The sequence below is a fragment of the Ochotona curzoniae genome, unplaced genomic scaffold (assembly GCF_017591425.1).
Source record: "Ochotona curzoniae isolate NIBS_2020 unplaced genomic scaffold, NIBS_Ocur_1.0 contig_21, whole genome shotgun sequence".
In the NCBI taxonomy this organism is placed as follows: Eukaryota; Metazoa; Chordata; class Mammalia; order Lagomorpha; family Ochotonidae; genus Ochotona; species Ochotona curzoniae.
This window is the reverse complement of record NW_024465322.1, coordinates 4,222,067-4,293,490: the sequence shown is the minus strand read 5'-3', so window position 1 is coordinate 4,293,490 and position 71,424 is coordinate 4,222,067. Positions and strand designations below refer to the sequence as shown.

Genomic DNA, 71,424 nt, shown 5'->3' with positions numbered 1-71,424 from the left:
CTTAACCAAAGCATGGACATGTTCTGATCAAGTCAGAGAACCTCGCTAAGGAAGTAGTGGATCCAACCAGTGGATGGAAGATCCCTCTATGTCTCTCCCTCTCTGTTTCATTTCACTCTCTACATTGAGTATCTCTTCTGTGTAATCAATAGTTCTATCACTGTGTCATCGTGAAGGTGATCTGCTTGGTTTCATTGCTTTTGAATCTGAAGACTCTAGGGCCCCATTCTAAACTCTACTTCTGCAACAGGCATTTTGTCAAAGACTTAAGACACCACTTGCACCACATTCTACCTATATCAGAGAATCTGGAATCAGGTACCATCTCAGCTCCTGAATCCAACTTCCTGCAAGGGTACATCCTGGGGAGTTACAGGTAACAGCTCAAGTATTTGAATCCCTGACATTTATGTAGGAGACGTGGGTTGAGTTCCCAGCTCCTGGCTTAAGTCTTGGCCAATCCCAGCTATTGCAGACACTTAAGGAGTGAACCAGTAAATGAAAGGGCTGCCTCTCTCACTGCCTTTCAAGTGAACAAATAAAATAACTAAATCAAACACCGAATCTGAGGGGTAGCGCCAGACTACAAAAGGAAGCCCTAATAATCACGATTTCCAACTCAACCACAAATGTGCTGTGCGACTGCTGGGCTTTCACTTTTGCTGCTTTTGATCTCCTTAGGATCCTAGAAAACTCTAAGGATGGAGGGGATTGTTTTGTTCGTCTCCAGGCATAACAGTTTTGGGTGATAAGTGTGTTGATTTGAAGCTGCTTGATCCTGAGAAAATCACGACAGTGGAACCTTCTCAAGGAAGTCTTGTGTTTGTCTTACGGAGGGGGGAGACATCTACCTCAGGTATTAACCCCTGTAAGCCGCAGGCTACACACCTGAGCTTGCGCAGCCGCTGCAGAATCTGTGTGATTGCCCTTATTCGGCAAAACTATTCCAGCAGTGTGTGAATAAACTACAATTTAGAAGTAAACAGAGCCTTTATCAAACTGTTGACTCTTGACATGCAAGGACAGAGTCACTGTTCAATTCTGTGTGGATCAGTAAGTTGTTTCCAAGAGACCGCTGCCAAACGAATGAATGAAACAAGAGCATCATCAGAGAAAGTTGATGCAGAAATCTGACCTGGAGATAAATCCACTGACACACTTCTGCCTGCTTCTGATTTTAGAATTCTATCAGATTAAAGCAAAGCTAAGTAAAATTATTATTCAGTTCAACATAAAATGTGATCAAGACGTTATCCCCTTTCATTTGTCTCTGGAAATCTATTCTGCCTAGTCTTTAAACTTGAGACAATCTGTTGGGAAATTGAATTGGTGCGTTCAGAATGATAAGACGGGCCTGTGAATGCAGCAGAAACTCAGGATTTTTTAGGGAAACAGAAACATGATCTGTACCTCACTGGACATGTGTAAGAGCAACGGTTTAGTTAATTGTTTTTATTTTGGGTGAAGCTGCTTCGATATATATATATATTTTCAAATCACACCTCCACACCTAGAGAAAATCCACCCTCAACCTCTCTTAGGTTTTAAAAACAACAATCACAGTGATAGCATCAGTGTCAGAAGGCATTCCATCTGATCCAGACTCAGGATCCAGTTCAATCATAGCAAAAAACTTACTACAGGAAAAGGCACATTGAGGACGCATCGTGTAAGTGGCATTCTATTTATGCCACGTTATGGGCAACCTGTGATCAAGCTGGTTTTTTTTTTGGAGCCCAGGGCAGGGCAGGGGGAGAAGGAGTGTAAAACAGCCTTCAGATGTGCCAGCTTTGAGATGAGTTTTCGTTGCTGGAGTGGCTCAAAGTCACGTGCCCGAGGTGACCGTCCATCGGCAGATAGAGAAAGCTGTATTTTGGGGTGCATGCGATCAATATAGTTCCCCTCGGCTCTTCTCCAAAGAGCAGAGACAGTGGCCTCATTGTCACAGAGCGTTTTTTAATCTGGGTAATGACATTCTACTTTCCTGTGCTGTTCCCACAGCTTAAACAGAGAATGGAGTTCTTCGCTCGCCTTCCTCCGCGGCCGTCGAAGTCCCCCTGCTCTGGAGGTGGCTGCTTTTTAATGGAATTTTACTTTTACTGATTGCAGCAAACTATATAGGTAATAAATCTGCTTGCAAAAGGCTTGTGAACCTCTTCTGACAAAAAAAAGACACAGGTAAGTATTAAAGCACAAGAATTAGATCTAGGAAAGGTGTTTGGGTGGGGAGGATACATTTTCCTTAAAAGAAAAGTTTATTGAAACAGAGCCTGAAACTGAATTGTTTTTAAGGCTGAACCATGAGATCTACATTATTTTTCTTTTTAAAAATAATGTATATTATCAAATCAGTCAAACCCTTGTTATGTCTTTAGCATCTGCTTAACTAAGCTCTGAATCGTGTAAGGAGGCACGAAGCAGATAAGAATATGTTGTTTCCACTAGAGGGGGTGAGGGGGAGACAGATTTTCTGTCTACTGGTTCACTCCCCAACTTGCCGTAATGGCCAAAACTCAGCCAGTCCAAAGCTTGGAGCTAGGAGCTTCTAGGCTTTCCACATGGTTGCAGGGGCCCAAGGAATTAATTAGAGCATCCTCTCCTATTTTTCAAGTCCTTTAGAAGGGAATTGAATTGGAAGTGGGACAACTGAGACATGAACTGGAGCCCATATGGGATGCTGCAGCTGCAGGTGGAAGATTAGCCTACTATGCCATTTCACTGGTCCCTATGCAATTTTTATTCTATTTTTTTTTTTTTTTGCAAAGTTAGATATACAGAGAGAAGGAGAGACAGAGAGGAAAATCTTCCATCTGATGATTCACTCCCCAAGTGATCGCAACAGCCAGAGCTGTGCCGATCTGAAGCCAAGAGCCCAGGAACTTCCTCCAGGTCTCCCACACGGGTGCAGGGTCTCAAAGCATTGGGCAATCCTCAACTGCTTTCCCAGGCTACAAGCAGGGAGCTGGATGGGAAGCAGGGCTGCTGGGATTAGAACCGGTGCCCAAATGGATCCCGGTGCATTTATGGTGAGAACTTTAGCTGCTAGGCCACTGTGTTGGGCCCACAATTTTTTAAGAAAAAAAAAATTTTTTTTTAATTCTGGACACAGCCTGCTAGACTGATTTTTAGTTTGCTCCCTAGATTGGAGAGTATAACTTCAGGATTTATAATGGAATTTTACATTGCTATTTTCAATGTCACAGCGTCACCCTAGGTTCTGATACTAATCGGATAGCATACTGAATGGCAAGCAGTGTAACATGAAAGAAGAACAAAACTGAACTTCAAAGTTAAGGATAGACAAAGTCTCTGGCTAAAGAGCTGCATCCCAGCTCTGTGTACCCTAAGCCACCGGAACCAAGGACAAGAAGAATGACTACGGCACGGGAGCTGGAGGCATCTAAAAAAACAAGAAAATATGAGTGAGAAGGTGGGCATGGGGAAACACCTTGACTCTCAGCAAGGTGCCTGCAGGACATCCTTCATGGGGAATCTCCCACCTTGAGCCTGGCCAGGATGTGGTTTGTCGTAGAGAGTAAGCAGAGGCCATTCGTAAGAGGAGTGTGGTTTATGGAATCCTCCGGTGAGGTGCCAGGTGCTTATTTGAATTGCTGATGGATGATAATGAGCATCTTTATTTGAAACGCTGATGAGGTAGAATCCCAATTTTGCATATTAGGAGTTCAAAACCATGAAGAAGTTCAATCGTAGGAAAAGACAGAATTGGCTTCTCTATTGTTAAATGCTGGTAACTGAAATGCTGACTCATCTCTTTCCCTAGCTGCTGTAGCTTCCTGAAGAATTCTCATGTAGCAGTCCTTGGACCTTTCGCCAAGCGACAACTGGAGACCGAGGAAGCGGGAGAAGTCGAGAAGGTTGGCCTTTGTATTCCAGGCAGAAACTTTACGTCGGTTGAAAAGTATAGCCTGGCTGATGGGACTCTCCCTCTGCAACCGAGAGAAAGGATGGCTAACGTGATGTGTCAAAGGGAAAGCATATTTTTGTGGTGCCTTGTGAGTGTAATTAAGCAGGCATATAATGGGGAGATCTAGAGAAGTCTGGGGATCCCAAAATAACAGGAACCAGCACACAATAACTTCAAAAGGCTGAGACTGGAATAGACTGGTTCTTTCTGTCAGACTCCATTGGAGATGCAAATCCCCAGAGGAGAATCTCTAACGGCTTAGATCGGGTCGCAGTGCTGTCCCTTACCAATCAAGTCCATATCCCGTGATGGAGAGAAAATGAATCCTCCAGGGGAAAACTGAAGCGTAACTGGCAGTGTAGTGAATGGCCGCCAGGCAGGTGGGAAATCCCAACGCCCACCCTCACCCTCTGAGGGTATCACGCTGATAACGACATTGGACTATTTTGGCCTGGAGAAATCACACAGCTGATGATGGGATCGTCCAACAGCTCAGGTCCGAAGCAAATGCACTTGACAAAACCCATTCCTTTTCAGGGCAATATGCAGAATTCAAATGAAATGTCATATGGCAGCAAGACATACATACAACTTTCCTGGGCTATTTCAAAGACGACATCAAAGAAGGTCTTTTGCAAATAAACCAAACTGCCGTTAAGAATTCCATCAATCTTGGAGGATTAAAACTGCTCCTCGGTATGCAACTGGGTTATCTTGTAATGAATGGACATTGCTGAATATATTTTTCCTTGTGCCTTTTATCCTTTAAAGAGTTGCAAATGTTGATTTCCACGCCTCCTAGAGTTACAGACTGACTCAGTCTATTCTGCTTGTAACTTGCCACATTATTTCATCTTTTAATACTCTGGCTTTTCCTCAAGCAGATATAGGTCTTCAGTGAGGGTACCAAATTATCGTAGAATCAAGAGAGCATCGATTATTGAAATGCAAAAAGTGATCCCGTAATGCTTCTTTCTTCAGTGAATGAGCCTGACGCACGACGTGACACATATCCCTTTGGTATATTTCAGCAGCATAGCATGGAACACCAGCAGAAAAAGCCACACATTCAGGTCAGTGCCGAGTCTACGTTCTCAGGTGTGAACCCAGCTCTGGCAAAACAGGCCTATGTGTGTCCAGTTTCTGCTTTCACAAGAAAAAGTGTAACTTTCCTATTACATGTGTGCGCCTTGCCTCCTGGTCTACCTTTGTTAAAATCTGCTTGCTGTCAGGTTTGGCATTTCTGCTATGCTTCCAGTAAGTCAGAGCATTTGTAGGAATATAATTAAAGCCAGTTGTAGACAACTGCCTAGGTTGCCTTGTACCTAAGCAAGTGTCAACACTGCTAAGAGGAAAGCAACCAATAGCTGATGGGCATTCTGGGCCTACTTAATGCCAAATCTGTGTTAACTATACCAGTGTGCCAACATAGTCGCCTATTGTACGTTTGTTTAAAGATACTTGGGGAAGGTGGGAGGGACACTGGGTCAGGGCAAGCCATACCAGTCTCTGGATATGTTTCATCACTGCCCAGTGCTGGGGGGGCCGGTGTTGCTGCAGATTCCCTGGGAAAGAGGGCATGTTTGACAGGTGAGGACTTTTCAGGGCTTCCGCGGTCTGGGCCACCACACTAACACATAGACAAGATATGGTTTAGAGGCGGGAAACTGGAGGACATGTCTGGGTCAGGCCATGGCATCCACCCACATGGGAAACCTGAGCTGGGCTGAGTAACACTGTCCACTGCCTGCTGGCATACACGAAAGTGGGGACTAGGGGTTTGCCTGACTGGCCTAGGCCACAGTACCCACCAGCAGGTGTAGGAGCAGGGGTGGGCCATGTCAAGCTGGGCTGCAACACAGCAGAATGCATAAGAAGCAGATCTGCGGGAAGATTCTGTAGGGGATTTGTGGGCTTGCCTCTGTGGGACTGCAGCACCCACCGATTTGCAAGACAGCTGAGGGTGATGATGAACCAAACCAGACTTGGCTAGGCTCCAGTGTCCGGTAGGACTTGCGAGAGCCAGAATGGCTGTAAGGATGAGCTGGGCTAGGCCACGGCACCTGCCAGTTCACAGGGGAACCAGGACTGAGGGTAAGCCAGACTGGCTAGGCTGCTGCACCATTAGTGAGAGCTGGGAATAGGAGCAGACCAGGATGAGCAGCACCTGCTGGCAAATGCCAAGGTCTGTGCGTGGGTAGGGGTGGCTGGGGGGGGGAATGCTATGTCAGACTGGGCCACAGCACCCTCTGGCATACACAAGACCCAGGGTTGGGAGCAAGTCTGGTAGAGAAACTTAAGCAACTTCTGACAGCGTATGTGTGGGCCAAGTCTGGGGGCAGATTGGGCTATACTGAGGCACAGCAGACATGCGTGTGTCCAGAGCCAGCTGGCATGAGGGAGGGGCCTGGCTAGGGTACAGCACAAACCTGCAGGGGTGAAAACCAAGGTTAGGGACAAGCCTGGTGGAGGTTATTGCAGGGGGGTCACCCCAACTAGGCCATGACACACACTGTTGCACATAACAACCTAGTCTGTGATGGGCTGGGTTGGGCCAGGCCACAGCAACCACTGCTTGGCATAAGAGATGGGGCTGGGAGCAGAACTGCCCAGGCAGCTGCATCCACTGATAAGTGTGATGGCTGAGTGGGGTTGACAGACCAAACAACGCCTGCACTAGCTGCCGCACATAAGAATCAAGTCTGAGGTCACCCCAGGCAAGATTACTTTGGGGACTCCCAAACAAGATCACTGGACTCAAAACCTGGCCACAGGGAAATCACAGGTTGTGTGGTCAGACCTTGGAGTTCATGTATCAGAACTGGACTTCCTAAGTTGCTGATACCTGTGCAGTGGGCAATATGTCCAGATGTACACAGGAGATATGACAGCCAGCTCATCTAGGCCAGGAGAGGAGGTGGGGTGTCATACACAGACAAAAAGTAGAAAAGTTTGAACTTTCCTGGCCAAATTTTAAAGCAAGTGTCTGGGTGTATGGATGGACTAAAGTGGACTCGGGAAAAGACCTGGGAAACTTCAGCCAAAAGACCCGGGGAACATTTTAAAACCACCAATTTATATGCCACTATAAATGAACAAAGATATACTTCAGTAAGCAGTTGCCTCCCTACCATTCTAGGGAAGCTGATAATTCAAAAAGAATTGACTCAACTATCTAAGCAGAAAAATGTTTAAGATTCATCTAAATTCTGGCACCTAGGGTTTATACCATTACCAAGAAGGAATCAACTAAATATACCTGGACACTTTAGCTATTCTTTTCTCATAAGACTACAGCATACTTCTGGTGTTAGCTCCCTCACGCACTATACACAATAACCACGGACCTGCAGAATGTTTCTAAAAATCTCTGATACTTATATACTCTTTTTTTTTTTTTGGCTGTATATCTCAGAAACTAAATAATTCTGCTCTTGCTAATATCAGCCTTACTCATATGTTAGCACTCCAACACATCTAACGCCAAAGGCTCAAATTTTGCTTTACCAGATGAAATATTGCATTTTTCATAAAAAAAACCCTTTGGGGGCATACCTATTTTTATAGATGAAAGATCACTTCTGTACTTCCAGGATTTTCTTGGTCCTGGGTAAGATTAGGCAGGCCTGGGGAATTGCCAGTGGCTTTTTTCTTAACAGAGTACCACAGCAGAACCATGACCTATGTTTGAAAGGACCATCTTTTGATCTCCAACTTGACTATCAAAAGCATCAATATTTCCCATTCTTACTCCGTCTCCTAAAGATCCATAACTTAATCATTTTAGCAGATGTTACACTTGACCTGCTCTTCCATGAGATGCATAGAATCAACATTAGCCAATGCTGTTTACCGCACCACTCAATAACTCATTATAACCTAAAAGACTTGTGAAACAAAGACGTAACTTCAATACAGCTCTAACAAGCTTTAGGGAGTCCTAAAATTGTGAAGGAAGTACCTATTATTTAATTCTGCTTCAGTTATACTAGAGGTTGAATGCAACCACATTTTCATTATCCTGGAGGCCCTTTAGGGTTCCTTTCATTGTATTTCTCTATAACTTCAAACATCAGCAACCCCCTCACCGAAATTAATTACTACACACGGTAAAACTGGAGAAAGAAAGAGAGAGAGAGAGAGAAAGAGAATTTTTATTCATCTTCCTAAACTTTCGCTCTGTGGTTTTCTTGAGCATTGGGCTGATCTTCTACCCACCCTGACCAAGTTCACCTTTATTTCAGACACCGTTAAGTGGCTCTTGGACATTTCCTTCCAGGGCCAACCTCAGGAATAATCTGATTCAGGAGCAAAGAGTAAATAGCCTCCTTCTCCCCCTCTCCCCCGTCCCCATCAAGTAAAGCTTTCCCCTACCTGCTGGCTATAGCCTGAAATTCTTTTCACAGAAATCTAAGTGTCTCATTGCACAGCGAGAAACCAAAGACCAACACTGGAAGGTTTACACTTCAGTGAACGTGGGATTTATCCACTAGCGAACACGGCTTACAGGTGTTGATTATATAGCCTTGGAAAGATGAAAGATGGTCCAGAAATAAGGAGGACAGGCTAGAGACAGAAAAACACATGTTTCAAAGGAAATGCAGCCTGATGAGTTGGTGAGAAGGTGGAAAGAACAGCAAGAGTTGATTTACTTCACAAAAAAGAGCACGAAGCGTCAAGACGAGACAAAACTGTGTATGTGTTCAGCTAAGACGTTTCTGGAAAGATGGGCACATTGAGAAGAAAGAATCTGTGACTGTCCGTTTGAAGCAGTATTGCGGAATGTGGACGAATGTTGAGGCTAAGCATGTACACGCCAATCGTGGTCTTCTGAAAGTTTCTAACGATGTGAGACCAACCTACAACACAGCTCATTAGAATTCCCTGAAATCTGATTACATTCATGTGTCTGGGGTTAGAGGAATGAATGAAAATTGCACCCTGAGCCTCACTGTCCTCCTGGGGCGGGGTTGGGGTGGGAGCCTCTGATATGCAAAGGACAATGAAAGAATAGATTTTCTATTTTGGAGGATTTGGGGGTGACACATGGTAGAGAGGGCAAATTCATGTATTCAGGTTATAGAGCGTCTCTCGTCACCGTAATGAACGACAGTGCCCAACTGTATCGGCAAGATGCTCTAGAACAAAGAGCAATTTCTAACAAAGGAATTCTTGCTCACTAAGGACAAGGCTTAACTCTTCAAGGTAAATAACGCCAGTGAGGAAGGAAAAGGCAGATCATACCTTGAATGAAGTCTAAAACAAAAGATCAAGTGGAAAGATAAAGACACATGATAATGCAGAACGTTTGCTTTGGCTACAAAAAATGGGTAAGAATAATCATATTAAAGTAAGTTTTTCTTTTTTTTTTTAATATTTCGTGGTTTGGAAGAGCATCCTAAAGAGCATAGGAATTTGATCTGTCTTGAGATTAGTAAATATTTGATGAAGATTTCATAACAGTTTCACAGGTAAGTTGTCAAAATGATGACATCACTGGTGAATCACGAAAATTCACAGAAATTCAGCCAGCACTTGGAAATGACCTTGTGTGGGTCAACCCACACCCCAGGAAAATATTAAATAAAACCCACAGACATACAGCTTCATCCATGGGGAGCGCCTTCAATATTGTGTTAGCGGCTCTTCCTCAATGTCATGCTGTTCAGCAATATCAATGACTTGGATAAAGTCCCAGAAAGCAAGATTATTCATGTTTTGGAGGCTAACATGGGGAATCACGATTTATGTAATAGAAAGAAATTACACACGAGTGGGCATTTGGCCTAATGGTTAAGACACCACTTTGAATTGCCTGTAACCTGTGTCAGGAGTTGCCTGAGTTGGAGTTTTGGCTCCGCTTCCAACTCCAGCCTGCTGTTAATGAGGATTCCAGAAGGCAGCAGGTATTGGCTCCAATAGCTGGATCCCCACCACTCATAATTGAGAACTGAACTGAGTTTCCATGTGCTGGCTCTGACCTGGCCGAGCCCTGGCTGCTGTGGACATGTGGACATGTAGAGTCATCTCCATCTCTCACAGAAGCAAAACAACTTTCTAAAAATCTTTAAATAAATTATACAAATACATTACAATTCTAGGTTCATGACTGAGACCAATGGATTAACATTTATAGGGTAACATTAAAGAGATAGTAATATTAGAGATATTTGTCATTAAGGAAATAAGTGTGTGTGTAAAACACAACCTGGAAACTGGTTATCTTTTCATTAAGAAAAAAGGAAAACTGTAATACAAGGCAGGATTAAGCAATGTGAGTATGCCCCAGTCATCTCACAGAAATAGGGTTTTGCTGGTGAGACTCATACTTGTTGGACTTTGCGGCCAAGCACTGCACACCTGCAATGTTGTATTTTATTGCCTTAGCAACACAATTTTATAATTGTTTTTACTTTTTATAATGATTGCATGGTTGATCAGGGTGGGAAGGATCGAGGTTTAGGGAAAAGTGGGTGAACTAATTATTTCCAAATCTTATTTCTTCTTGTTGTTTCTGGGGGCAGGGGAGAAGTAAAGCAGGAAGCCACACCTGACCTTCCAAATGTCCCAGGGATGGGAAACCACCACCCAGTACCAACCCAGCTGGCTTAACCAGCTACATCACAATGCCAGCCCAGAAAATAGATACTGATTTAAATAATTTGTCCACTGATACAGTTTTCTCGGCAAGACAAGTGTTTTGCAGTGTGATGTTGTGCTTCTGAGGAAGCGTTACTACAGCTCATGGACAGTCAGACATGGAGATGACCTGGAAAGGGCACAGACACGAAGAAGAGAAGGCCACTAAGGTCTGAGTTGGGCAACAGAACAGGGTCAGAAACGGAGCAGCCAAGACTTGAACTAGCACTCCGAGAGTTGCAGCTGGCGGTTTCAACGTCTGTGCCACAATGCCAACCACCATCCTACGGAAACACTTGGCAGTGGGATCAAGAGCATGATTCATGCCTTTGTATTGGACAGGGAAGCACATATTAGGCTGTGCGTGTGGCAGAGTTCCCAGAGTGAGCACTCTGCAACAGTGGTTGAAATTTTTAACAGTTTGTATGTAGGCTGTGTTGAAGAACAGAGCAGCAGGCTGGAGAAGGACAGGTTCCACCAAGTGCTTTGTAAATGACAAGCTTTGCTGGTTAATACAAACCCACTAGAAGCTGTTTCCTCTGAACCTTCACCCATTTATGGGGATAATAGGGAAAATTTATTTTCACCGCAGCTACATATTGAAAAGACACAGTGACTGAAAACAAAAGCTTAAATAACCACTTCTGGACAGGGCTAGCCAGGGACATTAGGGAGTGCGTGTCTGTAACAGTCGGGGGACAGAAATAACACATTACTGGGGAGGCGCAATTATCGCAGCAGAGTCTCAAGGAGTTCAATGCAAAGCTCACAATTAGAAATATTTTTCAATGAAGAGCAATTTCACCTCTCCCGGGACTCACTAAATAGCCAACATCCATTATAAACCTGCATTCTAGCATTGAATTCCTTTAAAAAAAAATGAATGCTATTTATGCTTCCTTTAGTCTCTGCAAGTGACAATACCACAGTTTAACCCTGACTTTTCCTGCTACTATTGTTATGCCACGAATGTCCCAATCAGTATCCGGCAAGACTCAGGATCACATATAGTTTGTTCATTTAGATTCCATGGCCTTTTGGCATCTTCCCAGGAAGTAATACATAGAAGAATCAAAGCATGACTATTTTGTATAGACTTGTCTATTTATAATGCAAGCCACCTTATTTTAGTATCCAACCATCCTGATTCACCAAATGGACAAAGTTTTAGAACACCACCATCTGCTACAATAACCACAATGTGCACAGACGCTTCATGACCAATGCAAGGAGGCACACGGAGTGTCGTGCCCTGCTCAGTCAACTGCAGAAGATGATTTGAAATAATAATTAATAGAATCGTAATTGTTCTGAAGCCCTGCACCTCAAGGCATGAGGTGGCTGGGTAGGAGGAGGGGGCTTTATAGGGGTTAAGTCAGAAGAATCTGAGAGGGAGAGCAGGATGGCCAGAGGGTGAGAATGGTGAAAAAGAAGACTTAAACATAGGAAATCTCTATTTGCCATTGGATGGATGGACGTTACCCAACATGGAGAATTTGGAGGTCAGATTGGATCACTGTCTAATTTGTGTTGAGTCCAAAGCACGTTACAGAAGGCAGTTGGTGTGCCTGGTTTTGAGGTCTTTAAGAAGGCGGCCGAGTGACGACTCTAAGGGGAGCTTAAATTCTCCACCCTGGCTGGAATGAGCGGAGCCCAAAGTGGTGGGATTCATGTAACCTCAGATTTTCATGGGGGATAAAACGAGTCCAGAAATGGAGAGGAACCTGTGGAGAAGGGGAGAGGGTACACCCAACCCATCACCCACAGCGAGTAGAAGGCTCATGGGGTCAATAATGGCTGAGAGGCCGAGAAGCATTTTTTTCACAAGTAGTCTGAGTTGGGGGGTCGAAGGGGTATTGTGGCAGCTTAGATCCCCAGCGGGGACAGTAAACAGAGACCTTCAGAGGGGATGGAAAAGAGAGGGGGGGAAGGCAAGAGAGCAGACAGGGCCTGCCATGTGGGAGAAAAAGGGCAAGGTGGCAGAGGGGTAGGACGGCATGGTTTGGGAGGTAGAGTGGGTGGGGTAGAGTCCAAGACCACAGGTGGGGGAGAATGAGGAAGGAGTTTATCAGTGGGGTCTAAGTCACAAAAAGAAGCCAGAGACATTGAGGCAGCATGTGGTGCCAGAGCCCTGGAAGCGGACGCTGGAGTTTCCTTTTTAATGGTTAAAAAGATACAGAGAGGAGGGCATACGTCACCAGAGGACACAAGCGGAGAGCAAAGAGGGCTTGAAGATGGGGGACGTCCCCCGCTTTCCCAAATGCATGCAGTAGTCGATTAGATCTCAGAGTAGATCCAGATCCAGATCCAGATCCAGATCCAGATCCAGATCCAAAGCCATTAAGCGGCCACTTGGGAGAGTTAGCCAAGCAATACTGAGGCCAATCGACATTCCACAGGCATATGAGAATTTTATATTCTATGTAATGATCCAATTGAAGGGTTTTTAAACTGGCTAGGTGACAGTACAAGGGGTCCCGGGGGGGCTGGCGATGAAAATCAGCTCCCATGGTTAACAGACTCAGGTCTGATTGTAACAACACTCGTGAGCTGTCCCGTGTTTTGCGTTGCCTTCTGATACCTTGCTCCTATATATCCTACATCCCAGGAAGTAGCTTACAGGTTAGTCTCTTGTTATGCAGAGCCAGTCCTAAAGGACTGACCACGGCCCTGGTACCCTGTAGCAGCAGCTCGTCTAATGCTCCCAGGTTCTACCAAGTTTCTACAATTTTGATTATATTATGGACTGCATACTTTCGCCTGCACATGTTGGAGCGAAGTCAAAGTGAAATGGAAATGACTAGATTCCAGACTAACTTTTCCGGGTGCAAATCCTCATTTTATTTAGGCCAGCGTGATTACGGTTTTACAACATGATTTCCGACTATAATGATATTACTATGCTAATCTTGAGGAAGTCAATTTGATTTTATATACTAGCTATAACAATCAGTAATATTTTATAGCTATACGATGGTTGTTATGAATATTAATTACCACTATCAACTGTTCCTGATTGCCACCATTTATTCTCTATTCTTTTGGCTTTACAATGAGGCTCGATAGTGAAATGTACTTAGAATTAGATATGCAAAGCAAATTTTTAAAGGCTTTTAAATACTCTTTTTTGGACTGCCTTAATTCTATCTTTCTATTTTTAATGAATGAAACCAGCAGAAGTAGATTATTTTGGAGCTGGAGATCTGATTTTATTCTTTTATTACTTATATAAATTTAGCCAAGTCCTTATCTGCACACATAGACTATATTTCTTTGTAGCAATTCTTAAGGAAGGGAGAAAAATGTAAAAACTTTAGTGAGTAAAAGACTTAACAAAAAGCAGGGAAGTGGAAATGTCTGGCTAAGTAGGTACATTTCAGAATAAAATAATTGTGTTTAATATCAATTGATATGGATGATCTATTTGACTAAGACCTGGTTAATAATATTTGAGGACACCTTACCATTTGGTTAGGAATTCATCAGTTCGAAGAGGGTGACCACCTGCCCAGGTATTCCCATGGCAGCACACTGTTGTTTAGAATTTGGGGTCTTGAAAAAAACTCCTGGATAGGAGAGAAATTCCAAGAAATTGAAGCATTGAGTGGGGACCTGCCCAGCTCTTCTCAGTAAGGACAACCTAGATAGGCCTTGCTTCCTGGGGACAAGGAAATGCAGTCTGTTCTGACGGACACAGGTTATGGGAAATGGGTAGGATTGGTGAGGCTGATGGAGGAAGAAGGAAGAGTAGCAAGTGCTAGAGGCTTGAAGACACCACCACTGGGAGAACTTTCCAGTCATGTCAGATTCTCAGGCAGGATATTTGTTTGAGCTTTGTAGGAGTTAGAATCCTGGAAATCTCATTTTTTAAAGTATGTTTTGCTTTTTATTCTACGCTTTTGACATCTAAGCTCGAAAATTCTTTCCTAATCCAAAATGCTGAAGTATTTTCATCATACAGATCTTTCCTCCATCTCTTCAGTTAGATTTGTTCCTGGGTATTTATTTAGATATTGAATATTTAACTACTTGAATTTTAAAGACAAAAAGTTCTACGAAGAAATGTTAGTTGCAGAGCTATCAGACACAGGGTTAACCAGGTAGACCAGCAAGGACAATGCAACATGCCTGACATGATACAGCTTACAGCATCATTAGTCTTAAAAATGACACTATTAGTCTTAAAAGCATTCAAGTTCAAAGTGCTGGACTTCTCACTTTCCTTTCTGTATTAAAAAAATAAAATGGGAAAATTGAACCTCCCAAGCATGGCTGAAACATTTCTGACAAGGTGTAAATAATCAAAGTTTGTAAGAACTCAAACAACTCAGTATAATGTAAAACCACAAATAATCCCATTTAAAAATGGGCAATAATTGACTCAAGTAGACATTTCTCATAGGAAGAAGACACACACACACACACACACACACACACACACACACACACGTTCAGCCCCATTAATCATCAGAGAAACTCAATTCAAAACCACACTGAGATATCGTTTCACTATTGTTAGGTCGGCTATGACTATAATTATAGAAGATAAAAAGCCCAGGTGTGGATGTGGAGAAAAGAGAACCCTTACACACCAAGAATGACAATTATCAGTACAGCTATTGTGGAAAATAAATACATCTCCTTTAAAAATCTAAAAACGGAGCAGCTAGGATTATATTCAGTGGTCTTACTAGTAGGAATATATACAAGAGAAATGAGATCACTCTGGCAAAAAAGACATCTGAACCCCCAAGTTTCTTGTCACATTGGTGGCAATAATCAAGAGATGAAACAGCCCAAGGGTTTATCTACCTACCAACGAGTAAAGAAAACGTGGCCTTCATACGCGTAGATACACACACACACACACACACACACACACACACACACACACACACACACATTTCTCAGGCAGTAAGAGAGATGGAACCTGGTTATTTACGGTAATCTGGACGGAACTGGAGACCGTTATGTTGCGTGAAAGAAATCAAGTATGAACTGATGCGTATCGCATGACCTCACTCACATATGGAATCTATAAAGTTGGGCCTCATAGAACTTACGAGCATCAAGGTGGTGAGTGGAGGCTGACAGGGAGTGGTAAAGACTGAAACAATTTGATTAATGGGTGTTGAGTTAGACAGGAGTAAAATATTCTGTTGTTCTATTGCACAGAGGCCAAGGGAAAAAGGCAATGTGTTACATCTTTTTCTTTTTTTTTTAAGATTTATTTATTTTTATTGGAAGGGAGATTTCCAGAGAGAAGGAGAGACAGAAAGATTTTTCATTTCCAAACAAATGACTACATTAGCCTGAAGCTGAGCCAATCCAAACCAAGGAGCCAGGAGCATCCTCCGGGTCACCCACATGGATGCAGGATCCTAATGCTTTGAATCATCCTCCACTGGTTCCCCAGGCCACATCAGGATGATCTGTCTGGTCTGGGATTGGGGAGGAAAGTTTTTACAGTGCACAAAACTGGCATGATGGCCTCTTACGCACATCCACGTTTTAGATGATCTGCAAATCCACGGGCGCTTTCCAAACAAACATATGCCTGGGTGTTACTGAATTAACCACGAAGCTGCAAACATGGGCAAAAGACGAGCTTACATATGTTTTCAAACAACATAGTTAAAATAAAATTATTTGCCACCAGAAGAGGAAGCTCGTTTATTCACCATTCATTTAACGGAGAGTTGTCAAAAATCTCCATTGTACCAAGCCCTGCTTAGAATGGAGGCTGCCGTAGTGTGAACCAGAGCACCTTGCCTCCAACACACCCTGCGTCCTTCAAACTTGACTGAGGGGCAGACATTTTTATGATAGTGCCCTGGTGCAGTAGAACTTTAATAATAATAACAACAATAAAGCGATCTACTGAGAAGAAAGGACACGGAAATAGCCTCCCTCGTACCCATAAAATATAAATCATGTCTAGATGTTGCTGCTGATCTGGTGCACTTAAAACTTGTGTTTTGAATGAATGCCTGCTGCTCAACAAGAAATCCCGTGTTTTGCAGTCCGGAGGGCCTTTTGAATTGCAGTGGAGGAAATGCAGGCACATTCTCAAGCAGGCTGCAGCCAAGGGAGACCAGGCAGGTTAAAATCAACAAGAAAGTTCTAGGTCAGGCGTGGGGTGACCATTTCTCTTTCAGCAGATCCTGAAGTTTCATCTTAGGCCCTCAGGCCAATGTGGTCTCTATGGCCACTTCTCAGCACTGCCACCGTTGTACTAGGCAGGTCACCACAAATGAGTGGGCATGGCTGGGTTCCAGGAAGGTTTCATTGACAAAAACAGGTGACAGATTGGCTATGGCCAACAGACTATAAAGTTTGTTGACCCTTTGGGGGTAGGGAGCATCTGGCCCACTGGCTATATAAGCCCTAGGAAACAATTTGGTCTGGCCTTGCCAAGGCAACCACAGATGGGATGAGAAATTCAATAAATCTGGAGCAAGCTGTTTCAGTTGGTGGTTTTGTGCAATCTGCAAATGGTGTTCTAAATACCCATACTAAGCTTGTCAGATCAAAGGATCTTAGTGAACTATGGATATGAAGTTGAAGTGCTGAGAGGCATTAGAAGCAGGTAGGGACTGAACAGCCTTCCTGCTCTGCCCATACCAGTGTGGACTGCACTGGTGATGCAATTTCAAGACAAGCATGATGTGCACAGAGCCAAGGTGAACTGAACCCCACAAACTCCAGCCTGCACCCACACGGGAGACTCAGAAGAAGCTCCTGGCTTCACATGGGCTTAGAGCTTGCAGCCATTTGGAGAGCGAAGCAGTTGAGTGGAAGACCCCTCTCTCTGCTTCTCCTTCTTTGCTGAGTAAAATCTGCCTTCCAAACAAATATAAATAAATCTTTTTTTTTTTAAAGTTCAGCTATTTATGGCTGATGAATAAGGTTTTCTTCAACAGTCCATATTTTAGTTTCTAATTTGCACATGGTTCTCACAAGTATAGATTTAAAAATGCAAAGGAAAGGTGAGAGGAGGAAGGGAAGGGGCCCAGGAGGAGGGAGACACCACACCGCCTGGATCTAGAAGATGCTCAAACTTCCTTGGGCTGTTCTCACACCTGAAAAATGTTTTTAAGCATAATAATGACATTTTTAAAAAAATTTCCCTTTCTGCATTTTTATTTATAATATTGCTATTTTCTGTTTTTATATTATAGTTGACACTATAGTTTCAGTATTTTTCTTCTTTTAGGTGTTCCTGTCTTCAACCTCCTCTGATTGGCACAGTAAGAAGAGAACCATTTCAAAACTTAGGGGCAAAACGAAACAAGGCTGCGATCTGTTATTCTGACCACGTGTGCTTCCGTTATGATTCAGGATGTTTACGCGGGTGCCCATCAGCCTGGACCAGATGCCTGAAGACAGCTGCATCCAACTGCTTCTCCTACTTAGGAAATAAATGACAATTATGTCCCTCCAATGAACACCTTCCTTCACACTGATTTGTTTGGTACATGTGTTTGTGAGTGAAGCTTCCCAGTTTTTTCCAAACTGTGGCGTAGTTAAGATGTTTGTTCCAGACTTCTTCACACACTGACTTGCCTGGATGGAAATCATCTCCCCTCAAACCACTCCATGAGATTGTGACCAGACTGCAAATGGATCCCAAATATGTTAGATGTCTAAAAGAAAATCTTCCTCCAAAGGGTTTTTATTCCATTACCTTAACAAAGCAAATCGGGTTTTTAGGAGACCAACATGGTGGCATAACGGACTAGCCCTCCATCTGAAGCAACAATATCCTATGTGGATGCCAGTTTGGTCCTGGCTGCTCCACCTCCGATCCAGCTCTCTCCTAATGGGTAGGAAAGCAGTAGAGGATGGCTCAACTCCTTGGGTTCCTGTCCCTACATAGGAGACCCAAAAGAAACTCCTGGCTCCTGGCTTCAGTTCAGATCAGCTCTGGCTATTGTGGTCATTTAGGGAGTGAACCAGATGAAAGATTTCTCTCTGTCCTTTCTTCTCTCTGTCAATCCGTCTTTCAAATAAAAATAAGTCTTATCATTTAAAAAAAGAAGAAAGCAAATGGAATTTTGAAAATCTTACTAGTAAACGCGTAGGAATTTGGATCGGTTGGCCTGTCTTCTCTCTCATAAATTTTACTGCAGAATTCAAGACCCGATACTTCTTCCAGATTGTTTGAAGGACAGTCTGTGTTTGGGGAAACACGGAGCATCCTTTCCCATCACGGACATTTGCCATCATCTTCAACTTCATCGCCATCCACCTGCTCCGCTTTTGTTAACCTTTTTCTAACTGCTGGCTGCCCCAGCAGCTCTATTTGAGGTGCCGCTAAATGAGACATATTCGATGTGTCTCTAATTACGGAACTGTCTTGACGATGACAGTCACTGCCTATAATTACTCACTCTAGTTTCCTGAGAATCTTAGGGGGAAAAATGTCAAAGCTGACAGTCTACTCTAAAACTTCAAAGATAGTTACATCCTCGGGTGCAACAATGTTTCGGGGGGTGCTTTCACCATTCTGTATCCTTGCCTTCTCCTCCCTTTCCGCAGAGATCATCACCAGCCAGCCAAGGACAGGCTCCTCTCCTTCTCCTCCAGGTGGCGCCCTCTGCCTGGGGATCTTTTGGTCATGGAAAGATGAGCAGGTGCAGCTTCAGGTCACGTGGGTTTGTGCAGCTATCCCCAGACTCACAGCGCCTTCCGCCCAAGAAGAGCAATGAGAAGAAAATCTACTAACATATCATTTTCCTACTCAAAGGATTCCAAGTCTGCTAACCCTGTTATTGTTTCATCAGAAAAAAAAAAAAACCTAGCAAACCAATTAACAAATTATGTTGGCACGTATTAAAGAGGAAAGCAGATGCAAATTTGTAGTGTAATGAAACTTCTCTCTAGTTCTTTTTTATTATTGACAGAAATATGCCCTTTCCATCTAGAATTAAGTTTTGGAGTAAGAGAGGTTACTTTTAACAGATCGCTGAGACAGATCAGCACCTTGGCATACCAGGCTAAGCCTCTGCTTGTGGCACCAGCATCCCACATGGGCACGAGTTCTAGTCCTGGCTCTTCCACTTCTAATTCAATTCCCTGTTAATATGCCTGGGAAAACACAAGAAGATGGCCCAAGAGTTTGGGCCACATGGGAGACTCAGAAGCAGTTTCTGGCTCCTGGCTTTGGTCTGGCCCAGCTCCAGCTGCTGCAGCTGTTTGGGAAGTTACCTAGCAGATGGAAGATTTTCATTCTCTCTCTGATCCAGCTCTGTAATTCTGCCTTTTGAGCAAAAGAATAAATAAGCCTTTAAATAAAGATCACCGAGGCCATTGCATTATCACTTGTCTAACATCTCTAATGTAAGTGTGCGCTGTGACTCACGGAGGAAGTGAAATGTGACACTTTCGGATACCAGAAATGTTTTGTAATGACACACAAAAGCAAATTTAATCCTTCAACTTTTTTGCACGTCTTTTAAAATTTTCACACTCTTCCCAGTAGATCCCTCGCTTCTTCCGAAAGAAAAGACAGTTTGTGGTTTTCTCACCGAGCAAATGTCGTTGATGCACTCATGAGTGTTACTGCTCTATAAGACTGATTAGAATAATTATAGCACATCTTACTGGTCACTATTGCCATTTATTTGAGATCATTGGCCTTGGGCCAGCCCATCCAAATAGATCAACACAAAGTTGGCATCTGTCGCTGTGTCAGCTGCCTAAAAGTTAATCTGATGGTGGTCTCTGAGGCCTCACAGAGCACCAAGTTCTAAAAGGAGAGGCACCTTAGAGATAACTTAGTTCAGTACCTATCTCAACTGCATCAGAATCATCTAAGGAAGCTTTGAAAATTACAAATGTGCATGTGGGCCACATACTTGTTAGAGTTTTAATTCAGAGAACCTAGCATCTGAATTTCTTCAAGTTCCATCAAGGGTTCAGGGGAATGGCTGGCTACATTGTATCTAACCAGAAATGGCCAAGCAATTAGACAGATGATAGTCCTCCACCAAGGGAGAAGTTTACAGACCAAGGGTAAACAGGAGGCCATCCCAGGGAGGCAGCCAGGAAAAGAGAGAAAACAGCCAGGAGCTGAGAAGGAAGAAAAGTAGCACCATGTTGCAAGTGATGTCAGGTGAGGACCCAGCTGCTGGAGAAAGTAAGTCAAGGGCCCTTCTACAGCCTGTGCAGGAAACGGGCCACGGACCTCCGAGGTGGTACCCAGAGAGAAGCGGCCTGCCACTCCTCAGCCTGGCTGGGAAATGAAAGCCTTGCCAGCTTACACTCTGACAAGCTGAGTCGACCCTCCTGTAGGAATGATACCTCCTTCTCAGCCTGTCTTCTGAGAACGCACCGAACGGAACCACGACGAATACACACGGCTGACTAAGAGCTTTCCAGCACACCTAGATTGCCAAGCTGCAAATGCGAGAAGATATCGTAAGCCAATCAAGTCCCTCGGTAAGCTCCTGAAACTTCATAGAAATGGCATTGCATGGGAAACGTGCTGAGCTAAATGTGCTTTGCGTGCGTTGTGACCGGTGACCCGAAATTCTATTCGTTTGTTCACTTATTCATCCCCTGGCTTGTTCAGCAAAGCCTCGGGATGCAAGTTGCGGGAATGTTTCCTTATCAAGTCACATCACATCCTCACACTGTAAAAATAAGCCCAGGTGTCTTCTCCCACTGTGATGTAGCCACAAAGTAGAATGCACACGTCGGTGCATTCTCTCTCAATTTTCTTGGCCTCCAGTCTGCACATCTCCCTCTTAGAGTGTTTCTCCTTTGCATATTCTCTCTGCTCTTCTTCAATCAAGAGATGAATCGTTCCTAATGCAAGGGCATTCCTGTTTCATTTTCTTTTATATGCCTTTCTTTTTCTCAGAGACTTTTTCCCCCCATACAACAGAGATCTAACAAGCATACGAGCTCTTTTTCCAGTAAAAGCCCTTTTGCTAAGCTACAAGACCTGGGCTTGTCAGCCAGAATGGATTCTGGGGATCCTTTTCTGCTGATGAGCCACAGGCTGGGTCACAGGAGCTGCACACATCCTCCAGGTCACAAAACACAGCCTCACCATTTCCCATTTAGTCCCTCCTCTGCTGTATTTACTTTTTTCCTTGGCCTGCAGACTCCCACACCGCACAGACATCCAGGGAGCACTAGCCACAGGCTACCTCTGCTTACAATTCATTGCTCCCTGTCTGGCCTCAGGAGAGAGCAGGCATCCGAATTACCAGTCCTGACTCTGTACCTCTGCCCTCATGTTCTAGTTCCCTACGGTAGGATTCAGGTGACTTGAAGCGTCTATCTGGAGCAGTCCTTTGCATGAGCCAGGAAGATCAAAACGTAGTCCCACAATCCTTTCCACCAAAACCTTTATTGTTAAGTATTTCAAAATTTAGAAAATAAAAAAAAAAATATTTTTAAGATGTACTTATTTTATTTGAAAGAGTTATACAGAGAGAGATAGGGGAGACAGAAACAGATCTTCTATCCACTGGTTCACCCCTAAAGAGACTGTATTGGCCAAGGCTGGGTACCAGCGGCTTCCTCCAAGTGTCCCACAAGGGCACAGGAGCCCAAGTACCTGAGCCATCTTCTGCTGCTTTCCCAGGCCTTCAATAGGGGGTTGGATTGGAAGTGGGATCGCTGGGATATGAACCGGTGCCCACATAGGATGCCAGCACTGATTAGCAAAAGGATTAGCACGATGTGCCACCATGCTGACCCCAGAAAATCCAAATTTTTGTTCAGAAGATATAGTGTATGCACCATATGATATTTAACAATCTCTGCAAGACTGAAGCGACATCCTACCAACCAAACACTTAATCTCTCACCAACAATAGACGTCTGACAGCAGGCAAATAAACATCAACAACGCGAAGTGACAACTCTCCGAGTGGGAGAGAGTATTTGCAAACCACGTACCTGATAAAGGTCTAATATCCAGATTATACAAGGAGCTCACAAAATCCAACAGCAAAACACACAATCCAGTTATGCAACAGGCAAAGGACCTGAACAGACATCTTTTTAAAAATGTACGAAGAGCCAACAAACAGAAAAAAAAAATTGCTCTGGACTACTAGCCGTCAGAGAAATGAAACAAAAACCATCCGTGAGGTGTCATCTCCTTTCTTAGCTAACTGTGTATACATTCATGGGCCTATGAATGTTAGACGACAGGGTCCGTTCTCCCACGCCCGACCCCGGAAGGGCACGCCCTTGAAACCCCTGCTTCCAGGGACTGGCGTGTCCTCCATCATCTTGGGGGACTTCTTTCTGGGCCAGAGGACAAGCTCCGGCGCCCAAGCCTCGAGCTGTTATTTCATCTCCAAGGCCGACATCTAGAGACCGAAAGGGGAACTGCTGCCAGCATCGGAAACCAGCAGCTTGAGCGGATCTGGCCAGCATTTCTGCTTCCCAGCTCTACAGCTGCCTGCAAATACCCAAGGATTAGGGCCCGGAGCCAGAAACGCATCCCTCTCCACAACAAACACTCATCAATCCCTCCCTCCATGGAGGGATTTTCCTAACTTGGCCAGCTGTCTCCAGATGGTGTGGCCTCAGGCTTAGAGAAGGCTCCGCTGCTCCCACCCATCTCGGGTCAGTCCAGAAATGCGGCTGATGGATTGCCATTCTCAGAGTCCCTAGCTATTATAGATGGTTTTCTGTGAAATAGATGTTCACTTACTTTGGTCCAGAATCCAGTAGCATTACTGGTTTGATTCTAGAAGTCCCGGATTCTGCTAACTGGTACAAACTATTAGAAGTCAGTTTGCTAAGTCTTTCAAGAACTTCCAAATCTGTGTCCATTTTTGCTTCATCGCTCCAAACCCTTTGAACCTAAAGAAACAACAGGACACTGGTCAAGGCTGATATACCAACATCATCATGGAAAATTTTATAAAGCCAAGATGGGGGATAATCTTGGAAGTCCGTTAGTGATTAGTTATATTAATTATAGCACACACACAGTATTGAATTCTATATAGCAGCTACAGTTACACACCTGGCCCTGGGCGTTGTTTCTTCTTGACATTTTATTGCTTTTCACAGCATCTCTTCTCATCTTCCTGTTACCTAGCCGTCCTCTACCTATTACTCTAGTCTTTTGCCTCCTTCTCACGTTGATGTTTTTCAGATGTCCTTTCCTGCTGGGGTCCGTGCAGTGGGTGTGGATGAGGCCAAGGTGTGAAGATAACAGCTCCCCTGTTTGGCAGGGCCCAGAGGAGCTTCCAGCTGTTTGGCAGGGCCTGGCGGATATCTCTCCAACCACCTTGACGCAGTCTCACCCTCTTTGCATGGACACTCAACCACCCCACTAAGAACTCTGTAATCCATGGAGACGATGTTGTTTGCCCTTGTGAGATGTTTTTTGCAACTAATGTGAGCTTGGGACTCAATGTTGCTGATCATGTGTGTTGGTCCTGGAATCCTGGCTGTCTGTCGCTCCATGGCTGTTACTGAAGAATGAACAATGACTTACTTGGAAGAATATGAATACAGTATTTTGTGGGATTATCTTTAGGGACACCTGCTTAGCCATGAAGTACAAACAGAATTACCAAATGTCCGTGCATGCCCCCTTCGCCATGAAGTAAAAGTAGGACAATTAATTGGGGCAGTGAGTCAATCAATAGAAAGAAGATCTTTCCCTCTGTTTCTCCTCTTTGTAAATCTGCCCATCCAAGGAAAATAAATAACTCTTTAAAAAAGAAAAGTTAGGCCTGAGTTATTGGAACAATACCACGCCCATTTCCTGAGACAATAAAATTGCAAGAAATAGGAAAGTAAGAATTTAAGGTTGGCTTTAATCAAAATAACAGTCATGATAGCAATTATTGTTTTTGCTGTGTGATATATAGAACATGGATTCATTCAACAAATATTTACTGCACACCTTTTCTATACTAATCGCTATTTTAGGAACCGGGGGCATCTTAGAGAACAGTCACAAAAATCCCTGCCAGCTCTTGAGGTGGGCATATTCCAGGGCAGCACAGTCAGGCCACTGGGCAAGTTCAAAGTGAGTTCAGGTTCAGGTTCAAGTGCAGGCACCTCTTTCTGGAGATATAGGCTTGTCCAGTGGATGAGGACATTACTGGCTACATTCCTGCTTTCGGTTCTACAGGTGGGAAAGCTCCGACTTACAAAACCAGCACGTCTCGGGCATAAGGAACAAGCGTTGCAGCCTAGATTCTAACCAGGTTTTGTGCTTTTATTACATATTTTTTTGAATAAGAACGTATTCATGAATATTTACCAGCATAAGTGAATATAACATTTTTAAAGAAGTGTGAAATTAGCCTGTCTAATAAAACTTTCTTGAGAAATGCAAGATTGGAAGTTTTAAGTAGAGTAATATAAAAATAATTGATCTTGCTGCTGCAGTGGAAGAGTTAACTGAATTGCCTCTTCACCTTAATATTGATTTAATTTCACCGGAATATTGAATTTTCATATATTACACCACATAACTCAGTTTTAAGTATAGTTTTATTACATTTCCTTATTGCTTTCCTTTTCTTTTGCAGTATAACTTTGGAAATTTATATCATTAAAACAGATGAAATAAATTTGACTCAAGGCAAATTTTAAAATATTACTCAAAAAATACTGTATAAGAATTCTAATGCATGTCACTAATTTCCCAGGAATATCAAGCATTAGAAATTGTTCTACTGGGACAAAAAATCATTTACCCAACAAAATTAACACAGGTCAAAAATTTTTTCCTGGAGCTGTGTATAGCAAAGGTTTAAATTAATGCGATTGGACATATAAGAAACATTATATTTCAGGATGATGTAATTTTAAAAAGAAGATGTAGATATGAATATGGAATTAGTCACACATATGTAATTATTTGGCCATTCTATAATTGCACTAATTACTATATATCAAAGCTCGTCATTTGAAGTGCTCAGTCATCTAATTTGGACTTCATTGTCTAGCTTCTCCATTAGATGTTTCATGAGAATAGCTAAGATGACACCACACCTCCTAGAGCCTCAACAGATGCTACGAGAACGAAGGAAGGAATTAATTTTTAAATGGTGTTCATGCCCAGTCAGGTGCCTGTAAACACAGGCATAAATATCACAATGTTAAGATTTAAGTGCTTTCACAGTTGTAAATATTCTAGTTTATAAGACTTCACATAATCTTTGTTGAGAAGGTTGGGAGGGTTTATAGTATTAGGTAGATAATACGTACCACAGAGGATATTAATAATATCCCACACCACAGAGGATATTAATGTGAAATTAATGTGGCTTATTGGGAAAGTGCTTCCAGATGAATGGTTCAAACCCAGCACAGAAGGGTGAATAAAATAAGAAATGAGACAAGAAACATGAGCTTGGATTTTAGAAGAAATAACTAGCTATTTGAGTTACAGAGTGTAAAAATCTGGACTAATGGGTCCGGCATGGTAGCCTAATGGCTAAAGTCCCTGCCTTGCACACACTGGTATCCCATTTGGGCACCAGTTCTAATCCTGGCTACTCCACTTCCCATCCAGCTCCCTACTTGCAGCCTGGGAATACAGTCGAGGATGGCCCAAAGCCTTGGGATCCTCCACCCACATGGGGGACCCAGAAGAGGCTCCTGGCTCCTGGCTTCAGATCAGCTCAGCTCCGCACCAGGTCTTCTGGGGCCTTTTCTAAGAAATCTTTGAATATGTTCTCACCATTTGAACCAACAATTCCAGGTCTTCTCTACCCTGCGCAAGGTGCAGTCATGGCCTTTTCCTTACAAGCTCTTTCCTGGTCTCACAGATTCAAGTCTTTATTCTGCCTCTCCCTTCAACTTCTCTTCCTTGGCTTGGTTTTTGAACCTCTATTCCTTATTCCTAAGCCACAGCCTGGAAGTTCGCTCCTCTGGGGAACTATCCGGATGTGTCTTCCTGTATCAACACTTCTTCAGTAACTGTTTAGTATGTCTATGCTCGGCTTTGCTGTATGGTGGAAATGGGGCTGTGGAAAAGACAGCTTCCTCCCCGCACAGCACCTAGGCAGGGACATTAACATTTTCTTTAAACAATAATTGAGTGATAGTTTTTGCTGAATTCTCCCAAGATGTGCTGTTGGGAGAACGTGCAACCGTTCTCGGGAGTGTGGCAAGGACTAATTTTCCTTAGGACGGACGGGACACCCCTTTGCAACTTTCAGAATTCCCTTAGGGTATTCAGGCAGTTCCTTTTGAATTGTAACTTTAAATATACTGAGCTGAATGTTCAGTAAGTTATAGGAGGCCCCGATTCTCAAAAAAAATCCTTTTAACTATTGCAAATAAGTGTGTGGCCCATAAGCTATAGACAGGTTGACACCCACGATTTAAAGGTACGTGTTTCAGGCAGTAGCACGGCCTCTAAGCCAATACCCAATTGCTTTTATCTCTCTTTGGCAGGCAAGCAAGTTGAAGTTCAAAATGAACGGCCATCACTCTTCCAAGGTCTCACTACTTGGAAACAATTGAGTCGTTTAAACCCTCTAAATCCTAGGGGAGTTAGGGCTCCAGGCCTTCTTTTCATCAAACGTGTGTGGCTCTTGTATCTTTACTTTCAGAAACTTTTAGTATCAGGTTTCAGGTACGTGAAAGCCCGAGGTGTTACTCACTTCTTTGGTCCTGGACGCCACAAATCCACCCCCCATAACCGGCTTCGTTGAGGTTACGGTTCCTGAGCGTCTCGGCGCGGGGAAATGAAGAGAACCCACTTTGTTTCCAGCACTCAAGCGGCTGGTTCACCTTCTTTTCCCTCATAGCTGCGTTTTCCCGCGGAAAACGCGGCGACCGGAAACACCTGTGCCTCTCAGCAAACACCCAGGGACCAACGAGAAGACCTCCGGCGCCCACCCTGGCCGACTAGAGCGGCAGCGACGCTCCGCGCACGCGCACGCGCGCGCGCGCGCGCGCACGTCACGCCGACGCTCGCCTCGCCCCGCCCCACGCCGGGCAAGTCTAGTTTCCGGCGACTGGAAGAGCGGACTTTACCTGAAGGAGGGAGAGGTGGCCTCAGGTGACCGGCGGGGCGGCTGGCCAGTGCTTCACTGTCCTCGCTGCTGCTGCTGCCCGCCAGCATGCCTCCCTTGGAAAGCATGGTGCTTTGTCGCGAGTCCCAGGTGGCCACTCTGCAGTCCCTATTTGGAGAGGTAGGCTGGGCAGTCTTTTTTTTTTCTTCCTAAGAGATGCTGGGGGTTGAGTGTTTCCGTGGCGTTGAGGCCGACTCCATTAAAAAATAATAAGAAGAATTTCGTGGTGGGTGGGGTGGGAGAGGGGTTGAGAAACAGTTGAACCTGTATTTATTTGGTTGAGCGAGGAGATAACGTTATCCACCGTGCGCGGGGCCGCTGGGCCAAGTCCTTGTCCTGCACGCGCCAAGTTTGTTGAGATGCTACGAACCTCCAAGTCGCTTGTTGTCGCTGCCCAGCCGCCCAGGATGGTGTGCACCAAGTCTGTTTCGCGCACTTTCGTGGGTTTTTATCTCCCCCAGCAGCTCTTCTGGGCTGGTGAAGACCCAGGGGAGTCCCAGTCCACGTTTCTTCTTTCCCTTGCTGCCCCAGGGGAGGCCGTCCTGTTGTTCCGGGGGGAACAGTAGAGCAGGCAGGACCTGGGTCTGTCGTCTTGTTAGGATTCATACAGTGCAGGTGCTCCTGGCTGTTGTGTTTTCCAGCCTTGGAGTCAGTGATTACATTTGGATCTTGTAGGAGGCTGGCTACAGGAGGCTCTGCTGCCGTTGGTTCAAATCCCAGCTGCTTCCTGTCCAGCCCCTTGCCGCTGCACCTGGGAAAACAGCAGAGGGCCGGCCGAGGGCTTGGGCTCTGCACCCGCGAGGGAGACCTGGACGAGGCTCCTGGCTCCTGGCTCCGGTCTCCGGGCTTGCCCGCTCCCTCTTTTGCTGCCATCTGGGGCGTGAACTAGCAGATGGAAGATCTCTGCTTCTCTCTCGCTCTGTGACTTTTTAAATACATAAGTCTTAATAAAACAAGCAGTATACACATTCCTTGATCAGCTAGGGTTTTTTTTTCCCCCTTAAGATTTATTTATATTTATTTGAAAGACAGAGATACAGAAAGAGACCTTTAATCCCCCCACTCACTCCCTGATGACACCGGGGGTGTCTCCCAGATGGAGGTATTCCGGCCACCTCCCACTGCTTTCCCATTTGTTGGGAGCTGGGTGCGAAGTGGAGAAGTGTGAACTGCACATCAGATGGGACGGTGGGACCCATCTGCTTTGGTTAGATATTTTCCTCCAGTTAGAAACGAAGGGCCCAGGGCCGTGGTAGTGGCAGCGCATCAGGGCAGTAAGAGGTTGAGTGAGTGAATCGTCAGGTTGTAGGGCTTGCAGTTAGTGTTAACTATCGCCACCGTTTTCCTGGTGGACCCTAAGTTCCCTCACTGGAGTTGTTGCAGCCAGCTCCCTTCTACCACAAGTCCCGCTCCTGGGAAGAAACGTTGGCACCCAGGCGTGAAGCAGGGCCGCCTGAGCGGTGGGCTCAGAAAGGGTGTTCTTCCCAGGGCGGCTCAGATGGAGCCGTGTTGACACCACTGGTCTGCAAGATGCTGGGCAGGTGGGAGACAGGAAGAACTGTAGCAGAGGGCTGCGAGGGGCCCTGTGGTGTTTGTACCATGGATGTATTCATTCAACATTTACATAGTTACTGCACGCCCGTTGCCGTTGGTTCTAGATCCTGCTCTGTTGCAGTTTGTGGTAGAGAGGTGAAATAACAGTGCAAGAACTGAACTGATCACCCCAGGTGACCGCTGGAGAGATGTTATAGGGTGGGGCATAATGCTTTAAGACAGACAAGGGTGGCAGCATTCCAGGAAAGGAAGGGTTCGGTGTAAGTTGGCAGTTGCCCCGCGCTCTTCACTTCTATTTCAGGGTGGGATATGTGCAGCGTTTTGGATAACAAAGATGTCGAATATGGTGCATTTAATACTTGGCAAAAAAATTGTTGAGCCAGTTCATTTGTGATTATTAGATGCACAGTTTTTCTTTAAAAAAAGGATTAGGGTAAAAATGGAGTATGGAAAAAAATTATCCTTAGAAAGCTCTTTAAATCTATTATGAAGTTGAAAACACACTTTCCTATAAGACTGAAAATGCAGGAATTTGCGTGCGTAGCCCTATGCGATAACAGTGTAAATACGTGTGTTAGATCTCAGATACGGTTTTTAGAGAAATCTTAATTTCATAACGGGAGGTTATTTGCCAAGCACTGCGTTTAGGTCGGAATGTAGCAGTGAACCCGCCGTGTGCTCCCTGGACACGCTATGTGGCTTGAGCGTTTCGTTTGGCATATGAAGCTTGGTCACAAGTTGGTGAATATTTTATCAATTTCATAACCTTTATCTTTTCTCCCCCAGAGACATCATTTCAGCTTTCCATCCATTTTTATTTATGGGCATACTGCCAGTGGGAAGACCTATGTGACACAAACTTTGTTGAAAACTTTAGAGGTAAGAATGACCCCAAGCTGGATGCTAATTGAGTTTTTCTCCTAGGCCGCTACAAGCGCGGAGTAACTTTTGCTTGAATCCCTTCAGTGACTTTAGATCTTGAAAGGTGTAATTAGAATGTTTGAATCTTGATGCTAGAAATTCGTTTTTTAAGCTGGGCCAAATTTCCCTTTTCCTTGTTCAGGTTGCTATGGTGCTTGTGTCTAAATGACGTCGCCACTGACAGAGCTGTCCAGAATTGGTTTTTCGATTCTGTCTTCGTCCCTGTGGATACAGTAAATCAAGCCAGGAAGTGTGTGCTGTTGATTGTACCCTTCAACGCACTGACTGTGTCCGCTCCTGTTTCAGTTTTATTGCCATTGTTTCTCCCGTGTAGTGGCACACGTGTCCCAATCCTGATCTTGTCTTCACCCCGCAGCCAGCTCCTTGCAGCTCCTCACGTTCTCAGCACAGTGTCCAAGTGATTGGCCCGATACACAAGCCCCTCCGTGAACCACATCCGGGTTCTCTTTCGGCATACGATGGTCAAGAGTTTGGAAGGACAGTGTGGCGGAGCTGTACTGCTCCTTGTCGTTCAGCACCTCGAGCTTCCCCCGTGTGCACCGTAGGGATCGTGGTGACAACATGTAGGGCTGTGCGTAAGGAAGACAGAGTTCAGCCACTGCCGCATCTGAAGCCACAGCTGGGCCGAGTCTCTGCAAAGGGCCCTGTAGTAAATGTTGAGGACATGTGGCTTAGCACTGGCATGTGTAGACAGCAGGGTCCACCTCAGTGGGTGTGTATGCAGAAGTGGGTAGCCAGCACACAGCATTCCCTCTCTTGTGAGTGCCATCTCCAGCCTTCCTGTCATCCTGAGGTGGCATTTAGTGCAGCACCATTGTCCTTCAGCCGCCCGTGGCCGCTTCCCATCGTTTCCCAGACGACAGCCAGAAAACATCAGATCCCTGGGGACAGCCGTCTGTAGTGGCCTGGCTCCTGGAGAGGACAGGTTGGAGGCCAGTGTATTGGGTGGCGGTGGGTTGTGTATAGAAGTATGCCTGGAGAATGGCCAGCAGGGCCGTGAGTACAGGTGGATGCCGGCGTTGTTGGTCCTGACTTGTCGGCTTTGGTTTTCAGCTCCCGCATGTCTTCGTGAATTGTGTTGAATGCTTCACCCTGAGGCTCCTTCTGGAGCACATCTTAAGCAGGTTGCGTGTCCTCGGCTCTCCAGAGGACGGCTCTTGCGCCGAAGTAACCTGTGACACGTTCAATGACTTCGTTCGCTTGTTTAAACAAATCACCAAAGCAGAAAGCCTCAAGGATCAGACTGTGTACATTGTAAGTAACCTGATGCTGTCACCTTTTCGGAAAACGTTCTTCACTGGGTCAGTGTCTACCATCCTGACCTCCAGGATGTACGCTCCCTGCAAGGTGCTTCTGGGAGTGCAGGGATGTGTGCGATGGATTCCTGATGCAAATGGAGCTTTGTTTAATACGAGATTGTAACACGTGGTCACGTGTGACCTTAGTATGTGATAAGTGATGGCTGAGACACCTGCTGTGCAGGCGCATCTAGTACGGCTTTATGAGGCGACAGCCTTCGAGTCAGACCCAAGCGACTGAGGGCGTTGGGGAAAGAAACTGATCATTATTCCATAGGGAAGAAACTATGTAAGCAAAGCAATGCAGGCAGGATCAGTGGGTTGTGAAACACGGAGGGAGGAAGTTGGGGCCAGATGATGGAGGAACCGGGGAAATACTGCTTTTATTGGATGCATATAGCATCCAAAGTTTGGGAATAAAGTATTTGATTTCCAAAATAGTACAAATATGCATCACGAAACTCACTCTGAAATCGTGGTCGTGGGGTAGATTTGAGGGAGGGGAAAGACTGTTTTGCAAAAGCCGAGGGAAATCTGAAAGAAGTCAGTCAGGGGTGGTGACACACCGGGGCCGTGGGGAGGAGTCGTCCCCGCACAGCGAGACTTGTGGCCTTAGACACGCTGCCCAGCTGGAGCTGGAATCGGGCAAAGCAGGATTTTCAGGCTATTTTATCTATTTACACGGGTAAGGAAGTTGACCTTGTCCCAGAGTTCAGCAGCCATGCAGAGAGAAAGCAAATGGGGAAAAAAGCAAATGTCCAACTTGTCAGTTGCGTGTGGAGTAGTTTTATGGGCGAAGATGAGTTATTTGATTTAGGTGGGCTAAGTTTAAACACGTGAAAATGATTAGTACACAGTTTAAAACACCAAGTAGATGTTTGAGCTGGCACAGTAGCCTAGTGTCTAAAGTCCTCACCTTGCATGCGCCAGGATCCCATATGGGCGCTGGTTGATGTCCCGGCAGCCCCGCTTCCCATCCAGCTTCCTGCTTGTGGCCTGGAAAGGCAGTTGAGGATGGCCCAAGGCCTTGGGACCCTGCACCCATGTGGGAGGCCTGGGGGAGGCTCCTGGCTTCGGATTGGCTCAGTTCCGGCCGTTGTGGTCACTTGGGGAGTGAATCAGCTGACAGAAGATCTTCGTCTCTGTTCCTCTCTATATATCTGACTTTCCAATTAAAAAAAAATGAAAATTTTTAAAAAATTAATGCTTTCCTGTGTACATACATACTCTCAATAAAATTTCTGAATTAGGCATAGTAAGAGATTAATAATAATGAAATAGAATAATTATCACAGTATATTATAATGCATATGTATGAGTATGGTCATTCTCTTTTATAGTATGTTACTATAATTTTTTAAAAGATTTATTTATTTTTATTAGGCATATTTATGGAGAGAAGGAGAGACAGAAAGGTCTTCCATCTGATGGTTCGCTCCCCAAATGGCTACAACACTGAGAGCTGCGCATATCCAGAGCTAGGAGCCAGGGGTCCAGGTCTCCCATGCGGCTGTGGGGGGCTCAAGGACTTGGGCCATCCTTCGCTGCTTTCCCAGAGATTAAGCAGGGAGCTAGATCAGAAGTGGAGCAGCCAGGACACGAACTGATGCCCCTATGGGATGCTGGTGCTGGAGGGTGGAGAATTAGCCCGTTGAGCCATGGCACCGGTCCCACTGTATTTTTCATCTTTGTACCCAGCGGAAGTACTTTACGGCTTCTCTGGAGCTTATCACAGATGCCAGCTTTCTCAAGTAAAATTACTAAGGCGGTGTGATCCCGCTGAAGTCGGTCCGATAACCAGGATAGCAGAGTGAGGGATGGGCAGGCAGCTTCCGGCAGCGTGGGTGCCCTGGAAAGGGGCGCTGCCGGGGCGCAGCGGGACAGATCTTGTCACGCTTTTCAGAGCCACGCACAGGTCCAAGCTTGCCTGTTCCTGAAATTCGCCGCTTACTGTTCTCAGACCGTTGTTGGCCGTGTTTAATTGAAACATGGTAATTGAAACTGCAGGTCATGGATGACTGCTGTGACGTATTTTGTGTCAGTGAATCCTTCATAAAGAAATATTATTGAGCACTTTCTGTGTGCCAGAAGCACTGTTCCAGTTTCTGAAGAGAGAATAAGGACACTCTTGGTTCACCTGCAGCTTATAGTGTAATTAAAGCAGGCAGAGCATAAGCAGGGATTGGGTTGGAAAAGTGGCAGTGAAAAAATGGAACCTTCATAGGGCGACAGAATGGTTCCAGAACAAATAGCCGATCCTAGAGTTTCATGAGTGTCTTAAGGAGGAAGGACAGTCAGTATTTCTAGAAGTGGCCATGAGCAGTAAGGAGGGTTCATTTGGTTTTTTGCCCCTGTGGATCAAAATAGGTGTTCAGCACATAGATGCTCGTTGACAAAAACAGTTGAAAATTGTGTAGATTTTCAGTGTAAAACATTTTCTTAGACTAGCTCTGCAGTATATTCATCTGTTCAGTATGAATTGGTAAACCTCAATGCTTAGGAAATAATACAGAGAGGTAGCCAAGAATGTTTTCTAGTCAGTAAATTAGTTTCCAAATTGAGAAGCTATTAGAATGCCCAGCATAGATTATTAAGAAAAATGTTTGGATCTGAATTAGGATTTTGACTTTGAATACTCATTATCTGATAATCGCTTTTGAGGAAGGCACTATCATTAGAATACCGTAAAATCATTAATTATAGTGGGTTGACTTATTAAATCAGAAGAATAAAATGAATTTACTGCTTCATCTTTGAAATGTGCATTGAAATGAGCAAAAAATGGACCAGTTTATTTGAATTAATGGATAAAAATTATTTCAAGCGAGATTGATAGTACATTTTTATAATGGGAGCGCATAGTAGAGAAACTAGATTTTTTCTTAGCAGTAAATAAAATAATCTTAGCTCTATTTTGGCTAAATTAGGATTGAAATACTTACTGTATTGTATGTTTTGTGAGTATTCTGTGCCAGGGAGCCCCTCACCCAGTTACAGTAATGTCAGCAATTGGCTAAACTTGTGCCACCTGTTTTTGAACAATAAGGACGTTTTACAAAGCATAATCCTAATAGGGTTATCCTAGCAGTGAACAAAAACTCGAATCTTTCTCTTTTTCAGTATTTATTTGTTTTTCATCGGAAAGTGAGATTTAAAGCGAGAAGGAGACAGATCCTCCATCTGCTGGTTCACCCCCCACGTGGCCGCAACAGCTGGAGCTGAGCCATTCCAAAGCCAGGAGCCTTGAGCCTTGGGCCTCTTCCTGGTCTCCCACGTGGCTGCAGGGTCCCAAGGCTTTGAGGCGTCCTTCACTGCCTTCCCCAGGCCACAGACAGGGAGCTGGAAGGAAGTGGAGCAGGCAGAATATGAACCGGTGCCCATATAAGGTCCTGATGCATGCAAGGACAGGACTTTAGTCAGTAGGCTACTGCACCAGGCCCAAATCTAATCTTTCTTACCATTATTAGTTATTTAAGTATTAAGAAGTTGTCATCAGGACACCTTACCCATCGTTTCAGTAGCACTTCAAATGTAGCTAGTTAAGACAGCACAGTTAAAATGTTCTATATTAGTCTGTTTATTTGACCTATTTGAAAGGTCTTTCTACAAAATGTAAATGACATTTCTAAAAGTTGTGGGCTTTTTTTTGTCAGATGAGAAATTCAAGTTTTGAATTTTTCCAGTATATTATGTAAATGTTTTATAAAGGGATCTGTAACTTGACTCTTTTTTTTTTCTCTTCCTTCTTTTAAGGTTCTAGATAAAGCAGAGTATCTAAGAGATATGGAAGCAAATGTTTTGCCTGGGTTTCTCAGGTTGCAAGAACTGGTAAGTAATGTGTTGCGTTGGTTCCCCCCATAAGCTAGGCAAGAGGTTATGTTGTCAAAGTCTTTTTTTTTTTCCATTTTTACTAAGACGTTCACTGGAATAAATGCGGGGACACGCGAGTTTGAATTCTCTGCGAGGATTTTTAAATTTACTGTTGAGTAGCCTCAAAGTGCTTGGTGTGGCTCTTTGGGATTATCTGGAGTTGTTTGTTTGTTTGTTTCCTGAAGGTACTTCAGAACATCAGTGGAAAAAAAGGAAATTAAAAGTATGTTTTGATGCAAAAGTTTTTCAATCCCTGTACAGGTTTTTTTTTTTTTTCGAATTTGCATTTTCCACAAGCTTTTGAAGACCCCTCGTACTTAGCTTTGTATTTCAATTTGCAGTTGGCACCAGATGTTAAGATCAGTGTGAGTGTCGTGACCCAGTGAGGAGGGGAGGGGGCAGGCTCACTGCGCATGTGCGGCCGGGGAAGCCGAATAGTCATATGGACTTTGTAGCAGTTTGAGTAAAGACAGTTGCTAAGAGAATTCACTCTTAAGCAATTCTGATTAGCATAGGGATGCTCAAAGAAGATCCCTGGGTGTTTCCTGTTAGGGACATATTCACATAAGAAGTAGAGATTGAGCTTGCACAAAAAAAGACTGCTTTAAAAAAAAAAGCAAAATGTTTTATACTTAAATTATTTGGTTGTCGATTCCCATTATATTTGTAAGGTTTACTTTTTGTTTTCTGATTTTGTGTCCTGAGCATATAAACAGCCTGTGCTTGGCTAGTTCTAACCGTGTATGCATTAAAGTGCTGAGTAACAGTAGAATGCGCGGTCAGTGCTTGCGGAGAAGGGCTTGGGGCGTGCTGCTTTCCCCAGGCGCAGTACGTTACTCACGTTGGAGGAACTGCTTGTCCAGGGGCCGTCCAGGCGCTGTGCAAAATGACTCAGCGACAGTTCTGCCCCTGGAGGGTGCAGGGCACAGTTCAGGGACAGTTAAGTATGGCTATTGGTGGTCTTTGCTGGGAGTTCCTCAAATGATCCTTTTTACTTAATGTTGATGTAAGAAAGACTAATAGCTTTTTTTTTTTTGTATTTTTAATGTTTATTGAGTATGAGTTTTACTTAGTGATTGATAGATGAAGAATGTTAAGGAAAATGTGTTTCTGGCATGTACTGTTAAGGAGAGTATGTAGCATGGAATATCTGTTTTCCTTCAACTAACATTGATTTTTCTCTGGGTTGCTACAGCTTTTTATTCTTATTATTGTTATTGGAAAGTCAGATATACAGAGAGGAAGATCTTCCAGCTGTTGATTCACTCCCCAAGTGGCCGCAACGGCCAGAGCTATGCCAATCCAGAGCCAGGAGCCTCCTCCAGGTCTCCCACGCAGGTGCTGGGGCCCAAGGCGTTGGGTCGTCCTCCACTGCATTCCCAGGCCACAAGCAGGGAGCTGGATGGGAAGCGGGGCTGCTGGGATTAGAACTTAACTTACAAAGTAAGCCCTCTGTGATTGTCTTAGCATCCATGGGTAAGTGAGACGCTGACAAACCCGCAGATTTTATGGAAAGTTTAGGTAACTACCTGTGAGTGTTTGCAAGTGAATGACTAGGTTTTCTAAATTAATGCACCAGCGATGTATGTTAAGATGTTGCTGGAATTTTCGAGAAGAAAAATCCCAGTGGAGTTACGACTCTGTACTGCCATTCCTCTCTGTTTTACAGACCGATAGAAACGTTACTGTCATCCTTCTCAGTGAGATTGTTTGGGAAAAGTTTCGTCCAAACACAGGATGCTTTGAGCCGTTTGTCTTGTACTTTCCAGACTACAGCATAGGTAAATTTTGAAACACTGTGTGGGCAAGTGATATTCCGTAGAATTATCATTGTTTGAGTGATGAAGCTTCTATTAAAATTGGGATGCGCCCTAAACCGGTGGGGTTCACACACAGTCTTGTTGATGTTGAAATCCCATTTTAAAGCTTTGAGAAGTTGTTCAAGTACTGAAGTTTTTTGAATGAGAAACTTTCACATCTTTGTGCTAAGAGCCAGATTTTCATCACCTTTTTTTAGGCACTACTTTATACAGCAGTTGTGACATGCGTACAATTAAATGAAACTGCAGTGACAAAACATGTTAGAGTTCTATTGGGATATTCATTGGTAACATCATTATGTTAAAATGCCGCTTGTATCTATTGATTTTGTGAGTCTCATTTTTCATTTCTGTAACTCGTGTAGTACCAGCCGTTAACCCTAATGTGTCCCTTTGACTTGAGGCTGAATTTAAACTTGAATTTCATAGATCCCAATTACCTTTAGATGATCACCTTAGCTCTTTGTGTCGCTCAGTATCTTTGTGAATGACTGCTGGGCTGTCACTATATGAATGTGATCCATCTCCTTGAAAGCCTATGACTGTGAAACTTAAAGTAATTAGCAGGTTATGAAAAAAACAGCATTCTATGACCTTGGCCTCGTTACTGCTATGTCTCTGAATTAATCAGTTATAAATATTCATCATTAAGATCAACACATTTTTGTCTGTTTTCACAAGCACTACAATCAAAAAACACTTCCTGCCATGGCTAATTAACTGACTTATTTATTTTTTAAGTTACCCAAAATAGGAAAAGGGATACCTTATTTTCAGTAGCTCCTCATCCATTAAAAAAAAAAAAGAAACCACACAATCAAAGGGTTTAATTTTTTGTTTTTAAACTGAAGGTATCAGACCTCTCTCCCACGTTGGGTGTAGGGTCTCAAGGACTTGAGCCATCCTCTGTTGCTCTCCCCGGCCATAAGCAGGGAGCTGGATGCAAAGCAGAGCAGCCAGGACGCGAACCAGTGCCCATGTGGGATGCCAGGGCTTGCAAGGGGAGGATATAGCCATTGACCCATTGTGAGAGGCTTGTCTTAGTAGGCCCGGTGGGTTCAATCATTGGCTATTGGGAATGATTTCAATCTCCAGCCCTTCTTTTTGGTGGGTTTTGGGAGGGTGGCACCTCTGGTCTGAGAACAGTGCCTTCCTGAAGCTCCCGAGAGGCCCAGCTAGAGTCAGCTCATTATATAAACACATTATGCTGCAGAGATACTCCTTAGGAATTACAAAAGATGTTCCTCTCACCCTCTGACACTTGGGAAATTGCACAGACTTTGGAAGCTCTGTCTCAGGACCAGAGCTGAGACCAGATGTCTCTCTACATCACAGAGTAAAACTTGGCTGTGCTACTCTTGGAACGGTTTTATCTGTTTTGGTTAAAAAAAAAATCCTTTTTCTAAAATGCTAGAGAATCAGACAGTGACGCTTTGGGAATCATTCTAAGTCTGTTTTGTCTTGTGAACAGGAAACCTTCAGAAGATTCTGTCTCATGACCATCCCCCCGAGTACTCAGCCGATTTCTATGCCGCCTACATCAACATCCTCCTCGGGGTTTTCTACACTGTTTGTCGAGATCTCAATGAGCTCCGACATCTGGTGAGTGGTTTAAACACGTGCGTGTCTCTTCCTGTCTCCTCCCTCCCCAGGATGGGCACAGGGCCGCTCCGAGAATGGCCATCTCTGTGGCCGTCAGTTTTGACCCAATCTGAAAGACACACCCAATCAGGTGTGTCTTTTCAACTTTCCTTGTAAGTGTGACTTCCTTCTTTTCTCTAACTACAGGAAAAAACTGTGGAATTCCACTGGAACCACTTCCCGTGTTATTTGTTTGTTCATTTATTTATTTACTTTTTTATTAGTGGCAGACTTGTTCCGGGATTTCTAAATGTAATATGTGTAGCCTAGATTTTTTTTTATTTGTTTGAAAGATTTCCAGGGAGAAGGAGAGACAAAAAGGTCTTCCATCCACTGGTTCACTTCCCAGATGGCCACAACAGCTGGCAGAAGCCAAGAGCCAGGAGCTTCCTCTGGGTCTCCCACCTGGGTGCAGGGGCCCAAGGCTTTGGGCTGTCCCCTTTCCCAGGCTACAAGCAGGGAGCTGGATGGGAAGTGGAGCAGCCGGGACACAAACTGGCTTTCATGTGATGCCAGTGCTTAAAGGACTGGGTCCTTGCAGGCAGAGGATTAACCCATGGAACCATCGTGCCAGCCCCTGGGTCATAGAATTTAAATGGATCTGAATGTAGTTAGAAGCTTTGATTGTAGGTTTTTCTTCAGCCACTGACCTTGAGATAATAATGTTTGTATAAAAGATTAAAATTTTTTTAAAATTAGAGTGGATATTCATATTGTACAAACAGTCTGGGAAATGATCCTGTTTAATTTTTCTTTGAGTCCTTCCCTCGGATTGTGAGGATGTTGAGGGAAGGGGGAAAGAATGTGTGGCTTCCTGAAGCCTCGCTGTAATACTTTAGATCTTGTCTCTGCATGACTGAGGGTGGTAACATGGCCAAGTGGCTTTCAGAGTAACAGGTGCCGCATATCTCGGCATGTTATCCTTTGTCCTGAAAGGCATCACATAAACAGATGCTGAGCAGGACCCAGCTGTGGGGGACCACTGGCTGCGCTGCTCCTTGGCGCTTGGCTCCCGTGGGACTCGGACCTACAGTCGGAGTACAGACACAGGAAATGTTAAGGTGCAAGGGGGAAAGTCACGTAAGGAGTATATTTCCAATAAAACACACACACACACACACACAGTGAAGGGAGAAAAGTAATACGAAGGACATTTTTGAAAATGCTTTTGTTTTCACCGGGGCATGCTTCTATGTGGGGATGAGGCTTCGGCTGTTTTTTTTTGGAAGTACAGTATAACTCTTCTCCACTGTAGATAATAGTAGTAAATCTAAAAAAGGATCTCAAGCATTTGAGTTAGAGCAGTGTTCTGATATTTCTCCCTTGGTAAAATACTTTGATTTAAAATTTTATTTGTTTGAAACTTTGTGGGTGGCGCAGTTTTCCAAAGTTTGGGGGATCACCCATCGGGCGTTCTTTTCATTCATCGTGTCTGTATTGCTTTTTCTTTTTTTTCCCCTCATTTACCTAATGTCATGCCTCCGTCCTCCTTCCTACCCTCTCATTGATGTGGCTAGTTGAATAAACACTCGACTTGTAGGCAAAGGACTCATGGGAGTGGGGTGTGAGAAGTGACTGTAAAATTTGACACAATAAACATTAATCTGAAAATCATTTATGTGTGATTTGGGAGTAGTTTTTATGATTTTCTTAGCAGACTTTTATTTTTGGAGGGAGTGAGGAGGACACTTTGCAATACTGATGAGCTTGAATTGAGATTAGGATACAGGTAATGCTACCTCTCAAAAGTGAAAAAATAATTCTGTTGGCCAATTAAAGTAGGAGAAATAGACAAGATATCAGACAGCATACTTGAGTGTTATTTCAATAGGTGTAAAATTCCACTTTTGATTAAGGATTAAGCTCTGTAGGTTGATGTAAATGATTGTGCTTACACAGTCAAATGTTCTGATTGCAGTCACGTCGTTTTTTTTTTTTTAAGATTTATTTTTATTATTTTTTTATTGGAAAGGCAGATATACAGAGAGGAGAGACAGAGAGGAAGATCTTCTGTCCAATGATTCACTCCCCAAGTGAGCGCAACAGCCGATGCTATGCCGATCCGAAGCCAGGAGCCTCTTCCAGGTCTCCCATGCAGGTGCAGGTTCCCAAAGCTTTGGGCTGTCCTCAACTGCTTTCCCGGGCCACAGGCAGGGAGCTGGAAGGGAAGCGGGGCTGCCGGGATAGAACCGGCGCTCATATGGGATCCCGGGCGTGCAAGGCGAGGACCTTAACCACTGTGCCACCACGCCGGGCCCACGTCGTTTTCTTTAATAACTTGTTAGGGAGTTGCATGGAGAACATACTGATTTTCCTCTTACAGTGATTTGTAAAGGTAAAGCAAAATATTCTCTTAAAAATCATCTTAATTTCCTTTTTTACTGCTATTCATAAATAATTAAACATATACTTTTAATGTTTTGACCAAAAAAGAGAACAGCGTATTTCTCTTAAGCCAAGTTATGTCATGTTGGTGTTGTTAAACCACACTTAGATTTGGACAAGCGAAACTAGGCTAAGAAATGTGGGCCGAGTGCCAATTGCTTCTTACTCCGCTGCCTCTCCTCTTCATACTAGCATTATGAAATAGAATAGGGCAAACGGTTGGGAGGACTTGATGGTCCTCAATGATCCTGAGTTTATAATGATAAATTTTATGTGTGTCCATCTTTAAGATCTTAGTATTCAATCATTTCAATGTGAAATACTTAATACCGAGTAAGTAATAATACATGGCAGCAGTATTTTTCTTTTTAAGATTTATGTATTTTTCTTGGAAAGATTTACAGAGGGAAGGAGAGACAGAAAGATCCTGCATCCACTGCCTTTCCATGAAATTTGAGTGTTGACTCATGGAGTACTACTGCATCAAGGTTCAGAATTCACAGGAATTCCAGGGACCCTATCCCGGGAGAGTTTCTTGGGTTTCATCCTCAGAGATTCTGATCGCGTGTTCCTGGGATGGTGCCAGGGACTGGGGTTTGTAACAGCCCCGGGTGATGCTGCAGAACCAGGCTGAGCCGGATGCTGTGGAGTTAGCGAAAGTGTTCAGACCTTGAAAAGGAGAGTTGGTTCTTTGGGTTTCAGGTTTATGCCTGAATGTTTTGTGGTCCCATGTGACATAATTATGAACTCCAAATTGTGCTTTGTTATTTTATATCTAGAGGCTAATATAGGATTTAGCCAAATCAGAAAGGTTTGATATGTTCTTGTACTGTCATGTCCCTTGTGTTATTGTATGAGCCATAATCGCGTCTTACGTGAGCAGTTGGATTTAAATAAAATTGTCTGCATTTTTATAAAAATTTTACTTAGAAAATAAATTCTAATGATTAAAGATCAATGTGGTTTTTTTTCTCTTTCATTTCCAGGCAGTGCTTAATTTTCCCAAGTATTGTGAGCCTGTGGTCAAAGGAGAAGGTAACGGTATAATCTTCCCTATTAGTAATCGTACCGAGAAATGTTTTCATCCGATCCGAGTTTTGTTCTCCTGTTTGTGCAGCAAGCGAGCGCGATACGCGGAAGCTGTGGAGAAACATCGAGCCTCACTTGAAGAAGGCCATGCAGGCCGTGTACCTGAGGGAGGTGTCAAGGTGAGTCACTCATGTGCTGTTCCCACATTGTTTGTTTGGGAGACTTGTTTTACCCAAGTCTGTATTCCTTTACCGCCCTTCCATTGCTGCGGAAAGCTACGGAATTCATTCGTTTTCTTTGGTTAGGGCAAACAATTTTTAACCAACATATATATATTTTTTAATCTGGAAAGTTATAGGAAGACCCATACTAGCTTTGTTTTTCCCTATTTCTGCCTGGTATTTGAATGAGATGCTGCAGAGAAGAACCATCTTAGACCTGCATCTCTCTGTGTGAGTTCCATAGTACTGAAGGCACTTGGTGACAGATGGTGTTGGTGGAAGAGCTGGGTTTGCATTTTCAGCTCGGCCGTTGGCTGCTCTGTGTGATGTCAGCAAGTCGGCCAGAGCCCGTGGACTGTCGTGGCTTCCTCCACCAGCCCTTAGATTTATACAGTATGTGTGACAATGATCTGTGGCCACTCAATGGCTTTCCAGTCAATTTGTGACTATTTTTCCCTCCTTACTACTCTTGCTTATTTTTTTTTCCTTCAATTCAGTTAGCTGATTAAACTGCATTTTGGGTAAATATTTCATCGTTTCTGAATTAGCAGAAATATTATCAAGATATTATTGTCTCCCTTCTGTTTTCAACAATAAAAATTCTCTTGATGAGAGCTTTTCTATGTCGCAGAAGGGAAAACCTTGCCAAAGACAGGAAAACTTGTAGAATTTTTTAAACGATTCTTCCATAATGTTGAAACCCACAGGATGATTGTGGCCACTTAAATTCAACTTTGCACACAATTCGTAAGAGCGAATTAAGTCACTGGTGACCCCCTCCTTGGCTGCAGCGTAACTAGGAGTCAGAAATTGCTAGAAACTTCAGTTTAGATGTAAACACTTGAGAGTTAAACACCGAAGCTGGAGAGCACTCTGGAGCTCTTGCTGCGGTGACAAGTCAGAGAGGAGAGGACAGCAGGGCAGCCTGAACTGCTAGGCCGCACCCCCGTCCCCACAGGACGATGTGCTTTGTGTGTATACTGGTGAAAAGGGGCGTTTACTTCCCGTATCCCGGGGTCTGGGTTGCCGTCCTTGCTCTGCCCCCCATCCAGCTCTTTAGCAGTGTGCTTTGAGGGGAGGCAGCAGGCGATGGTGCAAGCACAGAACCACGAGGGACTTCCAGGCTCCTGGCCCCTGCCTGGTCTGGTACGAGCTCTGGTGGGGCCGAGTGGGGAGTAAACCAGCAGCTGGAAACCTCCCTCCTCTCTCCCTCTCTCCCTCTCTCTCTGCCTTCCAAATAATGAAATTAATTAAAAAGTAATGTGCTTGGCCAGACTTCCTATGGCAGTGTTGGGAGAGGAGTGCCTCACGAGAATCTTGCTTTAGAAGTGTGTATTAGGCATTAGATGTCTGGGGGAAAGGACAAAGAAAGGAAGAGGTGGAAGTTAAGGAGTCCTCCGTCTGCTAAAAGAAAACAGAATCAGAAAGTGAGCCAGTGCATCGCCTTCAGGAGGGCAGTTGATGTTAAGAAACGTTGCTCCAGTTTGTTTTGCGGAGTACAGCACTGTTTTTTTTTTTTTAGATTTATTTTTTTATTATTATTTTTTTTATTGGAAAGGCGGATATACAGAGAGGAGAGACAGAGAGGAAGATCTTCCGTCCGATGATTCACTCCCCAAGTGAGCGCAACGGGCCGATGCTATGCCGATCCGAAGCCAGGAGCCTCTTCCGGGTCTCCCACGCGGGTGCAGGGTCCCAAAGCTTTGGGCCATCCTCGACTGCTTTCCCAGGCCACAGGCAGGGAGCTGGAAGGGAAGCGGGGCTGCCGGGATTAGAACTGGCGCCCATATGAGCACTTTAAAATTAAGAAAGCTGCAGTCGCATCCCCGGACATCGCCCCGATCCACGCAAACACCAGAGATAAATTAAATTCCTCTCTTCCCACCCAAAACGAGGAAGATTTTGAAACTTTATACGGAAGCCCTCTCAGAGAAGAAACTGGTAGTTTAAATTAGAATGTAAGGAGTCCGGAATCACTGGCGGAAGGATGCACAGATGGGAAACAAACTTGATCAATGCACGAATGAAATTCAAATAGAAACAGTCCTGTCACAAGTGAAGTAGTGGGCCTGGCGCAATGGCTCGATGGCTAATCCTCCACCTCCAAGCGCTGGGGTCCCATGTGGGCATTGCTTCGTGCTCTCCCTGCTCCACTTCCCATCCAGCTCTCTGCCTGTGGCCTGGGAAAGCAGCGGAGGACGGCCCAAAGCCAGCCTTGGGACCCTGAGACCATGTGGGGGACCCGGAAGAGACTCCTGGCTTTGGATCAGCTCAGCTCTGGCCGTTGTGGCCATTTTGGGAGTCAGTGGATGAGAGATCTTTCTCCCTTTTTCTCCTTCCCTCCGTAAATGCAATTTGCCTTTCCAATTAAATTAAACATATATATGTATATATATATATATATATATATATATATTTATGTATATATTTAAAAGAAGTTGTATCCAAATAAGGGTAGATTCAACCAAAAGTTACATAGGGAACATTGAGGGAAGGAATGAAAAACAAAAAACCAAAAAAAAAGAAAAAAAAAGCCAGAGAATTTTAACTAAATAAAAAGGTAAATAAAAGGGTAAGCCTGTATCCCACATTCTAGCACCTGGTTCGAGTCCTGGCTCTTCTCTTTTTGACGAGGCGTCCTGCTCACTCACCCTGGAAAGCGACAGGTGATGGCTGAGTTCCTTGGCTCTCTCTTAGCTCATGCTGCTGGCTTCGGCGTGGCCCAGCCCTGACTGCTACACACACCTGAATGATCTCTCTCTCAATCCAAATAAAATGAAAACAGATAAATCACAATTATAAAAAAAAAATAGTGTGTACACAGACAATTGACTGTATCTAAAATACTGAGTTTTGACTATGAGTAAGCAGTAATATTTCTTGGTACCTTTTTGGATGTCTTTATGATCCAACAAATTACTCAGATATTAACATGCATACTGCAAATACATAGATATATATTTTAATGCCCACTAAATGATGTTATACAGATACAGTACGTACATTTTATACAGAGAGAACGTCTTGTCTATAAACAAAAAAAAAACTTTTGATTCTTGTAGGGCTCTGTTTTGAGTACAGCTTAGTGATTCCATGTGTTTTCAGTCCTGTTTGCTTTATTTTTTTTCAGTTCCCAGTGGGAAAAGCTGCAGAATGGTGACACAGATCCGGGACAAGTGAAAGGTACCAGCGTGTGACTGTCACACACTGAGACAGCTGTGAGAGCCGCCCCTGGGGTCCAGAGTGTGTGCCGCGAGGGCGGGAGGGGCATGATGGGGAGTTTGCACCTCAAGCAGCAGTAGTAGTCATCTTTTGATTTTTTGCTCTCGCTGAAGCTTCGTTTTTAATGGAAGGAAAGAGAATCCAAATACGAGTTTTCTGTTTTCTAAATATTGGACTATGGAGATCAAGTAGCTGGTCTGCCTTCCCATGTTTTGTTGACACAGGTCGGTTATAATGGTGCGGTCTCTGTGTCACATGATGTTTTAAGGAATAAGGTACAATTTTTTTTTTCTCTCAGTTTAGGGGTTGCATTTTAGTCATTGTGCTTTAAAAGCTTTCTAGTTTTCATTTTTATCAAGGCAGATATTTGGATTTTCCCGAAATAGAATTGCTCTTGCATGATAGGGATAAAAACGTGAGCTCCGCCTCTTAGTGAGTTCGGTGGCTCGCGATTGGGGGAGGCGGCGTGAAATGGTGACGCCGTGGTTTCGCTTGTCCGTAGGATTCCTCGGTCGTACACACTGAACGCCTCCCGTGTAGAACAGGTGATTTCCAGTCCGTTGCAAGGGAAAAGGAGGGATTCTAGAGTTTAGAAAAGCCGACAGTGGCTGCCCTGCATGCCTTGCTAACCGTGTGAGCCTGAAGCCAGCTCCGTTTCTTCATCTGTAGGAACAGCAAGCACCCGGGGCGAGGCTGAAGGAAAACGCTTAGCAGAATGTCTGAGTTAAACCAGCAGGCAGCAGATTCCGCCTCTCCCCCACAGATCAGTGCTGTGTGACGAACTTGTGTTTTATTCATTCATTACTCCCCGCGCAAGGCATCGTTACGTCTGCCAGAAAATACATGTGAAATGTTTCTCCTCGGTGTCGTATAATAGCTTAGTATAAGATAAAATTTCTGTGTAATTAACTGTTTACGTCACGCACAGTGTTAACTGGTTGTATGTGACATGTGCAGGGTACGGATTCGTAGAGGAAATCACTTGTTTGTGTTTTGGGGTGGATGGGGAGTAACGGGGAAGGTTACTTCGACCAGAACACACTGCTCGGAAATCAACAGGTAGGTGAGAGGCGGCGCTGAGAGCCCGACAGATTCCTTCATACAAGTATTTTGTTGCACAGGTCTCTCAGCGTATAACCACGTGGAACTCCCATATTACTCTAAGTTTATTCTGATCGCCGCATACCTTGCTTCGTACAACCCAGCAAGAACCGACAAGAGGTTCTTCCTTAAGGTAACAGTAGCAGGAATCTTGGCGCGTTGTTTCTGATGATCCCAGGAATATTTTCAAATTTCACCACTTGAAAGTTTGTAAGGACCCCCGCATTAGAATAAGAAATAGCTAGATAGATTTAGTACCCATTCCTTGTCTGCTTGCCATTGACAATCTGAGACGTGGACAAGCATAAGTAGTTCTACAAGAGAGAAAAAATTAAGTATATCTTAAGCAATAATTCTAGATTTCAGAAATTATGTAGCTGAAGGTTGTTTCATTAAACATGTTTGGAGTGCAGAGTTAGGGATAGGAAAGGACAGAGAAGTCTTTATCCACTATGCCACAGTACAGGGCCCATCCTCTCACCCTTGCACTGCAGGAGTGCGGTGGCCCCCGGTCCCAGTCCACACAGGAGCCTCGCCCTGCCGCCTGTGCCCAGCCCCGTCCTCGCTGTGGCCTCTGCTCTCCTCGGCACATTCGGATCTACAGCCTTTAATTGTGTTCCGTCTTTCTGGAGATCTGCTTTCTTACTCCTCACCTTAAGGCCTCGGGGTAGCTGATGTCTTTCCTGCACAGTCCCCCTCGGATAACCCGTCGTAAGTGGGTTATCTTTGTCGTTTCCTAGTTAGCTAGGAAGTCGGCTTTCCTCTCTGGGTTTAATACGATTTATAATACATTTTCCTTTTATTAGTTTTTTTTTTCTTGTTATCTGTCTGCTTAGAGTTTAGTAGTCGGCTGTGGGGTTATTTGGTCCCCAGTGCCTAGCCAGATGCTCTCAGGGTAATTTATCATTGAAATTGCCAACCTTCTTTAACAGATAGATGTAAAAAACCCTTACTTTTGGAAATTCTGTTTTTACAGCTGTAAGTACACTAAACCAATTTACTTTTTTTGGAAAGTATTATTTTGTCTTAAAACCTTTCTTTATATGTAAAATTAATCATAACATCCAATCTAAATCAAGTAAGTCTAAAGTATGTTGGACTCTAATAATAATATACATATGCATGATGACAAGAACAAAATTTAAAATCCCAAGACACATAAATTAATCTCTTCCAACTATTAAGCAGATTGTATTTCCTGCTGTGTGATACACTGGCTCTCCAGCTTACAATTTTTTTCTTTTCTTGCAGCATCATGGGAAAATCAAGAAAACCAACTTTCTAAAGAAACATGAAAAGGTATTGACATTTTAATATCTTAATGGGAGAAACGTGAATTGCGGGTTCTGTGCAGAATGGGTCGGTGGGTGACTGCGTTACTCACTTGCATTGAAGAACTTCCTTGCGTTGGCGTGTCACCAGTCTGGCGCTCTGACAGCGTCCTGCCGAGTGCAGTGACTGAAGGCACGTTGGTATGAGCCAGTGCTGGAGATGAAAGTGCACTGACAGAGCGTATCAGCGACCCGACCCCGCAGATGAGCAGATCACCCCGAGTTATTTAAACACGGTAGATGAAATACAAGCATTTTCCTCTTTCCCCCAAGAAAGGACATTGGACTAGGCAAATGAGTGACTTCCCACTGCCATTGGAACAGTTGGGTGACTGAGCAGATCAAGAAGCTGACATTCTGCTCGTTAGCGTGTTTAGCAGAACGAATCTAACTGTCGTCACTGGGAACCGAAGCTACCGAGAGTGAGTACCCCGATGTTGAGGAAGTTGGTCTTCTTTTCTCTTCAGACGAGCAATCATCTGCTTGGACCAAAGCCCTTCCCGCTGGACAGGTTGCTGGCCATCCTGTATAGCATCGTGGACAGCAGGGTTGCTCCGACAGCGAATATCTTCTCGCAGGTAGGGCATCCTTGTGCAAGTCTTCAGGTGATGTCATCGCTGGTATTCCAGATGCTCGACTTCTAGCAGGTGTATGTTACTCTTGGGATAATGTGTGGGTTTTGTGTTGGTGATTTCATTCAGCTACTGGTCAAAAATACTTTTAGGGAATAAAAAATAGCATTTGTACTAAACACATACGGAATTTTATATCTTGTCATTCCCTAAAGTGTACACAGCTACTTACATAGCATTTACATATGTTAGGCATTCTACAGATAATGTGAGTGGGTAGGAGGTTATCTGTGGCTTATGTGGAAATAGCATTTTATGTAAGGGGCTTGAATGTCTCTGTGTAGGTTTTGATGTTGCTGGGAATCTTTGAATCATTTCCTTGTCCATTGAGGGACATTTGTAACTGAGAATTCCAAATATAGAGTCTTGGGGAGTATACCACTGTATTTGTAAGTATATCCCCATGGCAAAAAACAATTTACTATTTTTAGCTTTTTCCTTTTTTTTTTTTTTTTAAAGATTTGTTTTTGTTGAGTGGCAGATTTTTCAGAGAGAGAAGGAGAGACAGAGAAGGTTTTCTGTCCGCTGGCCTACTCCCCAAATGACCACAATATCCAGAGCTGAGCTGATTCAAAGCCAGGAGATTCTTCCAGGTCTCCCATGTGGGTGCAGGGGCCCTTGAACTTGGACCGTCCTCTGCTGCTTCCCCAGGCTATAAGCAGAGAGCTGGACATGAAGTGGAGCAGCCGGGACACGAACAGACGCCCTTACAGGATGCTGGACCCTCAAGGCGGGAGGGCTCATTAGCTGTGCCTCTGCACCTGCCTCTTTAATCAAAGAATTTCTAAGATGAAATTATTGTAGTTATATTAATAAACAGGTTGATTAAATTGATGGATTATAGTATGGGGCATGTAATTAATAAAATAGCATTTTAGAATGTGTTTAGAAGAAAATAATCATAGTGCCTGATATTTGTGCACCTATTTGTCACGTAAGTTCCAGTTTGTTGATACTGGATTGATGCTGAGATTTTTAAGAAAACATGTATTTTTCGAAGTTCCGGAATGCTCACTAGGTGGCAGTAGCAGCATAAATGTGAAGGGAAGGATTTATTTTTTATTTTATTTATTAGTTTGCATTTTCAGAGAACTTAGTCTAATCACAGTAGACATCTTCAGTGGTCCAGAAAAAAAATATCTAGTAAGAAGTTGGAAGCAAAAAACAAAATGGTGTGAATTATATTTACTGAAAACAAAGTCCTCTCAGATGTTGTGAAAAAGCATTTTATGAGTGAATTTTTACACCAACACATATGTGAAATAATAGGATTTACATATAAATTGATTCACTGTGAGTAAGTCTGGTCCCAGAATGACCTGGCATCATCACGCTTTGCATTGTGGTGAGGATTTTAAATTCTTTATTTGAAAAAGGCATTTAATGGCAAAATCCTCACCTTGTGTGAGCCGGGGTCCCATATAGACAGGTTTGTGTCCCGGCAGCTCCACTTCCCATCCAGCTCCCTGCTTGTGGCCTGGGAAAGCAGTGGAGGACGGCCCAAAGCCTTGGGACCCCGCACCTGCATGGGAGACCTGGAGGATGCTCCTGGCTCCTGGCTTCAGATTGGCTCAGCTCTGGCTGCCCGTTGCAGCCACTTGGAGAGTGAGCCAGCAGCTGGAAGATCTTTCTCTCTGTCTCTCCTGTCAGTTTCCTCCTCACAGCTCAGGACGTTCTCACAGGTCCATCCATGTCACCTGAGAGTTCTACCCCCAGCCCCGCCCACTTGCCAGTCATCATTAGGCAGTCACCTGGGAAGTTCAGGCACCAGTCCCCTGGGGCCTGGCCTCAGCCTGTCTAGGCAGATTGGAACAGGATAAACGAGTAGCAAATCTAGTCATAGAAAATGATGGAGCTCGCTCGCTGTTGAGTAACAAATCAAATGTGTTGCTTGTACAAAACAAAATAATAAGAATGGGTGAATAAGAAGGAAGGGTAGTGGATAAAAGTCCCCTAATGAGAGGGAGCGTTCGGCAGTAAGGAACCTAACAGCAAGCCAGCCCGCTGTGAACTGCCGCGGCAGGTGCTTGGACGTCCTGGTCCTGGACAAAGTGATGCCTTTGTGTTGAGAAGTTGGAACTGAGTTTAGTTGTAACAATTCACTTAGCAACTTGGTCGTACTAATGCCACATAAGATATGGAGAGTACGTGGTTATAAGCTGCAACTAGTCCTGTTTGACCTTTGCTCTCTCTTGCATTAGAAAATATCCGAAAAATATACATACTGCCTGCAGAAGCAAAATGTGACAGGAATTGCATCAAAAAGGTGCTTTCTATTTTTATTTCATACTTTTCTTCACATGAAAAATGTTTTGCCCATAAGAATGGCAATTTGTATTCATCCTGTGAATATAAGATTTTATTAGTGCACTAGAGAAATGATAGTGTCTGTTGCAAGTATTTGGTATGAACACTAGGTGGCAGTCTTGTATTTTAACTTTAAACTGGGAAATAGCTTTTCGTTTTAATATTGTGTCACCTGTGAAGTTGTCTGTTAATTTGACACATTGATTAATTTTACTAAGAGTAAAATTTGCTGAAGCACCTTAATTATTTACACGCATGCACACTTTCATGCCTGCGTAAAGAAAGTTAGTATGGATATAAATTGCCTTTTGTCGGTTACAGTATATTCCAGTGAGATGAGGGTCTATTATTTTCCCATTTATTTATCTCTGTTGGAGAGAGGGGACAGAGACAGAGCTCTCCTATGTCCTGGTTCACTTTCAGATGTTCACAGCGGCCGGGCAGCACCCGACCAAAGCCGTAAGCCTGCCACGACACGGGCTTCCCACACGAGCCTTGGTGACCCACCCGTTGGCGAGGGGCCCAGGCACCGGGCTTCGGGAGGGACACGAGCCGAGCGCCCCGGAGCCACACTGCCAAACACCTGTCTGGATTCCCTTTACTTATTTTATAGAAATGAATTCTTTTTCTAGCTTTATTTGCCACTCACATAATTATGTAGATTTCTTGTCGTATGTAATGGATTGGTCCTGTGTGACCGTACATTCAAAATTCCCTCGCAGCCGAAGTTTATTTCTGCTGCATTTAATTTAAATCTTCTTAGATATGATTTATAATGATTTTTTTTTTAAGCTCAAGGAATCCTTAAAGTTTATTGGAATTCCAGTGGAGAACGATGAACAGCCATAACAGTAGATTAACTAATATTTCCTTATTGAATTTTAAATTCTCATTAACTTGTGAGAACGGTAGTTGCACATTTCATATTTTAAATTATGTCAGTGCTCAGATGTATTGAACTAAAATACAATTAAACTTTTTTTTTTCTTATAAAGATTTATTTTATTTTGTAAGAACAACTGAAATGGGGACGGGGGACCAGGAGAGAGAGAAAAAGAGAGAGAGAGAGAGAGAGATCAGTCTTCTTCTACTGGTTCATTCCCCAAATGGCCAGCATGGTCGGGCTCGGGCCAGACCACGCCTGGGAGTCAGGAGCTCCGCCTGGGTTTCCCACGTGGGTGACAGTGACAGTTTCTTGGGCCATTTTCCGCTGCTTTCTCAGGCACCGGTACCAGGAAGCTGGCTCCGAAGTGAGGCAGCCAGGGCTTGAAACCCATTACTCCTAAGTGGTATTTAGCATAGAAGATGGTGGCTTAACCCACCGCACCGCAACACCAGCCTTTTTCTTAGGGATTTAAGATCATTTCAGCGTTATCCCGTTTATACCTTTAATGTAACCGAGAAGTCATTTAACAGGTTTTCGTTCAAATAAAATAAACGCACTCCTGTTTTGTACAAGGAAGCATCAAAAAGCTCATGAAAAGCAATTAAAACAAAAGTTTATTTTAATGCAAAATAAATTTGAGATGCATGCATAAGGTTTTTCACGATACTGTGTTTCAAACTCTTTTGCTAGACACTTTTCAATCCAAATAAGTTGATTGATGATGGTTTAGGATCGTAAGACCTCTCTACCTTAAAATTAATTTGCCTATGACATAGTATAATGGCTGTTACATTCGTGTTTCTACAGGAAGCGCTAAATGGCAGTTACGCCGTGTCTGCTAAATGGGAGTCGCAGGGCGTTCAGAGTCAGTAGCTAAAATGACTGTCAGATGCGTGGGACTAGATTTAAACTCGGACCTTGTGAGCGTCAGACATAGCATCCTGAAATCTAGCTGAAAGGTGCTCGGGTTGAAATGACTTGTTGTCATCTCGATAAACCTCACGTTTGGTGCTAAAAGGAGCAGCTTACCTGGAAAGCGTTGCACCAGCGGGAGCTTAGCACAAGCGCAGGGCCCGTCTTGGGCAGTGTCTCTGTGCTTCCGCAGGTTTGTGCCAGCTGTCCAGTGTCTCTCTGCCTCCCCAGCAGAAATTCTTAATACTGTTAAGGTGCATTATGTAGTGGATCACAGGCCGTTTCTGGGATGTTCATATTTGCTCATCATCTGATCAGGTTTTTCTTGCTGAGCGTGACTGAGCGTTGCGTGCGTGCCGCTCCAGCCAGCCAGCCAGGGCACCTTACTTCACGCCCGCTTCGCTGGCTAACAGGTCAGCAGGGGTGCAGTTGGCAAGAGGCTGGCTCTTGGCCGAGCAGCTCGGGGTACCGCTGCCCTGACGCGCAGCCTCCGCTGGGGCAGTAAATGAGATTCTGAAATCTCTGCTTGCCCGCGGTGTGGATGCGTTACCGTTTGGCCGTGGGACCCACCGTGCGGGAGCTGCATAACCATTTTGCATCTTACAAATAAATAGATCAGCCCAGCACTAGGCATTTCTGCTGAACTCTAGCAACATGGAATCATTGCTGAAGGGTGACATGTAAAATCCTGCCTTGGGGACCAGAAAAACATTGCATGAACTCTGCCCCCTTCTGCCATCCAGGCTCATGCATTGGCACCTTGTCGTTGTAGGCACATTGTAACTACCTTTCTCAAGAGCTAGTATGACTTCCGGTAAATGTACCGAATGTATATCCTTTAATCACATTTTGGGGGAAAATATATTCGGCACCAGTAAATCTTATTTGACTTGGTATGTTTTTTTTTTTTTTTTTTTTTTGCTGAAAACACCAGAAAAAAGATTTGCGTTGGTTGTCCTTGGAAATGAATGTTTAAGACTCTGCTGCTTCCGTGGTGGCTGCACAGGGACCGGCCCTCTGTGCTTAATGGCTGTATGAGCAAAGGCAGGCACAACTATACGACTGCAATTTTTTTAGTAAGAAAAATTTTAATAAAATGCATAGTATATGTGGAAAAGCTTCCCTGGTGGAAATGTGTGCTATATCTTAAATCATTTGTCTATAGAGATGAAAAAAAAAAACAAACAAACAAACCTGGTTGCTCAGATGGGTTCCAGGGATAAACTGAACTGGAGCACACGACCTCTCGGAGCGCAGCCCTGCCCGTTCCCAGACACCTGCCACAGGGAAGCCCTGTTCTTTCCTCCAGCTGAGGAGCAAGGATGCTTGACCCCAGCTTCCCTTGGGACTGCACTGTCCCTTCCCTTCAGGTACCCCGAGTGGTAGAAGGAGTTGAATTCGTAGAGTAGGAGGCGTCCGTTGCACAGCTGTTTCTTTCAGAGTGCGAATGGGAACTGGGTTATAACCCAGGGCTGTCACGTGCTAACTCATCTTAGCGCATGTCAGGCGGCATACGCGTGTTGGGGTGTTAAAGAATAGATGACACACAATTTCTCGTTTTTAGTTTAGCCCAGTGGAGAAGTGAGCTCTGAGCTCTTCTCTGCCCGTTTATGTAATCATCAAGGCCCGTGTGTCTGCTTTCCCACCCTTCCTGTCATTGCTTTGGGTCATTACTCCGTAGACACTTGCAGCAAGCTTCCTCTCTGGGCTCGCCTGCATCCTGACAGCTTCCCAGCTCATCTTCCGGACCGTGAACAACACCAATCCTACAGATGTTATTGACCTGGTCTCCAGAACCAAGCCTCTCCCCAGGCTGTAGGTCATAGCGTTTATTGTCGGACGTTCCACAGGCTGGCCCTCGTTTATCACAGGCTGGCCCTCGTTTATCACAGGCTGGCCCTCGTTTCTGCTGCTTTCTACCTTCACGCAGTGTGTCATTGCCCAGTGAGCTATTTCTGCACGCACATACTGGTTTTTCTTAGGTTTATGTTGTCCCGCGTCCTGCCCCCCAGCTCCTGAGCTCTCTCGGGCGCTTCCTGGTCCGTTTCTCAGTGGATCTACATGTAAGCTCTGTTAGTTCGGTGCCTTCTTTCAGTAAGGTGGTTCTGTTTGCACATGTAACTAGCGTGGTGCTCCTATCGTGTCATCGCCATGTTCTCTCCCTGCCTCTCGCACAGGGCTATGGGTGGAGGAGTCGCTCGCCGCTCCTCACTCTGCAGTTTTGCTTTCCAAACAGAGAAGTCCGTAGGATTGAGACGGTGCCCTCAGATCCCGGTGTACCGACCCGCTTGCTGCTTTTGCTTCACCAGAACTCTTTACCCACTTTCCTTTTTTTTTCCCCGGCAAGGGGGAAGATTAAAAATTCATAGTGCTGATTGTAAATTGACCACCTCCTCCACGTCCTAACTTTGTGTGTGTGTGTGTGTATGTGTGTGTGTGTGAGAAAATGTCAGTTGAACCAGCCTGGTAACGTGCCTTGAAGCCATCACACCCTCTGAAATCAGATCCAGTCGTGTGGTACTGACTGGGGTGTGTGGCACGCATACGTTCCACATCTCCCGTGTCAAGTTCATTGATTTCAATGATTTAACATGTTTCAGGCCGTGAGGCCCCTCTCGGGAGAAGCAGAAGAGGGGACCGCATCAGTCAGTTGACATAGATACCAACCTGTGAAAGTATAAAAATAATGAGCATGTTAAAAATTAATTATAGTTGTAAATTGATTTCTTTTCCTTGGCAGAAGGAACACTTTATTAGCCCAGGAGCAGGTGCCCACTGTTTTTCACATGGAGCGTTTCCAGCTGAAGCTTGTTAGTGACTGCCTCTCAGATTAAGCGGAGGGGGGGAAAAATCCCTCCCCGTGGCACAGGGACACCCATTGTTAAGACACAGATAATCAGCTCGTCCCCCACGTGGGTGAGGACAAAGACGAGAGAGGGCGCAGAGCTGAGATTAGCAAGTGTTGGACAACTCCGTTTAAGATATACATCGAAAAATGTTGGACACATGCGGAAGTTTTCCACCCTGTTTTTGTTTTTTTTGTGAATTCCTCAGTCACAACATGGAGTTAGCCAAAAGGAGGAGAGGCTCTGGGGTTTAAAACCAGATAGTTGATTTTCAAATAAAATACCCGAGAGTCAGACAGCTGCTAATATACGAAACCTAACAATCTTAGTCTTGGATTTGTAGGAGTTTTGCGTGTTTACACTTAAGCCAAGGCTTAAGAAACAGAACTTTTATTTTGAGGAAAAACATCCCTAGAGATTCGCGTAATACAAACTTAGAGGGCTAAGATTATGGATGATTGAGTGCTGTTTGTAAAAAAAAAAGAAAACTTTATTCTGTGTTTTCTAATGTGCAATCGAAGTCCTGATCTTCTCCTTAGCTTGCGTCTTCAGTCATTTGAATTTTGTCATTTGGACTGGGAAGTGTGACAGGATAGCCCCACCCCACCCCGACCCCCCAAAAAAGCAGCCATGGAAAACAGGGTACGCAGTCCTAAAGTTTGAACATTTCTTGGAGCCGGGAGTGGGGTCGGCCTACCTACGTAGCCTTCTGTGGCTGGATCGCAGACCAGCCTTCTCCTGTTGAGCAAGAAGTCCTAAGACTTGTTCTGTGTTCCTCCACCTAGCCCCCTCCCGCTTCCCGCTCAGAGCCTTCCTCTGGCCGCCTTTTATGTCATTTCCAGCGTTTCCAGCTGGACTCGGCAACAAGCAGTAGGATATATGTGACTCGATGCCAGCGTGTCTGGACTAGAAGTTGTCCTCTGTTTCTGTCTCTCTCTGACCTTCCGTCTAGACTCTTCGGTAGTGTTTGTTTCTGAAATATGGCCCAGAATAATCCAAAGCTCCACAGAACGAGAAGCCTTTTGTAAATCAGCACCAAAAAGAATCACAGAATTTCCAAGTATCTTTTACAACTATTACTTAGAGCACATTTTCCCCTAACAGAGATCAGCCCTCCAAAATATCAGCTCACGGACTCATGTGTCCCTCTGTGCTGGAACTCAATCGTGTAAATCACTTCCTGCAGTTGGGAAGTTGGTAACAGGAATGACTCCTGCGCCTGTCCTTTCTCCGAGTGACAGATGTGCTGACACTGTGGCCACACCCATCCCTTCTGCACGTGTGCAGACACATATAAAACTTCCCCAGAGGACTGCACTGTCAGGGCCAGCTAGATTGCCTCCTGTGTTTAAGAACTGTACCAGTTGGTATTTTCCGTTTGGTTATACAAGCCATCTGGAATTCATTGTTACGGAATGTGCTGTGTGTGTGTGTATCGGGGTTGTGTGTGTAGTGTGTCTGTAGCGGCTCCAGTGTGCAGGTGCACTCCGTAGGTAGTACGGACGGCGAGTCTGTGGTATGCTATCGTCTTACACGTAGCTAGCCTTCAACACATGAATGTGCGTGCCCCGTCTCAGTGATCCTGGGAGGAAATGTGTAAGGCACAGTTGGGGGGGATGCGTGCTGAGCTATGCAGAACGGCAGAGAGGAGACCTTATGTCTGGCTGGCGTGAACCTGCATGCCTGCCCACAGAGGCAGCTGGGGGGTTGCTTCTGTCCGAGTCACTGATGATTTTTCCATGACTGGACAGGCAGGTGCGGAGGGCCTGACCCTCCTCTGCCCTGGCCCTGGCCTCTCCCCTCAGCCTTTGTTCTCTTGTCACCCCCGAGAATCTGCTTAGCTTCACTGTCCCGCCCACACTGACCATGCCGTGTATTGGTGTGTCCGTGCTCACCTACAGAACTGAGTTCAAATTCCTGTTACCGTGGACTTGTCGAGGTTAGCATGCAAGTATTTGCATCATTTTACTCATGTTTGAGTGGGCAGGACTTAGAGCTAAGTGTCCCATGGGTATGGTATGGGAATAAAAGATAATGGAGAAACGGAGTGTGTTTATGCATGAACAAATAATTTTCCAATTTCCATGTATGCTTGTTCCAGATGTTTTTATTTAGTACAGTTTTTTAATATGTTTGAGATTTAAAATACTAACCCTGAAATTATTCTGTGTCGGGAGCGGGGTACTAAAGCCACCCCTGGGATTGGAAGGGGCCGTTGCAAGATGGCGGCAGGCCCAAGGCCAGGAGGTGGAGCTGTTCTCGCCAGCAGTTAAACAGGAAGTCACAGGGATAGGCTAATGTGCAATTACTGGCCTATCACGTAGCGCCAGGTGGACCCACGGGGAGAAGTGATTGATGGAGAATGATATAAAAGTAGCCGGTACAAGCTTGACGAAGGACAGACCACAACGAGGACAGATGAAGACTGGGGGGCGACGAGGAGAAAGACCAGGGAATAAAGCAGAGAGTACGGGAAGAAATGTGGGAGGAAGGTTGGCGGAAAACGGAAGGAAGGGTGGCGGAAGAAGCGGGGACGAAAGCTAAGACCAGTGGGGACAGGAGAGCGGAGAGAAGGATTTAAACACAGGCGCTTTTGGCAGTGAGGGGTCCGTGGTCGGTGTCTCCCGGACCCTCAAGAGTAAGCATTGTCATTTTAGTGTCGCTGCTGGTCAGCGACAATTCTGTATCTTTTTTTTTTTAATTCTATGTAGTAATATTTAAGTAAACTTGGAAATACTTTGAAAGTATGCATACTTCTTCCTTTTAAGATGTATCTGTTTATTTGAAAGTCCAAGAGAGAGAGCACTTCCATGTGCCGGTTCCCTCCCCAAATGACCCCGGTGGCCAGGGCTGGGACAGGCAGGAGGAGCCAGGAGCTGTGTCCAGGTCGTCCACAAGGATGACACGGGCCCAAGGATTTAGGACCTAGGTTCTTGCTTTGCCAGATACATGAGCAGGGAACTGGATCAGAAGTGTCACAGCTGGGACTCAAAGTGGCACCCACGCAGGCTGTGGGCACCAGGCTGTGGGTGTGTTTACACACCGCTGCGTGTGCCGTCCATCCCCCGGACTGTCGGGGAGACTTGTGGTTTAGACTGATTTTCATGTGATGAGATCAAGGAATAAAAGACATCCTTTTAGGTAAAAAGGCAAGTGGGCTTTTTTTTTTTTTAAACCCTGATTTCTTTTGCTTTCTTTAGTTTTAGATTTTTTTTTTTTTTTGTACATTAGCTTTTCCTAAATTAGCTGCTGTACTCCAAAAACTGAGTAGTCAGTCATATTAATATTCTGGAAGTTCTTGTTGGCTGCTGTATCTTTGCTTAACGCCCTATCCTTTACTCAATCTTAGTTGGTTAACTTCTGCATGAATTCCTGGTACAGCTGAAAGGGACTCCAAGGGGCTGGCTGTTCCTACTTTTTTTTTTTTCCCTGTGGCAAAGTAAAACAGCTGTAAGGTATCTGAAAATATTCTTGAACTACTAATTTAAAACTTTCTGTGTTTCACTGAAAAAGAAAATTCTGGAAGAGTAATTTAGCATCCAGTTGAGATTAAAGAAGTTAATGTGTGAGCGTGTTTGAATCAGAAAGTAGAAGAAGAAACCTAACTGACTGCCAGAGGCATAGCAAAGAGTAATTAATGCTTTTTTCCCCCTATATTAGAAGAAAGACTAAGGTGACCTGCTTGTAGTAATAGTGTGTGATCTTCAAATGACTGTTACTAATGCAGGTGATTACAGTTAATATGGTTTGGAACATGGGGCCATGGCTAAATCTTAAGAATTTATTAGAATTCTGGGTCTACTTTCATTTTTGCCTTTCTACTAGTTTCTAAACTGAGAATGACACGGCTCGTGTTACCTATGCAGTCAGCAAAACTTACTCCTCCCCGAAGACCTCATTATCCTGCGGCCGCCCATCGCGTGCTGTGTCTCAGGCCTGCCTGGCCAAATGCCTCGGCAGTTAATCCTGGAAGAGAAGTGAATGCCTCTAGTTTTCTTCAGTTACAAGTGAACCTTTCTTTAAATCTTTTTTTTAAAGTCCTTTGTTCCTCCCTGATGAATGTACCCCCATCATTTCTCTTTTTAGTTAGTTGGGATAGTCATTCTAGCATATTCCAAGATCCACGGATACTTAAGTCTCTCGCATAACAGGCGGTGGGATTTGCATATAATCTGTGCAACAGCCGCCCGTGCACTTGCAAGCATCTCCGGATCACAGCGTCAAATGCTGCGTAAAGAGTTGTAACGTGGCATTATTAGGGCATAGCAACAGGAAAAAAGATCTCTGCGTGGTAATTTTTTCCCCGAGTATTTTCGATTGCTTGGATTTGCAGATTGGAGTCCATGACTGCCTGAGTCCTGGCTTCACGTGTCTCCTGCTGACACCTTGTACGCTGGACTGTCCCAGGTGCTTCTGTACACATCTCTCCCTCTTCCTGTTTTTCTATTTGTTTGATAGACAGAGTTACTGGGGAGAGCAAGGGGGCAGACAGAGAGATCTTCCATCTGCTGGTTCACTCCCCAAGTGGCCTCAATGATAGGAGCTGAGCCAATCTAAAGCCAGGAGCCAGGAGCTCATCCAGGACTCCCCCGTGTGTGCAGGGGCCCAAGCACCTGGGCCGTCCTCTCCTGCTTTCCCAGGCGTGTTAGGCGAATTGGATTGGAAGTAGAGCAGCCAGAATTCAAACCAGCGCCCATGTGACATGCCACCACCCCCATCGGTGGCTGGATGTGCCTCGTTGTATTGCTTCCAGACCAGGTGTGGTGGGATTTTGGTTTTCAGTCTTGTTGTCTCAGAGCATTTTGCTTACTTTAATACAGTTACCAGTATCACTTGGCTCATCCTTCCGTTGTTTTTACCATCGAACATACCTGATATTTTCTTTCTGGTGTTTCCTTGATTACCTGAACAACAAGTTTTAAAGCACGGGACCCAGTCCTCAACTCTCATCCCGCCAGCCAGCCAACTCTGAAAAGGGCTCAGCCTCACATGTGAAGTTTGTGATCGTCTAAGGTGTTTCAGCAGGAGCTCTGAAATGCCTGTGTCTACAAGGAATTTAATGTTTCATGATAAAACCTGCAGCTTCCAAAGGCTTAGCCATCGTTTCTGAGTCTTTGGGGAAACAAAACGGGCTCCACCGGAATCCTTAGAGACTGTCATTTTAAATCAGTTGTCGAGCCAGGACTTGAAATAGAAGTACAAGTTTGTACGTACAGATTTCAGAGAGTTCATGTTGTTCGTAGATGTCTTCATGGAATGAGTTCCTTTCCTGATTCGAAGGCAGTAAAATTGTTTAAGACATCGTGTAGTCTCATTCGCTAAGTTTCTTATAAAAATTCTCTCTGGTTTTTAGATCACTTCGCTAGTTACCCTGCAGCTGTTAAGCCTGGTTGGCCACGACGACCAGCTTGACGGACCCAAATACAAATGCGCCGTGTCTCTCGACTTCATCAGAGCAATTGCAAGGTAATCACCGAATGATTGTTAATGTCTAGTGTCTTGATGTATTTAAATGCTGTACCCAACGTGAAAATGGGTGTTCTTCTTAATCTGGTGTCGTCTTAGTCTTTTAGAGAAGAAAAGATCATTTGAGTACCAGAACTAGTAAGCTTTACGGTGGAAGGCACCCTCCCATCGAATGTTATCAATGACGTAAATTTAAAAGCAATAGCAAATATGTTAGATGGTCAAAAGAAAAAAAAATGTCTAAAAGATTTTAGTAGGCTGGAATAATGGCCCACGGGAACAATGTGAAATTTTGATGGAGAGTTGGCTACAGAAAAGGTCTTTTGTACTGAAACAGGACAGGAGAGCACTTGGCTTGGGTCTTCAGTATTTTCACTGACTTCAGGGTTTGACAAATCCTGACCTAGGTAGCACCGAAGCTAGTGTCTTATTCAAAGGGCGTCATCGTTCTGCCATGCGTTGCCACAGACAAGCGGAGAAGGATCGCGCTGTTGTGATGTGCTTCAAGGTTTAGGAAGGGAACTAGGCCAGAAGGTCTCGAGCACGCCAAGTGAGTAGGTCACGCAGCCAGATCTCTGCTGGAAGGGTGACGTGGGAGAGAAAAGCCGTGGGCAGGACCTGCTCTCCATCTCGGGCCTTTCGGGGCTGACCCGTGAAACGGAGGGAGGTGAAAGGCAGTCACCCTGGGGTGTCATCGTGGCGGGAGGAAGGGTGTTTGTCAGCACCGGAGCTGTCCGAAGCTGCAGCGAGGTGTCTCCGAAAGCAGCCTGCTCTCTCGGACGTGCTGCTGTTTGAGAAAGTGTTCAGGCCAGCCGCCTGAGTGATCACAACCGGGTGCCCGTCTGGCAGGATGGCAAGTAGGCAGCACTTTGCCCCCTAGTCGCCTCTGAATCCGAAGTCCCATATACCAAGGCGCCGGTTTGTGCCCTACTGGATGGCATAGGGACTCCAGACACGAAGGAGCCATGGGACGTTTCACTGGCATAAAGAAGGGCCAGGTGTTAACGCAGAGCACGGCGAGCAGGATCGTCTTGGAATGTATATTCGTTAAGCACTGTTAAACCTTTCTCAACAACGATATGGGGGCCTCTGTACCTAACAGCCTTTATCCAAGACAGGACTTTGACGTGAAGCCGGTGATGCTGGTTCACTCCCCAAATGACCGCAGGAGCTAGAGCTGGCCATTCCAAAGTTGGCAGCACGGCTTCCTCCAGGTCCTCCCTCCTGTCCCCCCGTGGGGTCAGGGACCCGGGCGCTCAGGCCCGCCTCTGCTGCCTTCCCAGGCACAACAGCAGAGAGCTAATCAGAAGAAGTGGGATAGCCAGGACGCAAACCAGTGCCCATATGGAATGTCAGCACCTCCTACCGCCACCTCCCTTGTAGGCAGAGGCTTAACCTACTGTGCCACAGCACCTGTCCCCTGCCTCCCCCGCCCCCCATGAAGCCCATTTTCTTCAGGGGTTCTTGTCACTGCTCTGAATGTCATGTGCTCCAAAGAGATTGGGTACCGGACGTGTATGGGAAAACACATATGGGTCCCTCTCTATGCAGTGGATATCCAGTTGAACCCAACTGAAATTGGTTTTACCCAATCCGTAACATCACAGGGATGTTAAATTGCGCCGCTGACACACACTTGCATGTACCCCCTACCAAGGAAGGAGAAACTGGAGTTTTGGCCAGAGAATTCACAAACTTTGTTGGCTTTCTTTTGTCTTGTTGACCTCCCCCCTGCTTTCCATGGGCAGCACCCCCTTCCTCCCCCGGCCCCCTCCTCCACTCTTTCAGCCCCACACTGCTTCCTTGCTGCCGACCTGCCTGCCTCCTGTCTCCTCCTGACAGTCATCTGCATTGCCTTCCCTGCAGCCAGATGTGTCCGAGACTGTCGCTTCCCCCGGAACCATGGGGCTCGTTGGCACTCCTGGCCTCTGGCTCTGTTCTCTTTGTGAGAGATTCTGTGCTCAGCCTGCCGGCCCAGCCGTGTCACCTCGTGTCCCGAAGACGAGAGCGTATGATTCCCAGCCCGCCCTCGCTCTTCTACATTCCACAAGTTCACATTCACCTGCTCAGCCTTCACTCGGTCTCCCACAACAAAGCTGAAGCTCTCAGTGAGAAGTCACCTGGATACCTGCCCGGCAGCCGTCCTGTGCCCTTTCCCTGTCTCAGCATCCCGTGTGAATCCAGCCCCTCCCGGCCCCACGCTGTGGATCACCCTCTCTTAAAGCTGAGCCCAAGCTTCCAGCATCTTCTCGCTTTCCTCCTTATTTTGGGGCTGTTTCAACGGAAGCTCATTTACCAGCTTTTCCTTTCCAGCTGACCTTTGCAGCGATGCCTTGAGGCTTGGTCCTCAGCCGTTTCCTCATGCCATACCTTTTCCTGCAGTCAGGTTTAGCCTCGCTCGTGAGTTCCACCAAACCTTCTGTAGATTAATAACTCTCCAATTTGTAAAGGCCAGCCTTTTGAAAACTAATATTCTTGGCCTTTACTGAAAGCTTTCCAGCTGTGTCAATGTGTTTCCAAAACTGCAATTGCAAATTCTAGCACCACCTTGCACAGAGAGGAGAGGAAGGTTCTGTCTGTCCCGTTCTGCACTCTGCCGGTTGCACCAGCCCGAGATGTGACCGTTATCCCTGGATTGGCTCAGTGCTGCCCTCCCAGCATCACTCACTCGTTTCTCCTGAGGGTCTCAGATTCATCCTTTTTTTCTCATTTGTGCTGTTACTGATGGACCAAGCTACCGTCATCTCCTCCTATCTCATCTTAAGCCGTCTTACCTCCACCCCCCTTGATTTTATTATTCACTGTGTACCAGAATGCTCGTAGAGAAAACTTAACATCACCTTTCTGCTCAAAGTCTTCAGTGATTTCCCATAATTCTTGGGATTAAAAACAATCTTGTTGTAAAAAATGTATTTTTATAAAGGTAACATTTTTACGTATTTCGTATCTACAGTCTCAGAACGATTCTCTGCCACGCCCTCCTCTTCCTTCCTTTTTTTTTTTTTTCTAGTTTCTGCAGTGACATACTTTCCATCTTTCCATGTACTTGATAATCACAAGCTTAAACTTTTGCAAAGTAAAGAATTCGATGAAGGAAAATTTGTGCTACTTGGCTTTTGGCAAATGGCTCATTTCACGGAGCAGAGTGCTAGAAGACCAGGGTCTTTAAACGCCGGCAGTGCCCACGTTCTTTGAGCTGTACCTCTGTCCTAGATGGCTCGTGTGCCTCTCCCATCACCATTGGCATTGTCATGACCCCGGCTGTTTTCCTATTTCTAAATACGCCATCCCGCTCCCACTGCTTGCACAGGCAGCCTAGACCAGCCTCCGGTCTTTTCATCTAGCTGTCACGTTACCCTGAGATCCCAGTGCGAGAGCTCAAGTCGGGAGCCCGTGGGACCCGCGAAGACCCCCGTCGCCACCTCTCCCAATGCGTGTCGTTAGGAAGTTGTCATTTTGTCCTTCGTATTCTCATTTTAAAGGAATAGCTGAGTGGATCATTAGAGCTCACCTTGCCTTCCAGAGCAGGTGCCCAGGAAGCCCACAGCTTCCTTGTTGACACTGGCCTTGCAGTGGTCCTGCCTGATCATGCCATGTTTTAGAGAGTGTACAGGCGTCATGTTTATATCAGGCGGTGGAAGAGTGACAGCTCACGGCTCTGAAAGGGCTGTTTCACCTGCCGCCCAGACCCAGCTGTGGCAGCTGTTTGAGGAAGATTCATTCTCTCTCTTCTCTCTCTCCCTGGCCCTCCCTCTCCTCCTTTCCCTTTCTCTCCCCTTCTTTCCTTTTGTCTTTCTCCTTCCTTGTCTGTTGTTCTGCTTTTCAAATAAATGAATCTTCCCTTCAAATTCTCTGTGTTCTCGTTCTCGTTGACTGTGTTTCAGGGCCGAGCTGAAGCTGGGAACCAGGGGCTCTGCCTAGGTCTCCGGCTGCACCAGCAGGATCCTAGCTGCCTGAGCCATTGCCTTGTGCTTCCCCAGGGCCACGGTTGCAGGAAGCTGGAGCCCCAGCTAGGAATGGAACACAGACACTCCACATATATACACATATATATGTGACACACACATATATATTCTTTGTTAGAAAGGTCTTGTTGTCAAGAAGTGGGGTTATGGAGGAGGTGAAGATTTGGATGAGACACAAAAATAGAATTATGTTTCAATAACCACACTTTTTTTTGCTTCTGCGCAGAGGGCTTTCTTTCATGTTAAATAACTATTTTTAATTTTTATTGCTGCTAGTGGTAACAAGATTGTATTTTCAGAAGCATATTCTATCGTTCTAGTCCAGATTTTAAAAATATTTGGTATGTCAGTCATTTATTTAAACTTTTTTTAGAAAGTATATTACAAAATGATAGACAAGAACATTAATTGATAATGGCTTTATAAAAAAAAGTGTGCAATTAGTGAATCTGTAAAAGGCTGTTCTCACATGGATAATTATTTTTGTAGAATTGAATACTTTGGGCTTTTATTTTATACTTACTGCTAGATCATTATATCTAATTATTTTGACTATTTATTCAAATAATAAACCTCCGAGTCTGAATATATTTATACTGAAGAATGAATTTGGGGGAAAAAAAAGAATATAATTATATGTCTCTCTGTCTTTCTGTATTTTACTCTGCCTGCCATCAGAGTACAAAAATATCCACCCCCATCGTCTGTTTGTTGTGTGGTATTCTTGGACTGAGCAGATTTAGTTGCAATACACACCCAGGCCAGCCAGTGTTGGAAGACTGAAAACACAAGCCACGGATGAGGACAGACAAGCGACGGTCCCTGCAATGCGGAGACAGGTGTTTTGAAAGATAAACAATGAGCAGAAGCAAAGAAGATTTAAATACTTTTTTATCTCTAATTGCTTTGTTCTGATCGTCAGACAAAAAAGAAATAGCTTTCAAGTGAAATCTAAGCTTTCTGTATAATAGTTGAAATGCAGAGCATTAAATGGTTCTTTGTGGTTTTTTTTTTTTTTTTTTTTCAGAAAAGCAAACTTTATATATGGTAGAAATGAGAAACCAACTTCTTAAGGAAACTGTGTGCTGAGTGACATTTTTACAAAGGGGTATCAGCCCTCTCTTGATGCATTTGATAGCACTGCCGATGGCTTAACTGAGTTGTGAATTATTATTCTGCATGAGCTTTCCAGAATCTTAACAAAGCTGAGCAGTCCAGGGACAAGGATGCTAACCTGTTATCTGTTTTTGTTTATAGGACAGTGAACTTTGACATAATAAAATACTTGTATGATTTCTTGTGAAAACAAGAGCCAAAGCCATATGGACACTGTGACAATGACTAAGCCAAGCCGCGTTCATCCAACTACTTGGCTGGCCGGGGAGAGGAGTTCTTTGGCTCTGTTGGATTTGTCCAAACAGGTGCTGGCCCAGCATGGAAGCTCCTGGAAGTATTCTGATTGGTCTGGCTGGACGGGAACAGGAGACTGTTTACCGGGGACCCTGGAGTATTTGGAAGCAACGTGTTAATTATAAACAGCAGGGTTTGCGCACAATCTGTTCTACTCTTAATGATGTTATCTTAACACTGAAATTGCCTGAAACCCATTTACTTAGGCCTACGTCTTGCTCCGTGAGCCATCCCCCTGCGCTTTGAACATGCCAGCAGCCCTTGTGTGTTCGCCTGGGCTTTTCACTTCCTCCCCACGGGAGCCTGTGCAGGTGCTTGCCAAAGCAGATTTTCCCGAGGCCACCGTTTTAAAACAATCATAGTTGCAAAACATAAATACAAATTCTTATTTAAAAATCCAAGCTTGTGTGTGTGTGTGTGTGTGCGTTTCGCACCCCAGTGTTCTCGAAAGACGAGAGGGTTGGATGAGCTGTGGACCAGCTCTCCATCTCTCTGGCGGTTAACCACCCAGCCTAGCTTTTCATCAGCAAGATGATGTTCCTTCCTTCCAACCGTTGGCCTCTAAGAGTTGGACAATCAAGTCTTTTCTGATTATAGCAGTGTGGACTCGAGTTCTATTTTTCCGTCAGCATTTAAATGTATGAACATTATTGTGAGCGTGAGCAGGTGTAAGGTATTCCGCAGCCTGGTTAAATCTTGGTGGGATTTATCGCTGTGTTCCATTTTTTTTGAAGAAGAAGAAGGAAAATCTCCGGAGAGGCTTCCGGATAGGGATGTGTTTCCTGTGCTACTAGTCCGACGCAGCCTGGTTTGAAGAGAACAAGTTCCTGGCTGATCGCTTTCGTCTGGAGCTGAGGAGTACAGATCGGGCAATGAAATGCCCTCTCGCCTCTCTACCCAAGAGACCAAGGACGGACTGGTGCCTGGCATCGCCAACAAGTTCGCTCTACCTCCTCCTCTGCTCTCACACGCTGTCGGGCCAAGTCAGGGCCAGGAGAGAGCCGCGTTGTACCGCGTCCTTGCGCGTTCCCTCTCCCATTACAGCCCCGGACCTTGCCACCAGCCCCCCGGTGTGGCTCCTTGCACAATGCAACCACATTGCCCTTTGCCCCCTCCCCCCACCCTCGTTCCTACCCCCCCATCCCCCGGAACTTTCCTGTTTTGTAATTTGCTTTCTAATGACTTGTTAAATGACTCACTAGCTAATTTGATTAATTTCTTTAAATGGATACTAACAGAGTTTACCATGGATATTAGCATATTAACAAGGGTCATCTGCAAATGGCATGTTCTAATTGGAAGGTACAAAGCTCCAATTACAGAGGCAATCCAATGATGAGAATTAGGCTGACTGGCAGGCCTGCTGCTTCGTTAAGAGAGAAGCTTCTGTTGGCCCGAGTCTAGAGGAAGAAGCTTTGTGCTAGCTTTTAGATTACTCCTAGGGAGGCAACCTGCCATTTTAGAAATTCAGGAATTCACTGGTAAAAACTGGTTTCAAATCTGGGCCACTCCCTTCGTGGATGAAGCAGTTCCTTTCCAACAATCCCAGAAAAGATTCTGATCTCCCAAGCCTCACCCCGCTGAACCCCAAAAGCCCACAAAGAGATCAAGGCCTTACTACTGGGGTGAGAGTGAAGACTGCACTACCTTGACCAAATACCATCTGTGTTGCACCTGGCAGTGTGGCCACAGGCCCTCATGTTCTCAGCTGTGTAATGGAGAACAAGATTTACCACATTGAGTTTGCAGAATTAGGTGGATATAGCTAGGCAGTACTGGTTGTCAACTGGAGCTGGTTTTGTCCTCCAGATACCACGTAGTCATTTTTGGAGACATTTTTCATTATCTCACTAAGTCTCAAGATTGCGGAGGGGCCTGGGATGCTGCTAAATATATGAAAATCTCCATCCTATAGCAAACTCCTTTGATCTCAGTGTTAATGAAAGCAGAGGAGGAATGCTTCAAAAGAGAACAGAACGTGGCTTAACCTAGAAGGGAAATCGGCCTGAGCTAGAAAGAGATGTAAAGAATTTTGTTAATGCATCAGGAACAAAGCAGGTTTGGGCACCAGGGTGGCTGAAGTTGCTTGTGGAGCATCTCGGCAGAGTTCAGTGAAGGCAAGGAACTCTCCTCTTGCCGCCTGCAGCCCTGGCCCCCGTAGAGAGCTGTGCTTGTGTAGCCTGCAAGAAAGTCACACCAAAAGGGTGGTAAGAAGGTGGAGTGAGCTCTCCATATCAGGAGCTCTTCTCTTGAAGGACCTTGGACATGGCTTCTAGTGAGCGTGGAACTCACGGATCACTGTGTGTTCCTTCCATCCCCCTGCTGTTTGCAATCAGACCAGCCTAATTGCCTGTTGGGTTTGCTCATCTGCCCGATGCTCCGTCCCTGAGAAGGCAAGTCGCTGTAACACTCAGCGTGCCAAGGAGGAGAGCCCTTGCTCAGGCGAGTTCTTGGCTTATAGGAAGCGTTCGGTGAATGTTAACTGTCGTTAGTCACGAAAGACTTGCTGGTGGCCTTCTAGAAATTGGGGGACGTGACAACAGTCTACCCACCAGTGCTCACTGCCCTGAATACACAGTTGGTGCTCATTCTCCAGCGGTGACACACATCTATGAGACACAGTGTGAAAAGTAGAAATTGAGCAGAGAAAATTATCAGCAATTCATTCACTTAACTGCGTGTTGATGCACAGTAATGATGGGGATTTTAGAAGGCATTCAACTGTTTGAGTAAATAGTGATAGCTTTGCCATCATGGAAAGGCTGGGTGTGTTTGAGGCATGCTTAGATTTTAGCATAAACCAATCTCATTGATCCTTCCAGGAACTGAGGGTCTGGTTGAGTGCACTTTTGGTTGTTTTGGTGCAAGGAATTTAGCAGTGGACAATGGAGACAGAAGCCTGACCAGGATATGAGGTGTTACCCCTGGTTGAATCAGTCTCTGAAACAGGCAGCCCCCAGTCATAAGCAGCCCCTCAGTGAGTTGAGGAGCCCTGGAGGGTTGAGAAGAGGGCTTACACGATCCTGCCTACGATTTGGGAAAGGATCGCTGTGGCCTGTGTGGTGGCCAGGCTGCAGTGAGCTGAGCAGATCATCCAGCAGGAGATTTCACCCCTTTGCTTCTCTGCCCTCTCTTGAGCCACGGGATACAGCAGTCTTTCCTATTGACCTTTGACCTGTCCAGCACCTTCCCAGCCATCAGGAGGACACAGAGACAGAGCACCACCCAGGAAGCAGAGTAGCCCTCACCAGACACTAAATCCATAGCAACTTGAACTTGCATTTCCCAGGCTCCAGAACTGTGAGAAAGAATTTTGTTTGTTGGTTCCCCACTCTCAAGGATTTTGCGATAGCGCTGAGCGCCTGCCTGGAAGTGGCAACATCAAGGAGGCAGTTATGTAAGTCTTGAGTTCAAAGTAAAGCCTCCAGCTAGGGATTTAAACTTGGTGGGCAGAGAGTGGAGGGGCTGTCATCAGTATTTTAGTAAAAATCGTAACGGAGGAAGGTATACAGATGACCAGCAGGAGCACTGAGGAAAGACGCCCTCTAGCGTCACCGGAGACCTGCTCTATAGTAAGGAATTTCCCATCATTCCCTTCTATTGGAAGGTAGGATGCTTATACAGTTAAGGTTTCTTTTTCAATACTAACATTTCAAATACTGAATTATCCCACGTGAGTGCTAACATTTCAGACAGCCAGAGAGGAGAGAGTGGATCGGAGATTTGGATATGCGGTTGGATGCCATCCCTTCCCCAAACAAAATGACTTCAAGATACCTATTCCACAGATTAAATATGATCGTTAAATGCCCAAAGGTTGTGGTTGTAAACAGTTTTTATTACCAAACATCTTTCCTTGTGCTTCTGAAATATTAAAAAATTTTTTTTTTAAATGTTGAAATTCTCTGGCTAATATAATGATCTCCTCTAGGCAGATTTAAGTAAGGCATATTTGTTCAACTCTTGGTTGTGTAACTCCTTTTATCCCTGGTCAGATGTTCCCATCTTTAGTTGTTGTTGCATTTTTCTTTCCCTAATCGTGATGAATCTCCCCAGTGAATGGCACACAGTAGAGCAGCACAGGCTTAAAGTTGAGCCTCCAAATACTGAACCGATTGACTTTGACTTTCTGCTTTGTCCCTCACTCATAGTGACCAGTGGCTCTCAGGGAGCAGAACAAAGTGGAACTCGGTGGTTCATTAAGTAAGCTTATACATAATTAAGTAAGAGTTAATATAACACAATACAACAAAGTAATACAATAAAAACCCAGGAGCTAGAAATCTGAGGAACAATAAATGACTTGAGCTGGAAGAAAAGTAGGACCTAAACGCTCGCTTGCCTAGGGCAGATGGTAGTTTAAAAATGGCCAGAACTGAGCTGAAGCCGGGAGTTTCTTCCAGGTCTCCCACATGGATGCAGGGACTCAAGGATATCTTCCACTGCCTTTGCAGGTCATAAACAGAGAACTGGATTGGAAGTGGGGTAGCCGGAACTGGAACCAATGCCCACGTGGGATACTGAGCATTGCAAGTGGAGGATTAGCCTCCTGTACCACAGCTGGCCAGTTTCTGATTTGCGCCTGGCCTTCTCTTGGAACACCATCTGCGAAGCCCATGTAGGGAGCAGGCAGGCAGCACTGGCAGGTGGACGCCAGGCCCGTGTCTCCTTTCCCATCGGCAGTGGTCTTGGGTCACAGTTCAAGGCTGCAGCTGTAGCCAGTAACTCCACAGCCAGTGGTGCACCCAGTTGGGGTTCAGTTGTCATGGGAATCGGACTGCTCTAAATTCAGACGTGAGTGGAAGAAAAAGCATTGAACATAACATAAGGCTTGGAAAGATCTATGACTTGTGGCACTGACACAATATAACGGGCTTATTAAGAACACAGTGAGGGCCTGGAAATGAGTTCCTGAATCTCATAGCCTCCTGTCTGCTGATTCAGAAAAGTAATGACCAAAACAAATCATTCGGTTTCTAGATGAAAATAAAATCACCG

The 71,424-nt window shown here is 44.9% G+C and overlaps 1 protein-coding gene and 1 long non-coding RNA gene across 2 annotated transcripts; one reads left to right on the top strand and one right to left on the bottom strand.

Annotated features, from left to right (window-relative positions):
* Positions 1 to 23,084: 23,084 nt before the first annotated feature.
* On the bottom strand, positions 23,085 to 27,314 carry LOC121150384. The gene is made up of 2 exons (XR_005882962.1): positions 27,175 to 27,314; positions 23,085 to 23,398 (listed from the first exon to the last, which is right to left on the bottom strand). It is a non-coding gene; the product is annotated as an uncharacterized LOC121150384 (long non-coding RNA).
* A 217-nt stretch (positions 27,315 to 27,531) lies between these two features.
* On the top strand, positions 27,532 to 66,328 carry ORC5 (origin recognition complex subunit 5). The gene is made up of 14 exons (XM_040971237.1): positions 27,532 to 27,708; positions 29,929 to 30,021; positions 31,138 to 31,338; positions 35,136 to 35,210; positions 36,922 to 37,033; positions 38,544 to 38,674; positions 42,085 to 42,133; positions 42,216 to 42,306; positions 45,479 to 45,531; positions 46,692 to 46,804; positions 47,923 to 47,970; positions 48,470 to 48,580; positions 60,939 to 61,051; positions 66,274 to 66,328. The coding sequence occupies exons 1-14, from the start codon at positions 27,637 to 27,639 to the stop codon at positions 66,317 to 66,319; spliced, it is 1,308 nt and encodes a 435-aa protein (XP_040827171.1). The 5' UTR covers positions 27,532 to 27,636; the 3' UTR covers positions 66,320 to 66,328.
* Positions 66,329 to 71,424: the final 5,096 nt, after the last annotated feature.

Excerpts from the sequence above, each read along its gene's own strand:
- ORC5 (XM_040971237.1), top strand. The coding sequence starts at position 27,637 with ATGCCTCCCTTGGAAAGCATGGTGCTTTGTCGCGAGTCCCAGGTGGCC. Across the intron at positions 30,022-31,137 it reads CTTTGTTGAAAACTTTAGAG|CTCCCGCATGTCTTCGTGAA; the intron begins GTAAGAATGACC and ends TTTGGTTTTCAG. Across the intron at positions 38,675-42,084 it reads TCAATGAGCTCCGACATCTG|GCAGTGCTTAATTTTCCCAA; the intron begins GTGAGTGGTTTA and ends TTTCATTTCCAG.